The sequence below is a fragment of the Salvelinus namaycush genome, chromosome 22 (assembly GCF_016432855.1).
Source record: "Salvelinus namaycush isolate Seneca chromosome 22, SaNama_1.0, whole genome shotgun sequence".
NCBI lineage: Eukaryota > Metazoa > Chordata > Actinopteri > Salmoniformes > Salmonidae > Salvelinus > Salvelinus namaycush.
In genome coordinates this window covers 18,430,466-18,502,554 of record NC_052328.1, presented here as the reverse complement: position 1 = coordinate 18,502,554, position 72,089 = coordinate 18,430,466, and the positions used below count along the sequence as shown (strand labels likewise).

Sequence of the window (72,089 nt, the reverse complement as noted above, 5' to 3'; positions counted from 1 at the left end):
CACTTCATAAGCTCTGACCTGACATCCATTCCCTGCCGGATCGTTAGCCATGAACAGTATGTTATGCCAGCGTATCAGCCTCCAGTTTGATAGAGGTTGTTTTGTTGTTTTGTACGTCTTGCTTGCCTTGAACTTACCTCCGTTTGTTCTGTTTACAGTCATTCACCCGGAACACTCACCCCATCCCTGCCTGGTTGTCGGTGGCTTCTGTTACTCCCTTGGATCTGCCTATTCAATCCCATCAACTCACCTCCGCTGCCCGATCCACCACCTGGATCTTTCTACCTTTACGGTTAAACTTGTAAATAAATACTCACCTTCGTCCTACTCTCCTTGTCCTGGTCTGCTTCTGGGTTCTACTTTAGAAAGTCGTGATATTCCCATTATATCATTTTGATTGGTTCTCTAGATGTTCAACTCTTATAGAGTAGATATTTACAAGAAAATATGGTGTGGATAATTTTGTCCAGAAACTAAAATCCCATAATATGAATACTCATAACAATTAGAATGTGTCACATGGGAGACATACCTCAGTCTCCTCTCAGTCATAAGATAAATGTACAGTGACTTCAGAAAGTCACAGCCTGAATTTAAAATTGATTAAATTTAGATTTTGTGTCACCGGTCTACACACAATACCCCATAATGTCAAAGTGGAATTGTTTTTCAACATTTTTACTAATTATTTAAAAATGAAAAGCTGAAATGTCTTCAACACCTTTTATGGCAAGCCTAAAGAAGTTCAGGAGTAAAAATGCCCTTAACAAGTCACATAAGTTGTATGGACTCACAATAATGTTTAACATGATTTTTTAATGACTACCTCATCTTTGTACCACACATACAATTATCTGAAAGGTCCCTCAGTCGAGCAGTGAATTTCAAACACAGATTCAACCACAAAGACCAGGGAGGTTTCCCAATGCCTTGCAAAGAAGGAAACCTATTGGTAGATGGATAAAAAAAGCAGATGTTGAATATCCCTTTGAGCATGGTGAAGTTAGATACAGGCGTCCTTCCTAACTCAGTTGCCGGATAGGAAGCAAAAATCTCAGGGATTTCACCATAAGGCCAACAGTGACTTTAAAACAGTTACAGAGTTTAATGGCGGTGATGGGAGAAATCTGAGGATGGATCAACAACATTGTAGTTACTTCACAATACTAACCTAATTGACAGAGTGAAAAGAAGGAAGCCTGTACAGAATAAAATATTCCAAAACATGCATCCTGTTTGCAAGAAGGCACTAAAGTAATACTGCAAAAAAATTGGCTAAGCAATTAACTATTTGTTCTGAATACAAAGTGTTATGTTTGGGGCAAATCCAATGCAACACATTACTGAGTACCTCTCTCCATATTTTCAAGCATAGTGGTGGCTGCATCATATTATGGGTATGCTTGTAATCGTTAAGGACTGGGGAGTTTTTCTGGATTAAAAAGAAACAGAATGGAGGTAAGCACAGGCAAAATCCTAGAGAAAAGCTGGTTCAGTCTGCTTTCCACAAGACTCTGGGAGATGAATTCATCAGTTGGGCAATAGCCTAAAATATAAGGTCAAATCTACACTGGAGTTACTTACTGTACCAAGAAGACAGTGAATGTTCCTGAGTGGCCTAGTTACAGTTTGACTTAAATCTATTTGAAAATCTATGGCAAGACCTGAAAATGGTTGTCAACCAATTTGACAGAGCTTCAAGAATTGTTTAAAGAAAAATGGGAAAATGTTGCACAATCCGGGTGTGGAAAGCAGTTGTAATCGCTGCCAAATACTGTATGCTTCTACAAAGTATTGACTCAGGGGTGTGAATACATATGCAAATTAGATATTTCTGTATTTCATTTTCAATAAATTTGCTAAAATATATAAAAATATGTTTTCACTTTGACGTTATTGGGTATTGTGTGTAGATGGGTGAGAAAAAAATAAATTTGATCAATTTTGAATTATGGCTTTAACACAAAATGTGGAAAAAGTCAAGGGATGTGAATACTTTCTGATGCACTGTAATGGGACATATTGTCTGCTGACTAAGGCTAAAACAGTCCTAATTAAACCCTCCCCTGGTTCTCCACTTCAGCATGAATTACACATGATGCCCATCACAGGGTCACACCCCCAGGCAGAGGGGCAGATGGGAAGGGAGAAGTATGTTAGCGCCTTATAGGCCGGCAGTTGGAGGAAGAATGACACTTGATTGACTTGTGCATAATCTGCTGCTCTTATAATATACAATATATGGTTGGTATGAGACTGTGGCCCAGATGAGAGACAAGCCATATGATAAAGTGAGACTACCATCTCTGGCTATGCGTGTTTCCTGTACAGTAATCACTGTTTCATGCTGGCTGTGTTCTGGCATGTTATTAATGCAGTCAGGCGCAGCATACTATCTTCAGAAGACTGCCACCGCTCTACCGCTATGCACACACTGCAGATACACAGGCACACACACACACACACACACACACTCACTCACTCACCCTCTCACTCACACACTCACTCACCCTCTCACTCACATACACACATACAGGACAATTTTTCATCTGCTCTTTATATTGTAACTGATGTGAAGCATTCTGCTGAGGTTTTACTCCATATTTGGCCTGCTTTAATCAACAATACAGACTGATCAAATGTTTATGATGAGAGTTAATTTACTTATGTTGTAATTATGGCATTTGGCCATTGTTAAAAAACAGCAACATCAGATATCAGATTTTAATATCATCTCAGAAATTAGCCCTCACAATCCAAAGAACATGATCACAGTCCTTTAGAGAACTTGATATCCATGCAGGTTATGTGCTCTTTATCAGATTTGGGGATTTAAATGTAACACCTATCCTTTTAATTAGCCTTGCATTGTGTGAGCCAAAACAGGAGGAGCCATTGTCCTGTTTCTGTAGTGTGAGGCAGTTTGACGTATACCCCTTGGACAAGACACTATCAGAGGGCCTTACCCCAAATCTACAGAGTATCTCCCTAATGCTGAGTACCAAGCAGAGACGCATCGGGTGCCATATTTACAGTCTTTGGTATGACTTGGGCCGGGGACATTTCAATCTCAGGGTGGACACTACAATCAAAAAGAGTAATACAAGAAAGGTACCACTCAGACCAAATCCCTGGATGTTAGCTTGTGGATAAGGTCAAAGTAGTAAGAGCTGTTGGAGAGGGTTAGCCTCACGGAGTATAGCTGATAGAGCCAGTCTATGGGGATGTTAGGTAGTGTATGTCAGGACCCGGTGCGAGAAACAGTCACTAATAATCGTCAGAACCCAGAAGATGAGGCAGACACAGCAGTACTAGAGATGGTGGTTTAATTAAAGAACAAAATCTTCAGGCAAAGAAACTAAATCCACACTGTCCAAAAATAAAGCCAAGAGGCACAAAGTGGAAATCCTCCAAAATACAAAAGAAACTCCACAAAGTGGTAAAAAACAGCAGGGAAAAACAAACCTCAAAAGACTACTCAAATAATACACAAGAACTAAACCAGAGAACCTCTGGAAAATCCAACAAGAGAAATATCTATATAAAACAAGGCTGGGGCTGGGTGCTAACTTACAAACACTGAGCAAGGAACTGAGGAACACAGGGTTTAAATACTAACAAGGGAATGACCTACAGGTGCAAACAATAATTAGAGCAAGAAAAACAAAAAGGTACAAAAAAGGTGCAATGGGGACATCTAGTGACCAAAACCCGAACAGTCTTGGCCAAAACCTGACAGAATCCCCCTCCTAGGAACGGCTCCTGACGTTCCTACCAGCCTTCTCAGGGTGGAGGGTCCTGAACTGACGAATGAGGTCAGGGTCCAGTATGTCCTTGGCAGGAACCCAGGAGCGCTCCTCGGGACCGTAGCCTTCCCAGTCCACCAGATACTGCCAGGACCGCTGCACCCGGCGGGAATCCAGTATCCGGTGGACGGTATAAGCCGACTGGCCACCGATGACACGGGGCGGAGGGGGAGGTCTGCCTGCCAGGATAAGGGGAGAAAAAACAACAGGTTTTAATAAAGAAATGTGAAATGTTGGATTGATCTTAAGGGATCTGGGTAAGTGCAGGCGAAAAGTAACGGGATTGACTCTCCTGGCAATCTTAAAGGGACCGATGAACCTCTGGGACAGCTTGCGAGACTCCACCCGTAGTGGTAAGTTCTTAGTTGAGAGCCATACTCTCTGGCCGGGGTACAGGGTAGGACCGGGACGGCGACGTCTGTTGGCTTGTCGTTGGTACTGCTGAGAGGAACGCAGAAGATTAAGACGTGCCTTCTTCCACGTAAGCCGACAGCGTCTGATGAACCTCGAGGCTGAAGGCACTCTGACTTCTGCCTCCTGGTCCGGGAACAATAGAGGCGCATAGCCAAACTGACACTCATGCGGGGATATACCAGTGGAGGAGGAGCACAAGGTGTTGTGCGCGTACTCGGCCCAAACAATGAAGGATGACCATGTGGACGGGTTGTTGGAAACCATGCATCTGAGGGTGGTTTCCAGCTCCTGATTCATCCTCTCAGTTTGGCCATTGGACTCCGGATGGTACCCTGAAGATAAACTGGCCGTGGCCCCTATGAGTTGGCAGAAGGCCTTCCAAAACCTTGAGGCGAACTGGGGACCTCTGTCGGAAACCATATCTTGCGGAATCCCAAAGACTCGGAACACATGGTTAATCACCAACTCAGCTGTTTCCTTGGCAGAAGGTAATTTGGTCAAGGGAACAAACCTGGCCGCCTTAGAAAACCTGTCGATGATGACTAGGATCGTAGTATTACCATGGGACGGAGGAAGGCCAGTAATAAAGTCCAACGAGATATGGGACCAGGGTCGGTGGGGAATAGATAGAGGGTGAAGGAGTCCTTGAGGGCGGAGGTGAGAAGATTTGCCCTGGCAGCACACGGAACAGGCCTTGACGAAAGTGGCAACGTCTTCTTTTATGGTGGGCCACCAGAACTTACGCTGGATGAACTCCAAGGTGCGACCTACGCCCGGGTGACAGGTGAGGCGAGAGGAGTGCCCCCACAGAAGGACTTGGGACCTTGCTGCCTTGGGAACAAACAACCGATTAGCAGGACCTCCTCCAGGGCCCGGTTCGATGGCTTGAGCTTGTTTCACGGTATCCTCCACTTGCCACGAGATCGGAGCCACGATCTTAGCGGCCGGAAGGACAGTCATGTCAGTATCTTCTCGAATGGCAGGAGAGTAGATTCGTGACAAGGCGTCCGGTTTGAGATTCTTCGACCCGGGTCTATAGGTGAGGATAAACTGAAATCGGCTGAAGAAAAGAGACCATCGAGCTTGTCTGGAGTTCAACCGCTTCGCCTGCTGGATACTCCAGATTTTTGTGGTCCGTAAGCACTTGAAACGGTTGAGAAGCCCCCTCGAGCCAATGTCTCCATTCCTTCAATGCCATCTTAACCGCTAGGAGTTCACGATCCCCCACATCGTAATTCCTCTCGGCCGGGGTAAGCCGGTGAGAGAAGAAGGCGCAAGGATGAAGCTTCTTGTCTTCACCCCTCTGAGACAGGACAGCTCCAACCCCAACCTCTGATGCGTCTACCTCCACCACAAAAGGTTCATCCGCCGTTGGTAGTGTCAGGATGGGAGCAGAGAGGATGCGCTGCTTGAGTCCTTGGAAGGCCGTCTCAGCTTCTCTTCCCCACAGAAACCTTGTGTTGCCACCCTTGGTTACAGCTGAGAGAGGGGCTGCCACCGAGCTGAAGTTCTTGATGAACTTGCGGTAAAAGTTGGTGAAGCCCAGGAAACGCTGAACTTCCTTAACGGACTTGGGGGTGGGCCAATCCGCTACCGCCTCTACCTTCTTGGGGTCCATCTGGACTCGTCCGGGTTCCACTATAAATCCCAGGAATTGTACTCGAGAGGAATGGAATTCACACTTTTCCGGCTTAACGTACAAATGGCTGTCTAGGAGGCGTTTGAGCACTTGTCTGACATGCTTAGTGTGTTCTTGAAGGGAGCTCGAAAAGATGAGGATGTCATCCAAGTAAACAAACACAAAGATGTTAAGCATATCCCTAAGCACATCGTTTATGAGCGCTTGGAACACAGCCGGAGCGTTGGTCAGGCCGAAGGGCATCACCGAGTATTCGTAGTGACCAGTAGGCGTGTTGAAAGCGGTCTTCCACTCGTCCCCGGGTTTGATCCGCACAAGATGGTATGCGTTCCGCAGGTCAAGCTTAGTGAAGACAACTGCTTCCTGGAGCAGCTCAAAGGCTGTGGCCATAAGGGGTAGCGGGTAGCGGTTACGGACGGTTATGGCATTGAGTCCCCGGTAGTCGATGCAAGGTCGTAATCCACCGTCTTTCTTGGCCACAAAGAAAAACCCTGCTCCCGCCGGCGAGGTAGATGGACGCATGAGGCCTGCTGCCAGAGCGTCCTTGATGTAGGTATCCATAGCAGCTCGTTCGGGAGGAGAAAGGGAAAAGATCCGACCCCTGGGAGGGCAGGTCCCCGGCAACAGGTCGATGGTGCAATCGTAAGGTCTATGGGGTGGTAGTTTGGTGGCCCTCTGTTTGCTAAATACCAGTTTGAGGTCATGGTAACACTCGGGAACTCGGGACAGGTCGATGGATTCTAGAGACTCGGAAGGGGAACTCTGGGAACTCGGGAAGATACAAGTGGCTTGGCACGTAGGACCCCACTGCTTGATAGTGCCCACAGACCAGTCGATGTGAGGGTTATGGCTGTGAAGCCAGGGATAACCAAGGACGAGAGGGAACTCGGAACAGGAGATCAGATGAAAGTTCATCACTTCCTGGTGTTGGGAAACTGAAAGTCGCAAGGGGGTAGTGGCACGAGTGACAAGTCCAGATCCCAAAGGGCTTCTATCCAACGTAGTAACCCTTATGGGGTCACTTAGAGGTTCAGAAGGAACGCCATTCTCCTTCGCCCAGACCCCATCCATGAAGTTACCTGCGGCTCCAGAGTCTACCAAGGCTTGAAGAGAAAACTCGTGGTCGTCCCAGGAAAGGGTAACTGGAATGAGCAGGCGGGAGTTGGATGGATGGGAGGAGGTTATGTTTCCCGTTACAGTCCTCCCAGGCCTGCACGGGAGAGTGCGTTTCCCTGGAGCCCGGGACACGTGGAGCGGAAATGGCCCGGTTTGCCGCAATATAGACAGCATCGCTCCCTCATCCGGCGGTCTCTCTCAGCCTGGGAGATGCGTCCAACCTGCATGGGTTCTGGTGGAGCCAGCGAGGATAAAGGTGGAGACTCGGAGCTGGAACCGATAGGAGCTAGGGTGAGAGGTCTACGGTTGAGTTCTCTCTCTCTCAGACGCTGGTCTATGCGTGAAGCCAACTTGATAAGGGACTCGAGGTTGTCCGGTGGTTCCCGAGTGGCCAGTTCATCTTGGATGGTGTCAGAAAGACCCTTCAAAAAACACACTGAGCGCCTCGTCGTTCCAGCCACTTGCTGCTGCCACAGTGCGGAACTGGATGGCATAGTCCGTCACGCTGCGCCGACCTTGGCGGAGAGTCAGGAGCTGTTTGGCTGAGTCAGGGCCGTTGGTAGGACCTTGAAACACTCGCTTGAATTCTTCAGCAAAGGTAGAGTAGCTGGCACAGCAGGGACTTTGGGCATCCCACACAGCAGTAGCCCAGGCTAGGGCTTTTTCCGACAGCAGGGTGATGATATATGCTATCTTGGACCGGTCGGTGGGAAACGACGATGGTTGCAGCTCAAAGGAGAGAGAACATTGGGTGAAAAACCCCTTACAAACACTCGGATCCCCTGAGAACCGTTGGGGAGGCGGCAAACGAGGTTCAGCCAGGGGATTAACTGCCAGGGGCACTTGAATCGGATGAACTGGAGCAGAAGCGGTTGCCGGGGAAAGTCGATCCGAAATCTGCTTTATGGAAGTCAGCATCTCTGACAGAAGTTGAGAATGTCTAGCCATTAAGGCCTCTTGCTGAACCAGAGCAGCTTCGTGGCGTTGGACAGTCCCCTCGTGGTGGGACAGCATGGAAAAAAGATCCTGGGTACTGGCTGCCTCTGGGTTCATTATAATGGCTCAGTGTTTCTGTCAGGACCCGGTGCGAGAAACAGTCACTAATAATCGTCAGAACCCAGAAGATGAGGCAGACACAGCAGTACTAGAGATGGTGGTTTAATTAAAGAACAAAATCTTCAGGCAAAGAAACTAAATCCACACTGTCCAAAAATAAAGCCAAGAGGCACAAAGTGGAAATCCTCCAAAATACAAAAGAAACTCCACAAAGTGGTAAAAAACAGCAGGGAAAAACAAACCTCAAAAGACTACTCAAATAATACACAAGAACTAAACCAGAGAACCTCTGGAAAATCCAACAAGAGAAATATCTATATAAAACAAGGCTTGGGCTGGGGCTGGGTGCTAACTTACAAACACTGAGCAAGGAACTGAGGAACACACAGGGTTTAAATACTAACAAGGGAATGACCTACAGGTGCAAACAATAATTAGAGCAAGAAAAACAAAAGGTACAAAAAAGGTGCAATGGGGACATCTAGTGACCAAAACCCGAACAGTCTTGGCCAAAACCTGACAGTGTAGTTGTGTACGTTGTGTTGCTGTGTATCTAAGGCAGGCGAGACCTTGAGTATGGAGCTCAGTGGAGCCGAGCGTCTGGGACTAGAGATGGGGCTAATTGTGACAAACAACGTCATTAGAGCCCTGCCACTGCAGACAAGGAGATAATGCGGAGAGAGGGGTTGGATACTGAGATGAGCTGTGGGAAGCTAACGCGTTTTCTCATTCTCCTCTCTTTAGATGAAGTGTTGTGTTGTGTAAGCGAATGAGCTCTGGACCCACCCAAACACAGAGGCAGATAGATACAGTAGAATATGGAGGGAGAGTTGGGCCTCAGCAAATACAACTGCCACTGACTGATTTGATTTCTGTGGTACCTGTCCCCCGTCCATTCATTCATCCATCCATACAGTATGTCCATCCATCCATACAGTATATCCATCCATCCATCCAGTATATCCATCCATCCAACCAACCATCCATTGGCTAAATTCAGTGGACAACTCAACTCAAAGTATGTCTCCCTGGGGGAACTAGGGAGCGCTGACATTTCAGTCCCTCCTTATATGATACCTTCATAACACTTGTGACCTTTAAGGACGACACATCTCATCCAATCATCACTGACCTTTTCAGCTGTGAAGATCTAATGGAGTTGTATGGAGGAGGCTCACATCTACTCGTCTGCTTTAATGGACTGATGTATGTGTGCGTGTGAGGGTGCAGCATTTATCAACCTGTTTAATGGAGAGGCAGAGGGAGCTAAAAAAGTATACATGGTGTACATGTGTGTACATGGTGTACTTGTGTGAAGAAGTCCTTTATTCAACCATACAAGTGATCTCATCATAGTCTGGTATATGTTATGTGGAAATGGACATGTGGATGTGTCACTGGAAAAGAAAGAGGAAGGAATACACTTGGATACAAACAGAAACCTCTTCTTGTGAGGTAACGTGAGTGAGTGATGTTTACTCTCATTTGTGTCTAATTCTGGCTCAGTTACTGTAGAGGGAGGTTAAAGGGCTAGACGAGATACAGCTGATGTCTGATGTCAAATTGACATAAAAAGTATACTTTTTTTGCATTTTAACTAACTCTAACCCTTTTCCTAACTTTAACCTAATTCTCCTAACCTGCTACCTTACTTCTCCTAACAAGCTGCGTAAATTCTCCTAAGGGTAATGTGTAAAGTATTTTAGAACGCAACATTGCTAAAGTAAAGAGATCAAACTCAGGAGAGCTGTTTTAGCTAACACAGTGACTCAATACCCCTAATTAAGAGTTTCTATGAGAGCCTCATGCAGCTTCTACTTTATTTGCAAATCTATGTTGAGGCTTGTTGCTTCTCACATTATTTCTATGTCATTTCTGAATGTCACTTTTCAGTTCTCCTCTCTGATAAGATTTATGTTGGAGTTTTTACTGGTCCATAGTCTATATAAAAAAATGTACTTGCATATCTCTCTCATATAGCCCACTGCCTTTATTTTAATGATCTGCTAGCTACAGTATATCCTATAAGGTAAGACTGTTCTTGTCACTTTGATGGGGCTTTGGGTAGCTTATCAGCCAGTTTAAATGACAGTCAGTTCTATTTCATCAAAGAATTCGATGCTACCACCACCTCTCCTGCCCTCAGAAGGGAAATTGCCCCTGTCTGAAGAAGAGGAAGAGGGGATAAGAGGAGAGATTAAGGGTTGGAGGCGAAGGAGGAGGAGAGAAGAGGATTAGGAGGAGGTGGAAGAGGTTGGCCAGAGGATAAAGATTATGGGTGCAGAGGAGGATAGCGAGATGGAAATATACGACAGAAGAGGAATAGGTGATAGTCTATTAGCGCTAGTTACAGCCAGAGGTGGAGAACATAACAGCACCTGTCTCCTCTACTCCTAGACTTCCTGCCCTGTTCTGGAAGAACACAGCCTGGGAAATGTCACATCTCTTTATCCAACCCCCACACCCCTCTCAACCTGGGTGTGTGGCTCAGGCTAATGAGAGGTGGACCTGGTTGTCAGTACGTAGATTAGAATGAACTCCCCTCTAAGGCTGTGTTTAGCCTTAGTACTGAAAGGAAGTATTTTACTATTCTTGCTTAGTTCTTCACATTTCAGCTCTGTCCTTTACTTATTCTGTACCCATAATTGTTGACTATATCAACTGAATTTCAGCTGCATCTCAACTCACATTGGTTGAAGCGATACCTCCTTAAGGAGATCAGCTCCTTCATTGTCTTTTAAGGCCCAGATTCGATCCGTATTGCTGAAGTTCTGTGCTTTAGTGCAATTTAATTTAAGGGCAATGTTCCAACATTCACAGAGACTGTATTCACGGTAAATGCTGCACATATACACATATATAGACATTATATATATATATATATACATACAGTTGAAGTCGGAAGTTTACATACACCTTAGCCAAATACATTTAAACTCAGTTTTTCACAATTCCTGACATTTAATCCAAGTAAGAATTCCCTGTTTTAGGTCAGTTAGGATCACCACTTTATTTTAAGAATGTGAAATGTCAGAATAATAGTAGAGAGAATTGTTCTAATAGTAGAGAGAATTGCTTTTATTTCTTTCATCACATTCCCAGTGGGTCAGAAGTTTACATACACTCAATTACTTCCGGCGCCGACAGAGATGGCCGCCTCGCTTCGCGTTCCTAGGAAACTATGCAGTATTTTGTTTTTTTATGTGTTATTTCTTACATTGGTACCCCAGGTAATCTTAGGTTTCATTACATACAGTCGGGAGGAACTACTGAATATAAGAGCAACTCACCATCATTACAACCAGGAATATGACTCTCCCGAAGCGGATCCTGTGTTTTGCCTTCCACCCAGTACAATGGATCTGATCCCAGCCGGCGACCCTAAACAACGACGCCGTAAAAGGGGCAAACGAAGCGGTCTTCTGGTCAGGCTTCGGAGACAGGCACATCGCGCTCCACTCCCTAGCATACTACTCGCCAATGTCCATTCTCTTGACAACAAGGTTGATGAAATCCGAGCAAGGATAACATTCCAGAGAGACATCAGAGACTGTAACGTTCTTTGCTTCACGGAAACATGGCTCACTCGAGAGACGCTAACGGAGTCGGTGCAGCCAGCTGGTTTCTTCACGCATCGCGCCGACAGAAACAAACATCTTTCTGGTAAGAAGAGGGGCGGGGGTGTATGCCTTATGATTAACGAGACGTGGTGTGATCATAACAACATACAGGAACTCAAGTCATTCTGTTCACCTGATTTAGAATTCCTCACAATCAAATGTCGACCACATTATCTACCAAGGGAATTCTCTTCGATTATAATCACAGCCGTATATATTCCCCCCCAAGCAGACACATCGATGGCCCTGAACGAACTTTATCTGACTCTATGTAAACTGGAAACCACACACCCTGAGGCTGCATTCATCGTAGCTGGGGATTTTAAGGCTAATCTGAAAACAAAACTCCCTAAATTCTATCAGCATATCGATTGTGCTACCAGGGCTGGTAAAACCTTGGATCATTGTTATACTAACTTCCGCGACGCATATAAGGCCCTCCCCCGCCCTCCTTTCGGAAAAGCTGACCACGACTCAATTTTGTTGCTTCCAGCCTACAAACAGAAACTAAAACAGCAAGCTCCCGCGCTCAGGTCTGTTCAACGCTGGTCCGACCAATCTGATTCCACGCTTCAAGACTGCTTCGATCATGTGGATTGGGATATGTTCCACATTGCGTCCAACAACAACATTGACGAATACGCTGATTCGGTGAGCGAGTTCATTAGAAAGTGCATTGACGATGTCGTACCCACAGCAACGATTAAAACATTCCCAAACCATAAACCGTGGATTGATGGCAGCATTCGCGTGAAACTGAAAGCGCGAACCACTGCTTTTAACCAGGGCAAGGTGACCGGAAACATGACCGAATACAAACAGTGTAGCTATTCCCTCCGCAAGGCAATCAAACAAGCTAAGTGCCAGTATAGAGACAAAGTAGAGTCGCAATTCAACAGCTCAGACACAAGAGGTATGTGGCAGGGTCTACAGTCAATCACGGATTACAAGAAGAAAACCAGCCCCGTCGCGGACCAGGATGTCTTGCTCCCAGACAGACTAAATAACTTTTTTGCTCGCTTTGAGGACAATACAGTGCCACTGACACGGCCCGCTACCAAAACCTGCGGGCTCTCCTTCACTGCAGCCGAGGTGAGTAAAACATTTAAACGTGTTAACCCTCGCAAGGCTGCAGGCCCAGACGTCATTCCCAGCCGCGTCCTCAGAGCATGCGCAGACCAGCTGGCTGGTGTGTTTAAGGACATATTCAATCAATCCTTATCCCAGTCTGCTGTTCCCACATGCTTCAAGAGGGCCACCATTGTTCCTGTTCCCAAGAAAGCTAAGGTAACTGAGCTAAACGACTACCGCCCCGTAGCACTCACTTCCGTCATCATGAAGTGCTTTGAGAGACTAGTCAAGGACCATATCACCTCCACCCTACCTGACACCCTAGACCCACTCCAATTTGCTTACCGACCCAATAGGTCCACAGACGACGCAATCGCAACCACACTGCACACTGCCGTAACCCATCTGGACAAGAGGAATACCTATGTAAGAATGCTGTTCATCGACTACAGCTCAGCATTTAACACCATTGTACCCTCCAAACTCGTCATCAAGCTCGAGACCCTGGGTCTCGACCCCGCCCTGTGCAACTGGGTCCTGGACTTCCTGACGGGCCGCTCCCAGGTGGTGAGGGTAGGTAACAACATCTCCACCCCGCTGATCCTCAACACTGGGGCCCCACAAGGGTGCATTCTGAGCCCTCTCCTGTACTCCCTGTTCACCCACGACTGCGTGGCCATGCACGCCTCCAACTCAATCATCAAGTTTGCAGATGACACAACAGTAGTGGGCTTGATTACCAACAACGACGAGACGGCCTACAGGGAGGAGGTGAGGGCCCTCGGAGTGTGGTGTCAGGAAAATAACCTCACACTCAACGTCAACAAAACAAAGGAGATGATTGTGGACTTCAGGAAACAGCAGAGGGAGCACCCCCCTATCCACATCGACGGGACAGTAGTGGAGAAGGTGGAAAGTTTTAAGTTCCTCGGTGTACACATCACGGACAAACTGAATTGGTCCACCCACACAGACAGCGTTGTGAAGAAGGCGCAGCAGCGCCTCTTCAACCTCAGGAGGCTGAAGAAATTTGGCTTGTCACCAAAAGCACTCACAAACTTCTACAGATGGACAATCGAGAGCATCCTGTCAGGCTGTATCACCGCCTGGTACGGCAACTGCTCCGCCCACAACCGTAAGGCTCTCCAGAGGGTAGTGAGGTCTGCACAACGCATCACCGGGGGCAAACTACCTGCCCTCCAGGACACCTACACCACCCGATGTCACAGGAAGGCCATAAAGATCATCAAGGACAACAACCACCCGAGCCACTGCCTGTTCACCCCGCTATCATCCAGAAGGCGAGGTCAGTACAGGTGCATCAAAGCAGGGACCGAGAGACTGAAAAACAGCTTCTATCTCAAGGCCATCAGACTGTTAAACAGCCACCACTAACAGTTAGCGGCCGCTGCCAACCGCTGCCAACATACTGACTCAACTCCAGCCACTTTAATAATGGGAATTGATGAAAATTATGTAAAAATCTATCACTAGCCACTTTAAACAATGCCACTTAATATAATGTTTACATACCCTACATTACTCATCTCATATGTATATGTATATACTGTACTCTATCATCTACTGCATCTTCTCATCTTTATGTAATACATGTATCACTAGCCACTTTAAACTATGCCACTTTATGTTTATATACCCTACATTACTCATCTCATATGTATATACTGTACTCTATACCATCTACTGCATCTTGCCTATGCCGTTCTGTACCATCACTCATTCATATATCTTTATGTACATATTCTTTATCCCTTTACACTTGTGTATAAGGTAGTAGTTGTGGAATTGTTAGGTTAGATTACTTGTTGGTTATTACTGCATTGTCGGAACTAGAAGCACAAGCATTTCGCTACACTCGCATTAACATCGGCTAACCATGTGTATGTGACAAATAAAATTTGATTTGATTTGAATTAGTATTTGGTAGCATTGCCTTTAAATTGTTTAACTTGGGTCAAACGTTTTGGGTAGTCTTCCACAAGCTTCCCCTAATAAGTTGGGTGAATTTTGGCCCATTCCTCCTGACAGAGCTGGTGTAACTGAGTCAGGTTTGTAGGATCCTTGCTCGCACACGCTTTTTCAGTTCTGCCCACAAATTTTCTATGATTAAGGTCAGGGCTTTGTGATGGCCACTCCAAAAAGTACGATATTTGTCCCCATGTGCAGTTGTAAACCGTAGTCTGGCTTTTTTATGACGGTCTTGGAGCAGTGGCTTTTTCCTTGCTGAGTGGCCTTTCAGGTTATGTCGATATAGGACTCGTTTTACTGTGGATATAGATACTTTTGTACCTGTTTCCTCCAGCATCTTCACAAGGTCCTTTGCTGTTGTTCTGGGATTGATTTGCACTTTTCGCACCAAGTACGTTCATCTCTAGGAGACAGAACGCGTCTCCTTCCTGAGCGGTATGATGGCTGCGTGGTCCCATGGTGTTTATACTTGCGTACTATTGTTTGTACAGATGAACGTGGTACCTTCAGGCATTTGGAAATTGCTCCCAAGGATGAACCAGACTTGTGGAGGTCTACAATTTTTTTTTGAGGCCTTGGCTGATTTCTTTAGATTTTTCCATGATGTCAAGCAAAGAAGCACTGAGTTAGAAGGTAGGCCTTGAAATACATCCACAGGTACACCTCCAACTGACTCAAATGATGTCAATTAGCCTATCAGAAGCTTCTAAAGCTTAACATCATTTTCTGGAAATTTCCAGGCTGTTTAACGCCATAGTCAACTTAGTGTATGGAAACTTCTGACCCACTGGAATTGTGATACAGTGAATTAGAAGTGAAATAATCTGTCTGTAAACAATTGTTGGAAAATTGACTTGTGTCATGCACAAAGTAGATGTCCTAACGAACTTGCCAAAACCCTAGTTTGTTAACAAGAAATTTGTGGAGTGATTGAATGACGAGTTTTAATGACTCCAACCTAAGTGTATGTAAACTTATGACTTCAACTGTATATATACAGTGGGGAGAACAAGTATTTGATACACCTGGTCAAGAACTACAGGAAACGTATGATCTCTGTAATTGCAAACAAAGGTTTCTGTACCAAATATTAAGTTCTGCTTTTCTGATGTATCAAATACTTATGTCATGCAATAAAATGCAAATTAATTACTTAAAAATCATACAATGTGATTTTCTGGATTTTTGTTTTAGATTCCGTCTCTCACAGTTGAAGTGTACCTATGATAAAAATTACAGACCTCTACATGCTTTATAAGTAGGAAAACCTGCAAAATCGGCAGTGTATCAAATACCTGTTCTCCCCACTGTATATATATATACATACACACAGACTTGAAATCACTGGCCACTTTAATAAACTGAACACTAGTCACTTTAATAATGTTTACATATTTTGCATTACTCATATCATATGTATCTACTGTATTCTATTCTACTATATCTTAGTCTATGGCACTCTGACATTGCTCGTCCATATATTTATATACTCTTAATTCCATTCCTTTACTTAGATTTGTTTGTATTGGCCATATGTTGTGAAATTGTTAGATATTACTTGTTAGATATTACTGCACTGTCGGAGCTAGAATCACAAGCATTTGACTACAACCACAATAACATCTGCTAAACACGTGTATGTGAACAATACAATTTGATTTGATATGTTGGCTCAATCGGAAATTACCTTTAAATGTAAATTGCGTTATATCGCAGAACTTTCTCGATACAGATTGAATTTAGCCCTATGTGTTTTGCTGTTAACCTTCAGTTCACTCTGAATGTAGTCCACAGAGAACCAAATGTATGTTAATGTTGCTGCCTCTTGAACAAATGTACTGTGTAGTTATCTCCCCATTAGCGAAAACTCTAATTCAACAGTAGCTGTAATGATACATTAGTGGAATGGCCCACCAGTGGTAGTACTCAGTGTTAAATATTTTATTTTAATTGATGCTAATCACATCATCTTGCAGAATAAATGTGGCTTTCTCAGAATTCATCACCAGCATGCTGATGTATTCTGAGAAATGGTACATTATTTTGATATGTCAAAATTGCTTTTACTTGCAGTGCCCTGTTACTTGCAGTGCCCGGTTAAGTACATTGTTGACTCTCCCAACCTTTATTTTCTACCCTGGCTCAGAGTCGAGTTGAGCTGAACTCACACGTCTGTAAGGTTGTCTACACTTTTCACAGCCTATTAAGCTTGCAGATAAGTCACATGAAAAAATGTTTCTGTCGGATGGTGATTAAATGTGATATTGAAGGTTATAGTGTAGGTTGGCAGGTGGGCAGATGCATTGGTGTAAACCACTGGTCTGCAGAGCCAAAGTTTATTTTTAATTTTTTTATTTCACGTTTATTTAACCAGGTAGGGTAGTTGAGAACAAGTTCTCATTTGCAACTGCGACCTGGCCAAGATAAAGCATAGCAGTGTGAACAGACAACAACACAGAGTTACACATGGAGTAAACAATAAACAAGTCAATAACATAGTAGGAAAAAAAAGGGGAAAAAAAGAGAATCTATATACAATGTGTGCAAAAGGCATGAGGAGGTAGGCAATAAATAGGCCATAGGAGCGAATAATTACAATTTAGCAGATTAAACTCCCCCTTGGGGAGACTAAGTTTCGGTTTCACTTTTACTTCCTGGTTTTGCAGTTGTTTTAGCTATCCCTTACCCTATCCTAAACCCTAACCTTAACCCTTACTAAGCTGGTCACGTTACTAACCCACTCACGAGTCATAAAACTAAGGCATTCCGATGGCATTTACAACGTTTAACTGTGATTCTACTTACTTTCGTGTGGTACTGTTATGTCTGCACACTGCATTTACAGTCCTGCATTGAGTTACACCAGCACACAGTTGTTGGGTTATGCCTGATGTATTGTGATACGTCATTGATTGCTTTGTTCTGTAACCTTCACATGAGTTTGAGATAATGGACAACGTGGTTGATTAGAAATCGCTTCACTGAGTTATCATTCTAAACACAACATTGACAACATTGAAGGATGGCTGAACTCTCTCTCTCACCACCTCCTCCCTTCCTCGCATTACCGGGTGAACCCCTGATCCCATGGCGTCACTGGTTAGAGTGCTTTGAAACTTATATCATAGCGCTTGGGCTACATGATGTCAACACTGCTCGGAAAAACATAGCAAACCAAAATTGATTAAAGGAAAGTTTCCAGAACATTTGTTAGGTCGTGGCAAATGTTCTCATAACACAAAGACTGTCCGGTCTTACTGATGATTATAGAATGTTTGTATAAAACATTCTCCTGATGTTGAAAGAATGTTCCTAGAACAAGGATGGGCAGTGGATGTCCGGTTGTTGATCGCCGTTGCGGTCTCCCTCTAGTGGTTTACCCTGGTAAGTTTCCTGGAAGCGGAGCAGTCCACCACAAGGATGGGCAGTGGATTTACGGTTGGTGATCGCCGTTGCGATCCCCCCCTCTGGTGGTTTACCTTGGTAGGCTCTCTGACAGCGGGGCAGGCCTCCACCAGGATGGGCAGTGGGTGTCCGGATTTGGGATCGCCGTTCCAGACCTGTTGTCTGGTCTTCCAGACTGGAAAATCCGGGCAGTAACTTCGGCAGATGATAACAACGTACACACACTCATGAAATATATATAATTACATGAATTCCCCAATGAGCGACGTTGTGGCACTAACTGATGGTTGTATGGGGACTTTGTTAATGGCTCTATCACTTCCTAAGTGTCAAAGAAACTGAACCGAAAAGGAATGAAAGCATAAACAAAAGATATACAAAATACAATTCTCACGCCAAAGTCATCTAATTGGACTGTATTCTATATACGTCCAATGTCCTGGCAAAATGACTCTATCATGGCATTGTCTCTAATGTCATGTCTTGGGTTTTTCTACTTGGTGTGTTGCTTAGGCACTATCCTAAGTTGAGAACTATATGATAAGTCTACCGCTGCAAGGCACTAGTTTTTGACAGTCTACAGGGATGACCTATGGACCTTTGTGAAGTAACTGGCGAGTACTGTAGGTGTAGAGTCAAAGGCCTCAAAGTAAATGTTCAACTTTACTAAGGCTGGTATTTTGCTCAACCCTTAAGTGATCCTAGCATAAATCCTAATTGGATGTTCCGTTGTGCATGTACGTTTATGCTTAAACAAGCGCGCATGTCAAGGGAAGAAAACCAAGTATGCTGTCAGATTACAACTTGTCCAGAATGAGTCTGACGTAATCAGGTAATTTTCAGGTCAATGCCTGGAGGTCAGTCAGAATTGGTGTCGAGGGAGTCTGTAGTGGTTTTACTACAAGTCACTGTGTCTTCCACTATTGTAGTGGTAATAGGTATGAAGAAGTCTATTTCATAGCTATGTTATCCACGGAAGAGCTAACCTCATGACGGAACTACTCTATTAGTATTGTACCAGTCGTACGTGGTGTGATCATGGTTCATGACTTTTAATAACTTTCCTCCTGAATGGAGGGTTCTATTTATTAGTGGCATGTGTGTTAACCATTGGAAGAGTGCTCTGGAGATTCCCTTCCCTGTGTTGCACTCTGAGTGACTCCTAACTACTCTGTCGCTGTTGTCAAGGGTAATTTGATTTGTTAGGTCTCTAAACTTCTTTCTGATTGTAGCTGGACTGACTGTTGCTGGCATTGGTACTAGTACTCAAGGGGACCAGTTATCCTACCGATTTATTCTGAAATATTATAGAGCATTATACTAGTTGTATTGTAGTTGAACCTACACATGGCAAGGCATGACTATTTTTTGCCATTTTTTTTCAGGTAGACTTCTTCTACGATCAGTGTGGTACACCTCAGTAATATCTTAGATGTGTTCCAAGATTATTCCCGTCTAGGGGCCCATCTGCTCCTCACTGTTCTCATAGGGGAGTTTACAACTAGATTTGTTTAATGCTCTGGCGGCCTCGTACAGTGTTGCCCATAGTCTCGACCCACCCCCACCGGCCTCAATGAGGCTCATCATGGGTCTGGGCTATTATTCCCCCCCTTTGTGTCTCGGGACCACCCCACCAGCGGGTGGTGTTGGTATCCGAGGCACAAACAAAAAGGTCCGACCCCATGTACGAGTTGTCAGCAGCCACGTTGTTATGAGAATGGTTGTAACCATTCAACCAAATCTCCTGGTGTTTGTGCTTCAAAACGCTCAGTGGCTGTAGAGGCCTGTCAGTCGCCACCGCATGCGCGTGTGGCAACCTCTTCAGTACCTGTGAACTGAGATGAGGATATCTGTCTGTGATATGGCAAAGTGTTTCACCAGTGGGAGTCATCAGGTCAGTGCTGGACTGGCACAATTAGTGTCATTGTAAGGGGTGACAGTCCCCCACAAAGCGTCATCGGAAGCAGAGTACACTCTGTGCATCAATGTTTTTCTTGCTGGGACGGCCACAGTGCTTGTGGAAGTGTCCGAAGGGCAAGAGAAGTTCATCTCAAGCACCGTATTGCATGACTGCAAGGAGGAGGGAAGTTGCTCATTCACAGAGACTGCTGGCTCGAAATCATGAAAAGAATGGTCAATCAGGTTGGCTGATGGAATGTGTCGAGATATCGTAATTTCTCCACGGATTGGATTCTGCACCAAGAGGTTTCTAAACGTCTTTTTCCCAAGGAGTGCTTTTGACAGATACCCCTCGTGAATGACAGCGTTGCAGCTAGCGTTAGGGGAAGACAGTGTGGTCAGTGGAGAAGGAACTGTGGCCTGTGACCATACATGGTTGGTTTTCCAATCCATCAGTGGGAGTAACCAATCCATCAAGTCTGCTCCAAGTAGCAGGGTTTCCGATTCGAGGCTGGTAACATACACAGGGTGAACGAGTGATACGTCCTGGAAGTGTAGTTTCAGCATGACTCTCAATGTGAGAGGCGAGGTAGTCTGAGTGACCCCTCGAAGTGTAGTATCACATCGTTCCACTTTTAACCAACGTTTAGTTGGATTCAATGCCCTTATGAGATCATCAAACAACGTTTGAGAGATGAGCGATATTGTCGCACCCAAATCAATTAGCGCATGACAAGTTAAGCAATCCTCCAGGACTGTTTCCAGGTATGGGCGTTTCGATTCGTGTTTAGTGGACATATTCCCCACAAAGTGGAGTGGTCGTTCGCAACGACGTGATGTGCCATTTCTGTTCAAGGTGGAAGCTGATCGACTTTTCGGATTTTGAGTGGGCTTGGCTTTAACGAAGCGTTTGACCTTTTTCTTCGCAACCTTGTATCAGAGTCTATAGACAAAGCCCACGTGGGCTTGTTTCTTGATCAAGCGGGCCCTGGATAGGGTCTCGAGTGAATTGAAATAGAATTTTAACGTCCTTGCTATGGGTGTTAATTCCTGAAGACCTGGTGTCCGGTAAACCCCCATCTAGTCCTTGTGACTTATCTTTTACTCTTCTCTTGCTTTAGTTCTTCACGTAGTGGAACTTCTGGAGAACATTGGTCTACATTTTGATCGTCCTTCAACCCTTCGTTACCCTTGTGCTCTGATACTTTTTTTGGAAGGGTGCAGGAACGTAGCGAACAGGTCGATTGTAGCGGTAGTCGTTTTGATGGCGACGTACTTTACAGTTATTTTGACCGCGGAGGTTATTGGAATCGTGGGTTTGTGGTAGAAGCCGTTGTTGTGCGTCATCTCTCAACGCTCCAATACCTGATAATGCACCCTCTAACTGGAGTGAGTGCTCCTGGTCAAACTTCAAAACCGAGTGGTCAGGGCTCTTAGCGTTGTGAAATTGTGATGCCTCAAAAGCTGTGCTTGCAAGCTCTCTGAGTTGTAAGATAAGCAAGCCAACGTGGGCTGCAGGGCCCAAGTAGGTATTGAAGGTGGGATACATGTTCGACAGAAACATTTGTTTGAATGGTAAAAGCTCTTCCATTACTGTTTCAGTGAGTAGGCCAAAGTAAGCTGAACAAAGCCTATGATAGTAAGCTTGTGGGTGTTTGTTCCGAGCTTGTTTGACGGTGTTAGCCAGTGAGCTATCATCTTTGCGAGTCGCAGAACCACTGAATTCTAATTTCAAAGCTGTGGCAAGTTTAGCGTAGTCATTTAGCACGTGTTGCTGTTGTGGACGAATTAACCTTGTCACGTGTCTATTTGACGTTCGCTTCAACAGGTAAACCCGGTCAGAGCCCGTAGCGTTCTGGTAGCCATCCAATGCGTCCTCTATGTCAGCTAGGAACATCTCAGTATCATTTGGCTGACCTGGAACAGTGTCAAAGGTGGGGAAATTCTTGCCAAGTTTGTCAAGGTATTCCTCACCAAGCGGGCGGAGAGGGTTGGCTTCATCCTGTGGGGAAATCGGGGCCGAAAGGCCAAGAGGAGAAGCCATGCTTTGGCTTTGTTGGCCAAGAGGTGCCACATTACTCAGTGCCGAATGGCCAAGAGGAGAAGACTGAGGGACACATGAGGGAGGCAAAGTCTGAAACCTATCGTCTTTACGCCTTTGAGGACAGGGCTCCGGTTGCTTGGATGGGTAGTCACGCTGTAGAGTGTGACCATTCTGGACTTCCTCCAGATGGTACCTAAGGGTGGTATTCTGCTGCATTGCAGAGTCCACTTGAGTGCTTAGAGTACTGATTGTGGACACGTGAATGTCGCACATGCTCCTTTCGGTCTCAAACTGATCTGTCATTGTTTGCAGATAGAGGTTTTGAGTACGGAGCGAGAGATTCAGTGATGAGATTTTCTCTGCTTGCTAAGAAATCAATATTTCTAATATTTCCAGTTCTTTCATCATTAATTTGGTCAGCGACTTCAATGAGTTCTGCTGATTTGTCATCCAACTTAGTCATTGTCTTCATTAACTGACCGTCTTTGGTCTGCAGCATTTTGAGTAGAACCGTGTTACTTTGAGTAACGTTCAACAAAACTGCATCTTATCAAGTTGAGCGCGCCTGTTTGTAGATAACTCATCAGATTTATCTAGTTTGGCGTGGACATCATCGTATTTAGTTTTGGCTAAATTGAGTTGTTCCTGCAGCATATGATTTTGTTCCTGTAGAAGACGATTTTGTTGAAGAGTTTGTGTTTGTTCATCGTCATAAGTTTTTGCAATTACATTTAATTGTTCAGTTTTCAAACGCAGTTCCATAGCTAGCAGAATTTTTCCCTTTTCTGCATTTGTCATTGGTTTCCCGGTTCTCTCCACTGGTCCCTTTATGTCTACCGTTACCTGCCTTTGCTTCAGCTGTGCACTGCGGTATTGGTCCGATGCAAATCTCAGATGGCAAGACATCAGGGCTAGACTGGAGAGAACCTTTACAAGGCCTGCGCCAAATGGTTGATTTTGGAGAGCTTTGCTCGTAATTTCTTCTGTTTTTCCACTAATGGCATAATTAGGGTTGGTATCGGGTGGAGGTTCACTAATTAGCGGGCGAGTTTTTCCAAATTTTCCAAAAGTTTGGTTTTGGAATACGTTGGGAGCTGCAAAGACGATTTTAATCTATTTATAGACATTAATGAACCATCAGTACTGTACCAGTACTGTGGGAGTTGGACGTGAATGAATTTACAAAAGCAAATTTAATTAATTCTGCTTCCCTGAAGATCAGAGTCTTTCGTGGTTAGAATGTAAACTTCAGAGTACCATTCAGAAATGGTTTCATAGAAAAGATGTTTCGGCGATTGTCGGTCTTCGCATCCCAGGTTGACATAATTTCTAGCTGCAGACTAATAATTAGTATTTTAGATTTTTCTCTTATTCTGTAGGGATTGATAGTCTCAGAGTTGAACCATTTCCAGACGTATAGTCAATGCTCCACGTGGTATGGTTAGGAATTCAACCCCCATTACAACCTTAGCTTATCTTCTTATGGCCTCGACAACATTCTGCTGAAAAGGCAGCGCGCGAAATTCAAAAATATTTTTTAGAAATATGTAACTTTCATACATTCACAAGTGCAATACACCAAATGATATCTTAACCTCTTGTTAATCTACCCATCGTGTCCGATTTCAAAAATACTTTACAGCGAAAGCACACCATATGATTATGTTAGGTCAGAGCCTAGTCACAAAACACACAGCCATTTTCCAGCCAAAGAGAGGAGTCACAAAAAGCTAAAATAGAGATAAAATTAATCTCTAACATTTGATGATCTTCATCAGATGACACTCATAGGACTTCATGTTACACAATACATGTATGTTTTGTTCGATAAAGTTCATATTCATATCCAAAAATCTCAGTTTACATTGGCGCTTTATGGTCAGTAATGTTGTGCCTCGAAAACATCCGGCGAATTTTCAGAGAGCCACATCAATTTACAGAAATACTCATAATAAACTTTGATAAAAGATACAAGTATTATGCACAGAATTATAGATATACTTCTCCTTAATGCAACCGCTGTGTCAGATTTCAAAAAAGCTTTACGGAAAAAGCTAACCATGCAATAATCTGAGTACAGCGCTCAGACAAAAACAAGCAATGCAGATACCCGCCATATTGTGGAGTCAACAGAAGTCAGAAATAGCGTTATAAATATTCACTTACCTTTGATGATCTTCATCAGAATGCACTCCCAGGAGTCCCAATAAATGTTTGATTTGTTCGATAAAGTCCATAATTTATGTCCAAATATCTCCTTTTTTTAGCGCGTTCAGTTCACAATCCAAACTCACGAGGCGCGGGCAAGTCCAGGCGAAAGTTCAGACGAGTTCAAAAAGTTATATTACAGTTCGTAGAAACATGTCAAACGATGTATAGAATCAATCTTTAGGATGTTTTTAACATAAATCTTCAATAATGTTCCAACCGGAGAATTCCTTTGTCTTTAGAATTGCAATGGAACGCAGGTCGCTCTCACGTGTGCGCGCGTGATCAGCTCATGGCACTCTGGCAGGCCTCTGGTTGATTCAGCTCTCATTCGCCCCCACTTAACAGTAGAAGCCTCAAAAAATGGTTCAAAAGACGGTTGACATCTAGTGGAAGCCTTAGGAAGTGCAATATGACCCCATAGACACTGTATATTCGATAGGCATGAGTTGAAAAACTACAAACCTCAGATTTCCCACTTCCTGGTTGGATTTTTCTCAGGTTTTCGCCTGCCATATGAGTTCTGTTATACTCACAGACATCCTTCAAACAGTTTTAGAAACTTCAGAGTGTTGTCTATCCAATACTACTAATAATATGCATATATTAGCTTCTGGGCCAGAGTAGCAGGAAGTTTACTCTGGGCACGCTTTTCATCCGAACGTGAAAATGCTGCCCCCTATCCCAAACAGGTTATACTGAGGATTTTGTTGTCTAAAGAGGATTTCCTCAGGAGGGGTTTTTGTTCGTAACAATAGAAAAGGCGGGTTTCTGACGCCAGATCATGTCTGTGCTCACGTGGGTGGGCTAATGACTTAGTTAAACTTTAAAGGGAATACAATTCTTTCACATTAAAGGTTTAACATCATATTACATCATTTCACAAATAGTTTAATCTTTACTCATTCATTTTATACAAGAATTAGACGCAAACCCCATAATTGAGAAATGTACATATTCCGAGATATAGTTATGTGGGTTTATTGTTCTCTCTGAGGTCACCTAATGAAACACAATAGTCTCCTCCAGGAATTTACTACCTGAGATAACAGAACCTGGGTGTTGGAGAGAGAGAGAGGGGTGCCACGATCTATACCCAGAAAGGGCCACGTCATGACAGCACAAAAGTGTTGCCTGACTTTGGTTTTCATGTAGCGCAACGCTAACCTGATGGGACTGGACCTCTTCACTGCTCTGGGCTTCACACTCTTGGACACCGGTGGAGCAGAGATTCTGCACGTCACCTCACCGTGGCAACAAAGATGGCCAGCACTGATTGATGGTCTGGGCTGTCTCACATCCTTCACCCACCAGCCTCTGATCAACCCCACCTTTACCCCTGTCATTCAGCCATTGCGTCACATTCTGCAGGCTATTCGTGAAGAGGTCGATGCTGATCTGAAGAACCTACTGAAACAGGACATCATTGAACCAGTTGATGTCTCTCCTTGGATCTCCAACCTGGTGATTGCAAGGAAAAAGTCTGGTGCTCTACAAATCTGCATGGACCTTTGACCAGTGATTAAGGCTGTCATACCCAACAAATGTCCACTTCCCACGTCAGGGGAACTCAGCATCCACAGCATCCCAGCGCCCAGCTCCACAGTCCAGGTTGCCTCGTTCCTGGGCATGGATTTTCTGCCCTAGAACTCTGACACCACAGCCCCATTGCATCAGCTAATATGGAAGGACGAGCCCTGGCCGTGGTCACAAGCTTGCAATCAATCAATCAATCAAATGTATTTATAAAGCCCTTTTTACATCAGCTGATGTCACAAAGTGCTGTACAGAAACACAGCCTAAAATCCCAAACAGCAAGCAATACAGGTGTAGAAGCACGGAAGCTAGGAAAAACTCCCAAGAAAGGCCGGAACCTAGGAAGAAACCTAGAGAGGAACCAGGCTATGATGGGTGGCCAGTCCTCTTCTGGCTGTGCCGGTTGGAGATCATAACAGAACATGGTCAAGATGTTCAAATGTTCATAGATGACCAGCAGGGTCAGATAATAATAATCACAGTGGTTGTACAGGGTGCAACAGGTCAGAACCTCAGGATTAAATGTCAGTTGGCTTTTCATAGCGGATCATTCAGAGTATCTCTACCGCACCTGCTGTCTCTAGAGAGTTGAAAACAGCAGGTCTGGGACAAGGTAGCACGTTCGGTAAACAGGGTCAGGGTTCCATAGCCGCAGGCAGAACAGTTGAAACTGGAGCAGCAGCACGACCAGGTGGACTGGGGACAGCAAGGAGTCATCAGGCCAGGTTATCCTGAGGCAATGTCCTATGGCTCAGGTCCTCGGAGAGAGAGAAAAAGAGAGAAAGAGAAAGAGAGAGAGAATTAGAGAGAGCATACTTAAAATTCACACAGGACACCGGATAACACAAAATAAATACTCCAGATATAACAGACTGACCCTAGCCCCACGACACATAAACTATTGCAGCATAAATACTGGAGGCTGAGACAGGAGGGGTCGGGACACACTGTGGCCCCGTCCGACAAAACACCTGGACATGGCCAAACAGGCAGGATATAACCCCACCCACTTTGCCAAAGCACAGCCCCCACACCACTAAAGAGATATCTTCAACCACCAGCCTAAAATCCTGAGACAAGGCCGAGTATAGCCCACGGTGATCTCCCCCACAGCACAAACCCGGACAGGAAGATCACGTCAGTGACTCAACCCATTCAAGTGATGCACCCCTCCTAGGGACGGCATGGAAGAGCACCAGTAAGCCAGTGGCTCAGCCCCCGTAATAGGGTCTCCCAGTGGAGAGAGGAGAACCGGCCAGGCAGAGACAGCAGAGGCGGTTCGTGGTTCAAGTGCTTTTCCGTTCACCTTCACACTCCTGGGCCAGACTACACTTATTCATAGGACCTACTGAAGAGATGAGTCTTCAATAAAGACTTAAAGGTTGAGACTGAGGCTGCGTCTCTCACATGGATAGGCAGACCATTCCATAAAAATGTAGCTCTATAGGAGAAAGCCCTGCCTCCAGCTGTTTGCTTAGAAATTCTAGGGACAATTAGGAGGCCTGCATCTTGTGACCGTAGCATACGTGTAGGTCTGTACGGCAGGACCAAATCGGAAAGATAGGTAGGAGCAAGCCCATGTAATGCTTTGTAGGTTAGCAGTAAAACTTTGAAATAAGCCCTAGCTTTAACAGGAAGCCAGTGTAGAGGGGCTAGCACTGGAGTAATATGGTCACATATTTTGGTTCTGGTCAAGATTCTAGCAGCCATGTTTAGCACTAACTGAAGTTTATTTAGTGCTTTATCCGGGTAGCCAGAAAGTGGAGCATTGCAGTAGTGTGTTCTAGAAGTGACAAAAGCATGGCTGAATTTTTCTGCATCATTTTTGGACAGAAAGTTTCTTATTTTTGCTATGTTACATAGATGGAAAAAGCTGTCCTTGAAACAGTCTTGATGTGTTCTTCAAAAGAGAGATCAGGGTCCAGAGTAACGCAGAGGTCCTTCACAGTTTTATTTGAGACGACTGTACGTCAAGATTAATTGTCAGATTCAACAGAAGATCTCTTTGTTTCTTGAGACCTAGAACTAGCATCTCTGTTTTGTCCAAATTTAAAAGTAAAACATGTGCCGCCATCCACTTCCTTATGTCTGAAACACAGGCTTCCAGGGAGGCCAATTTTGGGGCTTGACCATGTTTCATCGAAATGTACAGCTGTGTGTCGTCCGTATAGCAGTGAAAGTTAACATTATGTTTCCGAATGACATCCCCAAGAGGTAAAATATATAGTGAAAACAATAGTGGTCCTAAAACGGAGCCTTGAGGAATACCAAAATGTACAGTTGTATTGTCAGAGGACAAACCATCTACACAGACAATCTGATATCTTTCCAACAGATAAGATCTAAACCAGGCCAGAACTCGTCCGTGTATACCAATTTGGGTTTCCAATCTCTCCAAAAGAATGTGGTGATCGATGATATCAAAAGCTGCACTAAGGTCTAGGAGCACGAGGACAGATGCAGAGCCTCGGTCTGACGCCATTAAAAGGTAATTTACCACCTTCACAAGTGCAGTCTCAGTGCTATGATGGGGTCTTAAACCAGACTGAAGCATTTTGAATACGTTGTTTGTCTTCAGGAAGGCAGTGAGTTGCTGCGCAACAGCTTTTTCTAACATTTTTGAGAGGAATGGGAAATTCGATATAGGCCGATAGCTTTTTTATATTTTCTGGATCAAGGTTTGGCTTTTTCAAGAGAGGCTTTATTACTGCCACTTTTAGTGAGTTTGGTACACATCTGGTGGATAGGGAGCTGTTTATTATGTTCAACATAGGAGGGCCAAGCACAGGAAGCAGTTCTTTCAGTAGTTTAGTTGGAATAGGGTCCAGTATGCAGCTTGAAGGCAATAAGGCTGTGCGCCTCCTGAAGTTGCAGCTCCTCAACTTGCAGCTCAGTGTTAGCCCACTTCGATATCGCCAGCCCTCCCTCGTCACCTGCGATGGAAAACCCATCGCCTTTTCCTCCCAGGCCCTCAACCCCACTGAACAAAGGTATTCTGTGGGCAAGCGTGAGGTGCTAGCCTGCGTCTGGTCATCTGAGCGATGGCATCTATACCTGTATGGCCGTGCCTTGACCCTGTGGACTGACCATCAGGCACTCACCGCCCTGCTGTCAATGTCAGGCACAGGCCACAGACCACTGAGGAATGGCTGGCCTTGTAAAGTGCCTTGGGAACTGCCTGCGTTCTCCAGGGTCAAGGAGGAGCTCTCCTGCTGGAATGGGTTTTGTGTGGCACTCAGACTTTACACTGTGGACCCGAGTACATTCATATGCATGTTTTGTCGACGACGCACAAGGGCCACTGAGGAATCAAACAAAGATGCCAAGACCTGGTGTGGTGGCCGGGCATCGACCAGGAAATCAAAGCTCTGGTCAAGAACTGTGCAACCTGTCTTGTTGGCCACCAGGCTCCACTGGGGGTGGCCAGCACTCCGGGGGTAGACAGGTGTGGCATGTAGAAGGTCTGAACATTACATACAGGACCTAGCCTGTACAGACAGACAGATAGCTCTCTCTTAACCGACCTGACTCCAACACCTGTGTCAGCAATTCTTACCCTAGTTCTCTAGGTTAGCAATCATTAGAGACTCCTACCCTATTCCAATGGGAGTTACAGGCAGACTTTTCACTAGCAGAAGAACGTCCAATTCCAAATCAACCTCTAGAATTATTCCAATAAAGACTCAGTGAGGGGATTATAGATCACAGTGTGCTGACTCTTTCTTTTCTTTAGCTGGGCATTGATCACCAGCACTTGGTCAAAGCCATTGGACTTATATACACTGTGCTTTTATCCAAAGCGACTTAGTCATGTGTGCATGGACAGTACGTATATACCTTCCTTAGTGGCAAATATAACAGTGTTAGGGAAGCTACTCTGAAAATATAGTTTATCAGGCTACCAATTACTTCACACTGGAAGAAGTTAAGATACACTAAAGCTGCTCTTAAAGGGATAGTTTAGGATTTTGGCAAGCTGTTCCTTTAGACTTCCAGTCATTGCACTAGTTAGCATTGGCTCGCGAATCTACCTCTTCATACTGAGCGCAGATACATAAAAATCCCGAACTATCCCTTCATATCTAAATCTGAAATGTCATAGACTACAAGTTGCATGAACAGATCATTCTAGAGTCAGATGTTAACATAATGTGTAATTTTGCCAATTAAACACCAAAAATGTTTCAAGTGAGAATTAGGCAGGTCTGATGCCGAAAAACATTTAAGGAAATTCTTGCTTACTGCCCCCATAAATACATACATACCGTATATATATATACGTATATATACACATTGTAACGACCTTCGTCTTCATCGGATAAGGAGTAGGAAGGATCGGAACAAAATGCAGCGTTGTAAGTGTCCATGATAATTTATTATATCAGAACACGAAAAATACAAAATAACAAAGTGAATGAAAGAAATGAAAATCGAAACAGTTCTGTATGGTGAAAACACAGACACAGAAAACAACCACCCACAAACAAAAGTGGCCGCAAAACTTGAACCTATAGGGGAGGGTCTGGGTGGGCATTACTCCGCGGTGGCGGTTCTGGTGAGGGACGTGGACCCCGCTCCACTTCTGGCTCGACCCACTTTCATAATGCCTCTGGAGCGGGAATTAGTTTAGTTCACTACTCCCAACTCTGAATACATTGCATCCCGAAAGTAATCAGACCCCTTCCCTTTTTCCACATTTTGTAACGTTGCAGCCTTATTCTAAAATGGATTAAATAATAGTTTTCCCTCATCAATCTACACACAACACGACATAATGACAAAGCGAAATGTTTACACATTTTTAGAAATGTTTTCAAATGTATAAAAAAAACTATTTACGTAAGTATTCAGACCCTTTGCTATGAGACTCGAAATTGAGCTCAGGTGCATCCTGTTTCCATTGATTATCCTTGAGATGATTCTACAACTTGTTTGGAGTCCACCTGTGGTAAATTCAAATGATTGGACATTACTTGGAAAGACACACACCTGTCTATGTAAGGTCTCACAGTTGCCAGTGCATGTCAGAGCAAAAACCAAGCCATGAGGTTGAAGGAATTGTCCGTAGAGCTCCAAGACTGGATTGTGTTGAGGCACAGATCTGGGGAAAGATACCAAAAGAATTATGCAGCATTGAAGGTCCCCAAGAAAACTGTGGCCTCCATCATTCTTAAATGGAAGAAGTTTTGAACCAAGAAGAGCAATCATGGAAGAAGAGCCTTGGTCCGAGAGGTAACCAAGAACCTTATTGTCCACTGTGGAGATGCGAGAACCTTCCAGAAGAACAACCATCTCTGCAGCACTCCACCAATCAGGCCTTTATGGTAGAGTGGCCAGACGGAAGCCACTCCTCAGTAAAAAGCACATGACAGCCCACTTGGAGTTTGCCAAAAGGCACCTAAAGGACTCTCATACCATGAGAAACAAGATTCTCTGGTCTGATGAAACCAAGATTGAACTCTTTGGCCTGAATGCCAAGCGTCATGTCTGGAGGAAACCTGGCACCATCCCTACGGTGAAGCATGGTGGTGGCAGCATCATGGTGGGGAGATGTTTTTCAGTGGCAGGGACTGGCAGACTAGTCAGGATCGAGGGAAAGATGAACGGATCAAAGTACAGAGTGATCCTTGATGAAAACCTGCTCAAGAGCGCTCAGGACCTCAGACTGAGGCGAAGGTTCACCTTCCAACAGGACAACGACCCTAAGCACACAGCCAAGACAATGCAGGAGTGGCTTCGGGACAAGTCTCTGAGTCCTTGAGGGGCCCAACCAGAGCCCAGATTTGAACCCAATCGAACATCTCTGGAGAGACCTGAAAATGGCTGAGCAGCGATGCTCCCCATCCAACCTGACAGAGCTTGAGAGTATCTGCAGAGAAGAATGTGAGAAATTCCCCAAATACAGGTGTGCCAAGCTTATAGTGTCATACCCAAGAAGTCTTGAGGCTGTAATCACTGCCAAAGGTGCTTCAACAAAGTACTGAGTAAAGAGTCTGAATACTTATAAAAATGTGATATTTATATATATTTTAATACATTTGCTAAAATTTCAAAAACCTGTTTTTGTTTTGTCATTATGGGGTATTGTGTGTAGATTGATGAATGTGGAAAAAGTCAAGGGGTCTAAATACTTTACGAATGCACTGCATATTTGATATATACAAAATATTTCACATTTAGAGTCATTCCTCACTTCCGTCTCCCTTGACTATAGACAGCCCCGCACACACCTCCCATACCCCCATTTAATTCAATACCATTATGAAAATTGATGCGGACTCCCCTCTCCCTGTGCTCTACAGAGCTGATTAGGGGCAGCATCATAACCAGGGTGTGCTCACTGCTCCAATTAACCCACTCTGTAGTTTGTATGTTAATCACTGGCTTATCAATCACCTTTAATTGGGCAGTGAAACACTGCATAGCCTAAACGTGCTACTAAAGAGAAGAGAGAGGTAGACAGCGGACTAGCCAAGCATGGCCAAGGTAATAGAATGTAATTGACTCAAGGTGAACAGAATATCAAGGCACCATTATGTGCTGTATATCAATTCATTTTATATGGGCATTTCTCACTCCTACAGGTGAGTGATCTATCTGTATCTGGCATTAGATCAAATCAAATCCAATTTTATTGGTCACATGCACATGGTTAGCAGATGTTAATGCGAGTGTAGCAAAATGCTTGTGCTTCTAGTTCTGACAGTGCAGTAATATCTAACAAGTAATCTAACAATTCCACAACAACTATCTTATACACACAAATCTAAAGGGATGGAATAATATGGGCACATAAAAATATGGATGAGCAATGACCGAGCGGTATAGGCAAGATGCATTAAATTATATAAAATACAGTATACACATATGAGATGAGTAATGTAAGATATGTAAACATTACTAAAGTGGCATTATTAAAGTGACTAGTGATCCATTTATTAAAGTGGCCAATGATTTCGAGTCTGTATGTAGGCAGCAGCCTCTCTGTGTTAGTGATGGCTGTTTATCAGTCTGATGGCCTTGAGATAGAAGCTGTTTTTCAGTCTCTTAGTCCCAGCTCTGATGCACCTGTACTGACCTCGCCTTCTGGATGATAGCGGGGTGAACAGGCAGTGGCTACGGGTGGTTGTTGTCCTTGATTATCCTTTTGGCCTTTCTGTGACATCGGATGCTGTAGGTGTCCTGGAGGGCAGGTAGTTTGCCCCCGGTGATAAGTTGTGCAGACCTCACTACCCTCTGGAAAGCCTTGCGGTTGTGGGCGGTGCAGTTGCCATACCAGGCGGTGATACAGCCCAACAGGATGCTCTCAATTGTGCATCTGTAAAAGTTTGTGATGGTTTTAGGGGACAAGCCAAATTTCTTCAGCTTTCTGAGGTTGAAGAGGCGCTGTTGAACTTTCTTCACCACACTGTCTGTGTGGGTGGACCATTTCAGTTTGTCTGTGATGTGTATGTCGAGGAACTTAAAACTTTCCACCTTCTCCACTACTGTCCCATCAATGTGGATAGGGGGGTGTTTCCTCTGCTGTTTCCTGAAGTCCATGATCATCTCCTTTGTTTTGTTGACGTTGAGTAAGAGGTTGTTTTCCTGACACCAGATTCCGAGTGCCCTCACCTCCTCCATGTAGGCTGTCTCATCGTTGTTGGTAATCAAGCCCACTACTGTTGTGTCATCTGCAAACTTGATGATTGAGTTGGAGCATGGCCACACAGTCATGGGTGAACAGGGAGTACAGGAGGGGGCTGAGCATGCACACTTGTGGGGCTCCAGTGTTGAGGATCAGCGAAGTGGAGATGTTGTTTCCTACCTTCACCGCCTGGGGGCGGCCCATCAGAAAGTCCAGGACCCAATTGCACAGGGCGGGGTTGAGACCAAGGGCCTCAAGCTTAATGATGAGCTTGGAGGGTACTATGGTGTTGAATGCTGAGCTGTAGTCAATGAACAGCATTCTTACATAGGTATTCCTCTTGTTCAGATGGGATAGGGCAGTGTGCAGTGGGATGGCGATTGCATCGTCTGTGGACCTATTGGGGCGGTATGCAAATTGAAGTGGGTGTAGGCTGGCAGGTAAGATCCTAGACTAGTCTCTCAAAGCACTTCATGATGACGGAAGTGAGTGCTACGGGGCGATTGTCATTTAGTTCAGTTATCTTTGCCTTCTTGGGTACAGGAACAATGGTGGCCATCTTGAAGCATGTGGGGACAGCAGACTGGGATAGGGAGAGATGGAATATGTCCGTAAACACCCCAGCCAGCTGGTCTGCACCTGCTCTGAGGACGCGGCTAGGGATGCCGTCTGGGCCAGCAGCCTTAACACGTTTACATGTCTTACGTCGGCCACGGAGAAGGAGAGGAGGGGCCTGCAGTCTTTGGTAGCGGGACTTTTCTCGGGGTAAAAATGAAAAAGGATTGATAGTCATGTGATATTACTTTTCCTATTTCAGCCAATTATGAGCTCCACCTTTTTGGTTTCCCACACACACACACACACACACACACACACACACACACACACACACACACACACACACACACACACACACACACACACACACACACACACACACACACACACACACACACACACACACACACACACACACACACACACACCGCATCCCTGGGCCTGTATGTGCTGGGTTAACTGTTAATGTTTTTTCTGTTCCCTCATGTGGACCATAGAGTGCATCCACGCTGCTGCAATGTGCAACATTATGTGAGCATCTGCTGCTCGCTGTAAAACACCCTTTAAAATGAACTTCACACATTAAAACATCAAAGCTGTCTCAGATCAATCAATCAAATATTATTTGTCACATGCTTTGTAAACAACAGGTGTAGAATAACAGTGAAATGCTTACTTACGGGTCATTATCCAATAATGAATAGTTTAAGATAAAAATAAAAGGGACACAAGGAATACTAATAACAATAACGAGTAAAAATAACATGGCTATATACACTGGGTACCAGTACAGAGTCAATGTGCAGGGGTACAAGGTAGTTGCGGTAGCTATGTACTGTACATACAGTGGCAAGAAAAAGTATGTGAACTCTTTGGAATTATCTGGATTTCTGCATAAATTGGTCATCAAATTTGATCTGATCTTCATCTCAGCCACAACAATAGACAAACATAGTGTGCTTAAACTAATAACACACAAATGATTGTATTTTTCTTGTCTATATTGAATACATCATTTAAACATTCACAGTGTTGGTTGAAAAAGTATGTGAACCCCTAGGCTAATGACTTCTCCAAAAGCTAATTGGAGTCAGGAGTCAGCTAACTTGGAGTACAATCAATGAGATGCGATTGGAGATGTTGGTTAGAGCTGCCTTGCCCTATAAAAAACACTCACAAAATTTGAGTTTGCTATTCACAAGAAGCATTGCCTGATGTGAACCATGTCTCGAACAAAAGAGATCAGAATACCTAAGATTAAGAATTGTTGATTTGCATAAAGAAAGGGTTACAAAAGTATCTCTAAAAGCCTTGATGTTCAACAGTCCACACTAAGACAAATTGTCTATAAATGTAGAAAGTTCAGCACTGTTGCTACTCTCCCTAGGAGTGGCTGTCCTGCAAAGATGACTGCAAGAGCACAGCACAGAATGCTTAATGAGGTTAAGAAAAATCCTAGTGTCAGCTAAAGACTTACAGAAAATACTGTACGCCTTCTAGTGGCCCAGTCAGAGTCCTGACCTCAACCCGATTCAGATGCTGTTGAATGACCTCAAGAGAGCAATTCACACCAGACATTCTAAGATTATTGCTTAACTGAAACAGTTTTGTAAAGAGGAATGGTCCAAAATTCCTCCTGACCATTGTGAAGGTCTGATCCGCAACTACAGAGGTTATTGCTGCCAAAGGAGGGTCAACCAGTTATTAAATCCAAGGGTTCACATACTTTTTCGACCCTGCACTGTGAATGTTTACACGGTGTGTTCAATAAAGACATGAAAACGTATAATTGTTTGTGTGTTCTTAGTTTAAGCAGACTGTGTTTGTCTATTGTTGTGACCTAGATGAAGCTCAGACAACATTTTATGACCAATTTTTGCAGAAATCCAGGTATTTCCAAAGGGTTCACATACTTTTTCTTGAATTTCCTGCAATTCTACACATTTTGTCATGGGGTGGAGATACATTTTTATAACACATTCATGCAATTCTACCCATTTTGCCATTATGTGGAGAGAATTTTTGTCAGTTCTACAGCAAATTTCCTGCAATTCTATCTTTTTTTGTAATTTCTTTTTAACCTTTATTTAACTTGGTAAGTCAGTTAATAAAAATAATATTTACAATGACAGCCTACCCCGGCCAAACCCGGTCAACGCTGGGCCAATTGTGCACCGCCCAAGCACCAGTTAGCCTTGAGCTAGCCTCGAGCTAGGCCCATCTCCCGGCTAGCCGACGAGGTATACCAGCTAATTCTTGGGCTACAAAACCTCTTTTGCCAATTGGCCTGGACCCTTTCTTGTCGACACGGAGCCCCACCGTCACGACTGGTCTGCCGACGTAATCGTCCGATGTGGTTTCAACAGGCTTTTCCGTTGCGATGTTGCCGAAGACCCATCTGCTAACCCCGGCCCGCTAGCTTTCTGAATGCTGTGTCTCCAGCTCGCCTAGAGTAGTAGGGACTACCGAACGACTTCCTGACTAACCTATTGCTGCTGATTGGAACCTATGATCACTTGGCTACACAGCTGATGCCTGCTGGACTGTTCACTAACACGGTACCTCTTTTTGTTTATATGTCGGCCCCAGCCTCGAATTCAGGTCCTGTGTGTACCTAACTGACCATCTCTGCCCATTCATCGCCAATTACACCGTTGTTGTCTTAGCTCTCCCGATCAACACCTGTGATTGCTTTATGCCTCTCTCTAATATCAATATGCCTTGTCTACTGCTGTTTCGTTTAGTTCTTATTGTTTTATTTCACTGTAGAGCCCCCAGTCCCGCTCAACATGCCTTTGATAGCTCTTTTGTCCCACCTCCCACACATGCGGAGACCTCACCTGGCTTAACTGGTGCCTCTAGAGATGCAACCCTTCTCATCGTCACTCAACGCCTAGGTTTACCTCCACTGTACTCACATCCTACCATAACCTTGTTGAGATATTATGCCCTGAATCTATTCGACCACACCCAGAAATCTGCTCCTTTTATTCTCTGTTCCCAACGCACTAGACAACCAGTTCTTATAGCCTTTAGCCGTACCCTTATCCTACTCCTCCTCTGTTCCTCTGGTGATGTAGAGGTTATCCCAGGCCCTGTAGCCCCCAGTACTACACCTATTCCCTAAGCGCTCTCATTTGTTGACTAATGTAACTGAAAAAGCCTTGGTTTCATGCATGTTAACATCAGAAGCCTCCTCCCTAAGTTTGTTTTATTTACTGCTTTAGCACACTCCGCCAACCCTGATGTCCTAGGCGTGTCTGAATCCTGGCGTAGTAAGGCCACCAAAAATTCTGAAATTTCCATCCCCAACTACAACATTTTCTATCAAGATAGAACTGCCAAAGGGGGCGGAGTTGCAATCGCCTGCAGAGTGCTGTCATACAATCCAGATATGTGCCCAAACAGTTTGAGCTTCTACTTTTAAAAATCCACCTTTCAGATAATAAGTCTCTCACTGTTGCCGCTTGTTATAGACCCCCCTCAGCCCCCAGCTGTGCCCTGGACACCATATGTGAATTGATTCTCCCCCAGCTACCTTCAGAGTTTGTACTGTTAGGTGACCTAAACTGGGAGATGCTTAACATCCCGGCCATCCTACAAACTAAGCTAGATGCCCTCAATCTCACATAAATTATCAAGGAACCTACCAGGTACAACCCTAAATTCGTAAACATGGGCACCCTCATAGATATCATCCTGACCAACTTGCCCTCTAAATACACCTCTGCTATCTTCGACCAACCAGGATCTCAGAGATCATTGCCTCATTGCCTGCGTCCGTAATGGGTCCACGGTCAAACAACCACCCCTCATCACTGTCCAACGCTCCCTAAAACACTTCAGCGAGCAGGCCTTTCTAATCGACCTGGCCCGGGTATCCTGGAAGGATATTGACCTCATCCCGTCAGTAGAGGATGCCTGGTTGTTCTTTAAAAAGTGCGTTCCTCCTAATCTTAAATAAGCATGCCCCATTCAAAAATGTAGAACTAAGAACAGATACAGCCCTTGGTTCACGCCAGACTTGACTGCCCTTGACCAGCACAAAAACATCCTGTGACGTACTGCATTAGCATTGAAGAGCCCCTGCGATATGCAACTTTTCAGGGAAGTCAGTAACCAATATCCATGGAGAATAAGGGCACCTCCTCCCAGCTGCCCACTGCACTGAGGTTAGGAAACACTGTCACCACCGATAAATCTACGAAACTCGAGAATTTCAATAAGCAACTTGCCCCCCCCCCCCCCCCCCCCCCCGCTTCTCCTTAAAAATCTGGACCCCTACAAATCAGCTGGGCTAGACAATCTGGACCCGCTCTAAACATTTCCACTGCAATTGTTGCAACCCCTATCCCTAACCTGTTCAACCTCTCGTATCGTCTGAGATCCCTAAAGATTGGAAAGCTGCTGCAGTCATCCCCCTCTTCAAAGGGGGTGACACTCTAGACCCAAACTGTTACAGACCTATATCCATCCTGCCCTGCCTTTCTAAAGTCTAAAGTCTTCATTGGGAATCCAGATTTCTAAGGGACCTTCTTGCAGTTCATATCGCTTCCACTGGATATCAACAGTCTTTAGAAATTGGTTGAGGTTTTTCCTTTGAGAAATGAAGAAGTAACACTGTTCAGAATGAGGGTAGAGGGAAGTGTACTCTTTGTTAGAGGCGGGTGACCTGAAAGTTAGCTACACTTTGTTTTCCAGTATATCCCGTCTTCAATTTTATCGATTATTTACGTTAATAAATACCTAAAGTTGTATTACAAAAGTAGTTTGAAATGTTTGGACAAAGCTTACAGGTAATTTTGTAGTCATGTTGCGCGAGTTGGAACCGGTGTTTTTCTGGATCAAACGCGCCAAATAAATGGACATTTTGGATATATATCGACGGAATTAATCGAACATAAGTACCATTTGTGATGTTTATGGGACATATTGGTGTGCCAACAGAAGAAGCTCGTTAAAGGTAAAGCATGAATTATATCTTTATTTCTGCGTTTTGTGTCGTGCCTGGAGGGTTGAAATATGATGGTCTGTGTTTGTTTGCTTGGTTTCTATCCTCAGATAATACTATCGTTTGCTTTCGCCGTAAAGCTTTTTTGAAATCTGACACATTGGCTGGATTCACAACAAGTGTAGCTTTAATTTGGTATATTGAATGTGTGATTTCATCAAAGTAAAATTTTTATAGGAATTGTCCGGACCTCTGGCAGTCTCTATGGGGGTGCCACAGGGTTCAATTCCCGGGCCGACTCTTTTCTCTGTGTATATCAATGATTTCACTCTTGCTGCTGGTGATTCTCTGATCTACCTCTACACAGACGACACCATTCTGTATACTTCTGGCCCTTCTTTGGACACTGTGCTAACAAACCTCCAGACAAGCTTCAATGCCATACAACACTCCTTCTGTGGCTTCCAACTGCTCTTAATATGCTAGTGAAACTAAATGCATGCTCTTCAACCAATCGCTGCCCGCACCCGTCAGCTCGACTAGCATCACTACTCTGGACGGTTCTGACTTAGGTATTTGTAGTTGTCCACATATTCTAGGTGTCTGGTTAGACTGTAAACTCTCCTTCCAGACTCACGTTAAGTATCTCCAATCCAAAATGAAATCTAGAATCGGCTTTCTATTTCGCAACAAAGCCTCCTTCACTCCTGCTGCCAAACATACCCTCGTAAAACTGACTATCCTACCGATCCTTGACTTCGGCGATGTCATTTACAAAATAGCCTCCAACACTCTACTCAGCAAATTGGATGCTGTCTATCACAGTGCCCTCTGTTTTGTCACCAAAGCCCCGCATACTACCCACCACTGCGACCTGTATGCTCTCGATGGCTGGCCCTCGCTACATATTCGTCGCCGAACCCACTGGCTCCAGGTCATCTATAAGGTAAAGCCCCGCCTCATCTCTGCTCACTGGTCACCATAGCAACACCCACCTGTTGCATGCGCTCCAGCACGTATATTTCACTGGTCATCCCCAGAGCCAACACCTGCTTTGGTTCTTACTTCTAGTTCTCTGCTGCCAATGACTGGAACGAATTGCAAAAATCACTGAAGCTGGAGACTTGTATTTCCCTCACTAACTTTAAGCATTAGCTGTCAGAGCAGCTTACCAATCACTGCACCTGTACACAGCCCATCTGTAAATAGCCCACCCAACTACCTCATCTCCATATTGTTATTTGTTTTGCTCTTTTGCAATCCAGTATCTCTACTTGCACATCATCATCTGCACATATATCACTCCAGTGCTAATGCTAAATTGTAATTATTTCGCCAATATGGCCTATTTATTGCCTTACCTCCCTAATCTTACTACATTTGCACACACTGTATATAGATTTTTCTATTGTGTTATTGACTGTACAGTGCCTTGCAAAAGTATTCACCCCCTTGGCGATTTTCTTATTTTGTTGCATTACATCCTGTAATTTAAATTGATTTTTATTTTTATTTCATGTAATGGACATACACAATGTAGTCCAAATTGGTGAAGTGAAAAAAATAACTTGTTTAGAAAAATTCCAAAAAATGAAAAACGGACAAGTGCATATGTATTCACCATCTTTGCTATGAAGCCCCTAAATAAGATCTGGTGCAACCAATTACCTTCAGAAGTCACATAATTTGTTTAAAAAAAGTCCACCTGTGTGCAATCTAAGTTTCACATGATCTCAGTATATATACACCTGTTCTGAAATGCCCCAGAGTCTGCAACACCACTAAGCAAGGGGCACTACCAAGCAAGAGGCACTATGAAGACCAAGGAGCTCCCCAAGCAGGTCAGGGACAAAGTTGTGGAGAAGTACAGGTCATAAAAAAATATCTGAAACTTTGAACATCCCACGGAGCCCCATTAAATCCATTATTAAAAAATGGAAAGAATATGGCACCACAACAAACCTACCAAGAGAAGGCCACCAACCAAAACTCACGGACCAGGCAAGGGGGGCATTAATCAGAGAGGCAACAAAGAGACCAAAGATAACCCTGAAGGAGCTGCAAAGCACCATAGCGGAGATTGGAGTATCTGTCCATAGGACCACTTTAAGTCGTACACTCCACAGAGCTGGGCTTTACAGAAGAGTGGCCAGAAAAAATAAGCAAACATGTTTGGTGACTCCCCAAACATATGGAAGAAGGTACTCCGGTCAGATGAGACTAAAATGTAGCTTTTTGACCGTCAAGGAAAACGCTATGTCTGGCGCAAACCCAACACCTCTTTTCACCCGAGAACACCATCCACCATCCAAAAATCCCAGTGGCTAGATGTGCCAAGCTTATAGAGACATACCCCAAAAGACTTGCAGCTGTAATTGCTGCAAAAAGTGGCTCTACAAAGTATTGACTTTGCGCGGGTGAATAGTTATGCACTTTCAAGTTCTGTTTTTTGTCTTATTTCTTGTTTGTGTCACAAGAAAAAATATTTTGCATCTTCAAAGTGGTAGGCATGTTGTGTAAATAAAATGATACAAACCCCCCAAAAATACATTTTAATTCCAGGTTGTAAGGCAACAAAATAGGAAAAATACCAAGGAGGGTGAATACTTTTGCAAGCCCCTGTACATCTGTTTATTCCATGTGTAACTGTGTTGTTGTTTTTGTCACACTGCTTTGCTTTATCTTGGCCAGGTCGCAGTTATAAATGAGAACTTGTTCTCAACTGGCCTACCTGGTTAAAATAAAGGTGAAATAAATAAAAAAAATATTAAATAACCTCCCGGATACAGCCAGATGTGGCACAGCCTTGATACGAACCAGGGACTGTAGTGACACCTCTTGCACTGAGATGCAGTGCCTTCGACCGCTGTGCCACTCGGGAGCCATGGGGTGGGGAGAAATTTGTTCAGTTTTAAAGCTAATTTCCTGCAATTCTACACATTTTCACTTATGCCATGTTACTTAAACTGCATCTGAATGAGAGTGACTAAATCACTGGGGGCCCCATGAAGGTCAGGGCCCCTGGCCACGTGCCCTTCGTGATCGGCCGGTATGATTACTACAAGTTTAGATAGCTGGCTAGACTCATTTACCAATCTAAAAATTGTTAGCTGACATGGGTAGTTGAGTGGCTGTCAGTGACTGACATAACAAGAGACAAATTGCTGTTAGTGTTTTTTTTTGTTTTATGCTGTTTTAATACTAATTGATAACATCATAACACCATTTCGGATTCCCAAGTAAGATAACTAATGTGATACACGGTTCTTTAACTCATGTTGTAATCCATGAAAATCAAACAAGTAGTAATCTCTAGCACCACAGAGCCTCTACTCTCTCTCTTTTTTCCCCCTTTCGCTCTTCTCACGCGTGTGTTTGTGCATCTGCAAGAGACACAGAGAACAAGAGAGACAGATATGGGTGAGTGATTGTGTGTCTGTGGGAGGTGGAGGACACACAGAGAGGCAGGCTGGGAGAGTTAGTGGGACTGGAGGTTAGAGTCCTCTACCCTCGGTCACAATGTTTCCTCTGATTAAAGGTGATTAAGCACTGTGCTGAGAAGGTGTGCTACTAATGAGTGAGTGAGATTTTCAAAGAGAGAGTTAAAAGTACCAGAGCAAAAAGAGAGAAAAAAAAAATAGCAGTAGGTGAAGGAGTGAGTGAAGGTTAATTCTCCTTTGAAATTCAAAGAAGGGTGTCCAAGGAGCGATGTAAAGGAACAGTCACACTTTGTACCCTGCTCATTGGAGACCGTGTTGTATTTCCCTTGTCAATTGAATTCCTTTAAATGTTACTGAACCTTTGCCAGGTCCTCTGTGCAGAGGCAATTCATCTCAATTTACATGGATGACAGCGAGGTAAAGGCATTAGGCAACTCTTTTTTTCCTCCTCTCTCTTTCTTTCTCTTTGTCTCCCCTCCAGTCTTTCTCTTTCCCTCTTTCTTTTTGCCACTCTTTCTGCCTCGTTCCCTCTCCCTTCATTCTCTCAGTAGTGACCCATCATTAAGGGCAGAGCCATATTTTTTGGGGGGGGCTTGCCTGTTTTGCATGTTATTTTGGCATTAATATGTGTCACATATCAGTTTGCAAACAATGTCAAATATATACATCATTGAGGTAATAAATCCGCATACAAACATGGTCTCTTTTTTGTTTTCTTGAGTAATCAGCTCCAAAATGCAGGTGTTTCAGCCTAGCTCAGTGCTTTCTGTGGTGGTAGAGAGAGCCAGCAAAAAATAGCACCGTGATTGGCTCAGTGTTCTGTCACTCATGGGGACACTACGTCATCGCAAAGTCTATGTCCTTAGTAAGTGTAGACATCCAAAATCTTTAGCCCTTTGGGTTGTGCCATAGAGTTATATTACAAGTGCCCTTCCAAGAAGGTTCAAGGTCATTGGCCACAGATAAAATTACGTCAAATCACGTTATATGTACAGTACCTTTGATTGGACTGATTTCAACATTTTACTTTCAAAGTCTTAGCTAGCAGTCATCATCATGATTTAAGTCAACAATCTACTGGCAAATCCTTTTTGATCCTTGTCATATGAAGAGAAATAATGAAGAGAAATTATAGATAAAACGTATCTGTGCTCATCGGCCATTGGACATAAAGATTACACAACAAGTTGGAAATCGCAAATTCAACAATGAATTGTTTGGAGGGAATCAATGGCTAACTGCAAGAAGTGCAAAGCAACCAGTAGCCTGCTATTCAATGGAGTGGCTTGTGTTTTTCCCCCCCAGAGTTCCCACCATCAATCCAGAAAATGCCAGACTTTGATGACAAAGTTTGATGACAAACCGTCACACCACCTTCATGTTTTTGTGAGCACATCAAAAGCCAAGTCCAAAAATGTATTGTATGCTGCTGCATAAATTATGTAATATGCAAGGGAGATATGTATACTGTAGCTAAGAAAGTAATACTAAGTGTATGTTGTGTAGTAAGCTGTTAGCAGCTCATGTGCCTCACCCTATAATTTGGTCTGTTTTCACCTCTTAATTTCGTTACTGTTCTGACTTGGTGATGCTGTATATGTAGCCTATAACCTGTTTTTGAGAAATGTCATAATCTAGTATTGTAAGAGCTTTCATTGTCTGCTTATATGTCCCCTTTATTTATCCTACGGTTCTGACTTCGTGTACAGGGAAAATACTGTAAGAACAACCCATGTTCTGCATTCTGCCGCTGTACATTTCAAAAGTGCTGAACACATAGTTATATTGACTACGTCCGTCGTCGCTCGCTCATTAATGTCTTAATCGAAATTACCGAATGCCTCTTATACGCTCATCGTTCCCTTATGCCATAGTTTGTACATCTCAATTGTCATTATAAACCAAATTTGTTTAAGCAAGTCAGCCATATCAGCTATGTTGTTTTTTAAAAGGATGTAAATGAGGCTGAATAAACTGTTTTTCTGCCAGACAAGGCTCCTCTGATAACCAGGTGTAGCGGTCGTAAGGATTCACTCCATGGTGCTGAAGGAAAGCTCTGCTGTTGAGACAGCTTTATGTAGGCCCTAACAGTTTGTGGGCACCGCTTGTCGCCGTTATAGTGCAATTAATGGATTGTTTAGTGTTGTGTTGTGTAGGGGCTTTGCTGGCGTGCATCTAAAAAAAAAATGTTTTTGTTTGCCGCAAGATTAATAACCGCCTCAATTACCAAGCCAAACTTAATAACCGCAATATCTCACACGCAGCCTATGAAAACATAACCCTCTGAACACATTAGCATCATAAAGGTCTCCTGAAGAAGAGCCAGGATAATAAAGTGTTTATACGTCTCAGAATACTGCATGAGAGCATTCACTGAGTTTCTATTGGACAATTTGCAGTTTAGCGTCCCTGGGAGGACTAACAGGGCCTGTGAAGTATCCTGGCACTGTGTGTGTAGCAGGGGACCAAGTCATTGTGTTGAACCTAGAGGTTCATAAAGTACCATCTCCTTAAGTGGATCAATGCTATGCTGGTTTAGCCAGTTAGCTACTGTGCTAGCTGGCTAAATTGAAGCCGACTAAACCATCAGACCACTTCCACCTGATCCGAGAGCAATGCCTTCTTCCCTGAGTGAATATCACTTTGTCCACGCTACATTACACATATACACACGCCGAGAGAGTTTATTAACCTTCAGATGTGCTGCATAAGCGGTATCCCTTGGTTACCACGTCAGTAACCTTTTCACAGGTATCCACGCACCTCATCTATCCCAGAATGCCTTGCAGCTGTGTGCTGTCAGCTCAGTGCCGGCGCTTCTATTATTTAACATAACGATGCAGCTTCGCTCGCTGACCAGTCAAAATGGGTCCCCTGTACACTGAGATTAAAGGGAACATTTGTATATACTGTATGTTAAATATTTATAGAAAAAAATGCATTACCCAGTGTAGTATCATTCGTAAGAGTAGGGGTGTTAACCCCGGTGTCCTGGCTAAATTCCCAATCTGGTCTTCATACCATCATGGCCACCTAATCATCCCCAGTTTACAATGTCTCATTCATCCCCCCTCCTCTCCCCTGTAACTATTCCCCAGGTCGTTGCTGTAGATGAGAATGTGTTCTCAGTCAAATTACCTGGTAAAATAAGGGTAAAATAAAAAAAATATATATTAAAAAAATGTATGCAGACAGTATAACATAGGCATGTTTTTCACGTCACTGCAAGCGAGTCAGATACTTTTGAAGTAGTGCTCAGAATATGCACATTGAGGAGTCATGCCTAGATCCGGTATACAACAGTCAATGCCATGCTTCCTCTACCCAAGCTATTGTGCAGAAGGCATTCTTGTTTAAAGTGTTTGCCTTCTACATCAAACAATGTGAAAAAAACACTATAACAAGCTTTAGCTCTGTGAGTTTGGAGGTAGGTAGCAGTCATTGTCTACTGGGCAGGTCAATCGATAAGAGGAGAAAGGATTGCTTTTGTGTTGGCTTTAAGGCATCACTTAGACTGTGTGAGAGTGACAGGTTGAACCATCAGGGGCTGAATAAGACCAGCATCTGGCATCGCCTCCCTCCAGCCTATGTGGTGTATCTCCTCTTTTGTCACTATGAGTAACCATGTACAGACAGCAAGATTCTCCAGGGTATTACTTCCTGACTGGGTTGCAGTGTGGCTCGACCCTTTGGTTCCTGTAAAAGACAAAAATACGTGAAGGAACAAGTCAGTGATATTGTCAACAATTTTCTATTCAACAGAATACATCAGCTACATATCATGTCTGTTCTTAAGATGGCCTCACATACATACATTTTTTTATTGATACTCATTTTCTTGCCATGATTGCCCCCATGACTGCCTTAGACCATCAAAATACCCATTGTTACATTGTCCATAAAGCCATGAGCCATTTCACCATCCCAGGGATAGAGCTGACACACTGCCATGATTATTGTCTGCAACAAGACGCATGAGCATGATGCCATGATGTGTTGGAACTATACTATGCGTCATGTGATTGTGAAGTAGAACATATCATGAATATCATGAAGAGGACATTGGTCCTTGGAGCCAGATAGTGGCTTTTTAGATAATGTGTCGTACCCCCAGGTATCAGCTAATGGGGATCCTAATAAAATAAAAATAAATCTCTCTTTCACTAACTCCCTCTCTCCCATCTCTCTCTCTGTGTCTTACTCTGTCTCTATGTGCCTGTCTAATCAATCCTCTGATGACATCTGCGATGCTGTAGATGATAATATCTGATTATGTGTTTGTTAACTTGCACAAGTTGCATTTGAAGTCTGAGGATTCTGTATCCACTCCCATGTTAACTAAGCCGTTTCTGATTCAGAATTGTGCGCGCAACTTGACCCGGGAAGAAAACATTTATATATCTACTCCAGAGTATTCTCCATTTCACACCACGTGGAGCAAACCAGCCTTTCTTCATTGGAATGTATTTACTCAAATGAGTATGTTATATGAAGGGAGTTCTTGGTTCTTCTTCTCACCTTTGGTTTCCTGCTTTGATGTTCTAGTGCAGTGGTTCCCAAACAGTTTATAGTCCCGTAGCCCAACCTCCAAATGCGTACCCCCTCTAGCACCAGGGTCAGCGCACTCTCAAATGTTGTTTTTTGCCATCATTGTAAGCCTGCCACACACACACATTATACGATACATCTATTAAACATAAGAATGAGTATGAGTTTTTATCACAATCCAGCTCGTGGGAAGTGACAAAGAGCTCTTATAGGACCAGGGCACAAATAATAATAATCAATAACTTTGCTCTTTATTTAACCATCTTACATATAAAACCTTATTTGTTCATCGAAAATTGTGAATAACTCACCACAGGTTAACTTCTTATGGGCAGGTGGGATAGTAGCGTCCCACCTGGCCAACATCCGGTGAAACTGCAGAGCACGAAATTCAAACTACAGAATTATAAATATTTAACTTTCATATAATCACAAGTGTAATACATCAAAATAAAGCTTAACTTCTTGTTAATCCAGCCGCTGTGTCAGATTTCAAAAAGGCTTTACGGCGAATGCACAACATGCGATTATCTGAGGACAGCGCCCCGCATACAAAAGCATGAAAAACATATTTCAACCAGGCAGGTGTGCCACGAAAGTCAGAAATAGCGATATAATAAATGCCTTACCTTTGATGATCTTCTTCTGTTGGCACTCCAAAAGGTCCCAGATCCATCACAAATGGTCCTTTTGTTCGATAATGTCCTTCTTTATATCCAATTAAACTCAGTTTAGCTGGCGCGCTTCAGTCAATAATCCACCCAGTTTCCCTCCATCAAAATGCATACAAAATTAATCCCAAACGTTACTAAAACTTTTCCAAACAAGTCAAACAACGTTTATAATCAAACCTTAGGTACCCTAATACATAAATAAACAATAACATTTAAGATGGAGAATCGTTATTGTCTTTACCGGAGAAAAATACCAAAGAATGCGTTCTCTTCCACTTGGAAACACTACAGCCAAAATGGGAGCCACCTAGAAAAACTAGAATTTCTGGCTCATTTTTCCAAAAACCAGCATGAAACTCTTTCTAAAGACTGTTGACATCTAGTGGAAGCCCTGGGAACTGCAATCTGGGAGGATGTCGCCTTATAATAAAAGTGACAGCCATTGAAAACAGTGGTAGGCTGAATTGTTTTGGGGGGGATGGTTTGTCCTCGGGGTTTCACCTGCCATATCAGTTCTGTTATACTCACATACATAATTTTAACAGTTTTATATCCAAATCTACCAATTATATGCATATCCTAGCTTCTGGGCCTGAGTAACAGGCAGTTTATTTTGGGCACGCTTTTCATCCGGATGTGAAAATAATGCTCCCTACCCAAGAGAGGTTAATGAGAAGGGTATGCTTGAAAGGATGCACATAACTCTGCAATGTTGTGTTGTATTGGAGAGAGTATCCGTCTTAACTTCTTCTGGCTGCAAGCCCGAGGCCGGCCACAATATGACAACAGCCATTTCAAGTGCAGGGCGCGAAATTCAAAATATATTTTTTAGAAATATTTAACTTTCACACATTAACAAGTCCAATACAGCAAATGAAAGGTACACATCTTGTGAATCCAGCCAACATGTCCGATTTTTAAAATGTTTTACAGCGAAAACAGCACGTATATTTATGTTAGCTCACCACCAAATACAAAAAAGGACAGACATTTTTCACAGCACAGGTAGCATGCACAAAGCCAACCTAACTAACCAAGAACCAACCAAACTAACCAACAAACAACTTCATCAGATGACAGTCTTATAACATGTTATTCAATAAATCTATGTTTTGTTCGAAAAATGTGCATATTTCAGGTATAAATCATAGTTTACATTGCAGCTACAATCAGAAATGGCACCGAAAGCAGCCATAATAATTACAGACACCAACGTCAAATACCTAAATACTCATCATAAAACATTTCTGAAAAATACATAGTGTACAGCAAATGAAAGACAGGCATCTTGTGATTCCAGCCAATATTTCCGATTTCTTAAGTGTTTTACAGCGAAAACACAATATAGCGTTATATTAGCTTACCACAATAGCCAGAAACACAAGCCATTTACCAGCAGCAAAAGTTAGCGATCGTAACAAACAAGCAAAAGATATATAATTTTTGACTAACCTTGATATTCTTCATCAGATGACAGTCCTATAACATCAGGTTATACATACACTTATGTTTTGTTCGAAAATGTGCATATTTAGAGCTGAAATCAGTGGTTATACATTGTGCTAATGTAGCATCTTTTTCCCACAACGTCCGGATATTTTTCTGACACTTTTTCTGACACACATATTCTGACCAAATGACTATTCATAAACATAACTAAAAAATACATGTTGTATAGGAAATGATAGATACACTAGTTCTTAATGCAATCGCCGTGTTAGAATTCTAAAAATAACTTCATTACGACATCCAGCTTAGGTATAGCGAGAGAGTACCCAAAAGCTGGGCGCAAACGACTAGCACAACATGTTCGACAGATATATGAAATAGCATCATAAAATGGGTCCTACTTTTGCTGATCTTTCATCAGAATGTTGTACAAGGGGTCCTTTGTCGGGAACAATCGTTGTTTGGATTTAGAACTGCCTTTTTCCCTCTCGATTTAGCAAGCACACTTGCCAAGTGGCGCGAATCTCTCCATGTCAACAAACGGAAGAGAACGGAACACGGCAAAACTCCCGAAAAAATTTCAATAATCTGATTAAACTATATTGAAAAAACATACTTTATGATGATATTGTCACATGTATCAAATAAAATCAAAGCCGGAGATATTAGTCGTCCATAACGACAGCTTATCAGAAGGCAAATCCAGGTCCCTTGACGCGCTCTCAAGAAAACAGGAAACTGGTGACACGTCATACAAAGAGCATTTATACGAGCCCAGATCAAGTTACACACTCCATTTCTTCTCTCACTCCTTGTCGACATCTAGTGGAAGACGTATGAAGTGCATCTAAACGAATAAATATCAAGGACTTTAATAGGCAGCCCCTAGAAGAGAGCATCGATTTCAGATTTTCCACTTCCTGTCAGGAAGTTTGCTGCAAAATGAGTTCTGTTTTACTCACAGATATAATTCAAACGGTTTTAGAAACTAGAGAGTGTTTTCTATCCAATAGTAATAATAATATGCATATTGTACGAGCAAGAATTGAGTACGAGGCCCTTTGAAATGGGCACCTTTTATCCGGCTACTCAATACTGCCCCTGCAGCCCAAACAGGTTAAATCATTTTCCACATACAGTCTGTGCCTGTACTTAGTTTTCATGCTAGTGAGTGCCGAGAATCCACTCTCACATAGGTACACGGTTGCAAAGGGTATCAGTGTCCTAACAGCACGATTTGCCAAGGCAGGATACTCTGAGCGTAGCCTAATCCAGAAATCTGGCGGTGGCTTCTGATTAAATAACATTTTCACAGAACTACTTGTTGCAATTTCGATGAGGCTCTCTTGTTCAGGTATCAGTAAGTGGACTGGAGGCAGGGCATGAATGGGATAACGATTCCAGTTGTTTGTGTAATCCGTTTCGGGAAAGTACCTGCGTAATTGCGCACCCAACTCACTCGCTATATCACATTTGACATTGTCCGTAAGCTTGAGTTCATTTGCACATAAAAAAATCTTACAATGATGGAAAGACCTGTGTGTTGTCCTTGTTAATGCAGACAGAGAAGAGCTCCAACTTCTTAATCATAGCCTCAATTTTGTCCCGCACATTGAATATAGTTGCAGGGAGTCCCTGAAATCCTAGATTCAGACCATTCAGGCGAGAAAAAACATCACCCAGATAGGCCAGTTTTGTGAGAATCTTGTCATCACGCAAGCGGTCAGACAAGTGAAAATGATGGTCAGTAAAAATAACTTCTCTCAATTTAAAAAAACGTGTCAATAATTTGCCCCTTGATAACCAGCGCACCTCTGTATGTAGTAAATGCGTTACATGGTCGCTGCCCATATTATTGCATAATGCAGAAAATACACGAGCGTTCAGGGCCTTGCTTTAACAAAGTTAACCATTTTCACTGTAGTGCCCAAAACATTTTTCAATCTGTCTCGCATTCCCTTGGCAACAAGAGCCTCTTGTGAATGCTGCAGTGTACCCAAGTGGCGTCGGGAGCAACTGCTTGCACGCATGTTACCACTCCACTATGTCTCCCTGTCATGGCTTTTGCGCCATCAGTACAGATACCAACATGAGCAGCAGCTAAGTTTGGCTAAATGCGGACCGTTAGTGGAATTCCCGCGAGAGAGTAACGGATAATGTGATTGGATGTTAATTATTTGACTAGGCTACCTGTATTTGACATTGTGTTATTTCGCTGAACACTAGATGGTTTAATTTTATTTTTGGCAGTGAAACGAGGCTACTCAGGCGAGAGAAAAAAACTCACCCAAATATATATAGCCCCGTTGGATAATATAAATATAAATATATTTTAAAATGTGAATCACATTTTTATTTGGCGTACCCCTGACGGCATTGCACGTACCCCTGGGGGTACAGTTTGGAAACACCTGTTCTAGTGTAACCAGCTGTAACACCTCCCAGATTGTCTACCTCATTTCGGATGGTTTTGCACTTAGTCGTGTTTGAAAGAACCCTTGTATATTAGTAGCCTGAACATATGTCGAGTGCCAAGTTTTATTGAAGTGAGAGAATGAAAAAAAAAGATGACCTTGGCTGCACAATCGTTCCCTCCATGTCTTTTGAAACTTAAGTGCTTCACTCGACAGCTGAAGTAGAGTAGTGTCTAGGGGTCAGTGGTGGTCAGTGCCATTTAAGATGAGGGAGAACAAAAGAAAAATCATGAGCATGGCATTATTTCTATTACAGCATACTGGATGACTGCCATTCATGTTCCATTCACCCAGTTCAATGTAACATCGATAGGTTTAGGCTGCTACATGATACTCATGAGGTTGCTACAACCTAGCATATGAATGAAATATTACAATGTAGGTGCACCCAGGTCGAGATTGCGACACATTTAATACCGCCTTGCACACTCTTGCCTGCATCTAGCTGAACTAGGGTGTAATCATTAGTCCAACAGTTGCAAATGAGAGTTTATATTGGTCAAATTCAGGTATGTTTATCCTCGTTTCATTCCGTTTGCGTCTGTTTAAGAAACATTTTTCAACAGAATCGGCAGAATGAATACACCGCTGGTCACCCGTAAACACAGTTCACATTCATAGCAGCCACGTTGTATTCCTTTTCGCATCTATGCGCTCTCCTCCTCTCACCTTTTCCATTCGTTTGTGGACTTCAATGCACAACACATTAGCTGTATGTGACCAAGCAAAAAAAAAACTTTTCAAACCATATCATAACTGTTACACACAGCCTACATTGTGGTCACCATATTAGCTAAAGTAACATCATAGTCAACATAGCTAATAGAACTAACGCGTTAGTAAACCCGCTACAACCATGCAGTAACTTTACAGTGTATAGTCAGCCAGCAGTTACACCAGCGAGCCCCGGTGGCAATACATTTGTATAACCAAAAGCTTACCTTTACTTGGAATAGTTCCAGTGTTGTGTTGGATATTCATAGCCAGCTAGCTAACATAGTATCCCTCTGTTTGAGCAGGGTCTTTGAGTAAGCTAAACTAGCTAGCTGCATTTGCTAGCTAAGTAAGTGTAGTATCCTTAGAGGCTTCTTAGATTGATGACTCATGACACATAAGTAGGGTTTAGTATTTAATTGTAACTTAGAATAACATTCTCTAATGCACCTGGCTTAAGCTACCTGAAGCTTTCTTAAATCACGGTTATATAGACAGACATAGGAAATGGCTACGGATAGCGGAACGCAAACCCCCGTCTTGAATCAATACTGCCATCTATTGGTAAACATAAATATACCAGGTTACTACGTTCCCCCCCTTTAAAGCTAATAACCCAACTTAATTCCTTTCTGAGCTATGCTATTTTCATATTTACATTTTTTCAAACATGATCTCCTTTAGGATCTGAAAAAGTCTGGCGGACGTCTCTCTCTAATAGAGCGTCTCAGAGGTGGTGTAGCTGGTGCCACCAGCTCTTCACCCCTTGATGGTGAAACAAAGTCCTTTTGTGGAGACTTCACAGGAGTAGGTTGTACCGGACTGGTGGTCTCAGGAAGTTGAGCATTGTTGGTATCAGGTGGTTTGTCCAACTGCAGCTCTGGGGAACGTTCCAATGTCCTGTCCTGCTCGTTTAAGCATTGATCCAGATCCCTGGATGAAACTGGAATTCGAGCTCCGATCTGTTCCACATGTCTCCTTAGTCTTTGTCCACTTCCGATGATCACAGTATAAGATACTGGTCCTGAGCAATCCTCAATGGTAGCTGGAATCCATGTAGGACCAAACCCATAGTTTCTTGTACAGACATCATCTCCAGGTGAGAAACTTCTGAGTTTGGCTCCATTGTCATGATTACATTTTTGATTCCATTGCCTTTGTGTATTTTCATTTCAGGTCTGGTCTGATGAGATCCAAGGTTGACCTTAACCTCCTTGACATCAACATTTCTGCAGGTGACAACCCAGTTGTAGCTTGAGGAGTAATCCTGTAGCTAAACAAGAATCTTGACACCTTTGTTTCAATGCTGGGCCTTTGCATCTTCCTCATCCCCGCCTTCAAGGTCTGAACTGCACGTTCTGCTAATCCGTTTGAAGATGGGTGAAAAGGGGCCGACGTTACATGCTGAATTCCATTTTGTTTCATGAATCTTGTGAATTCAGTGCTTGTGAAACAAGTAGCATTGTCGCTCACCAACATTTGATGCAATCCCATAACACTGAAGCTTTGTCTCAACTTCTCAATTGTAGCGTACGATGTGGGCGTGTTTATGGGGTAAACATCCATCCACTTTGAATGAGAATCAATCAGCACAAGGAAAAATTTTCCTAGGAAAGGTCCAGCGTAGTCTACATGTAGTCGTGTCCATGTTTTTTCCGGCCATTCCCATGGATGTAATGGCACGGTGGGGGGTGACTTCCTGTTGCTCTGACAATCTGCACACCGGCTGAACTCATTTTCCACATCCTGGTCCATCTTTGGCCACCAGACGTATGACCTCGCTAGGCCTTTCATTCTCGACATACCTGGATGCGACTGATCCAACAACTTTAGTAGCATACCCCGCCCTTGTGGTGGGATAACTACTCTTGAACCCCACAGAACACATCCATCTCAAACACTCAAGGCCAAGCGTCGAGCGTAGTAAGGCATGATCTGAGGCTCTGTCACTGTAGGCCATCCTTTCAGGATAAATTCATGCACTTGTGATAGCGTCACATCCTTTGAAGTCCATTGCCTGATTTGTGCTGTGTTCCTCAGGTGCATCATCCAACACATCAATCATCAAAACCTGGTAATTTTCTTCTTCCTGAATGATGATTTCTGGAACGGGCAGCCTACTCAGAGCATCAACATTCCCATGGTATCTACCTGCTTTGTAAATGATTCTGTACTCGTAGGCCCTGAGCCACACAGCCCATCATTGAACTCTTGGGAGAGACCATTTGTGGTACTGGCTTTTGTTCATGGAACAGAGAGATCAGAGGCTTATGGTCGGTCACAATAGTGAATGTTCTCCCGTATAAGTACTTGTGGAATCTCTGTATTCTGAATATGACAGCCAGTCCTTCCTTGTCCAGCTGAGAGTACTTTTTCTCCGCTGGCGACAACGTTCTTAACATGAACCCGATTGGTGCAGAGAAACCTTTCTCCATCCGGTGTGATAGCACCACCCCCACACCATACGATGAGGCATCACACGATAAGATGAGCTCTCTGCCTGCTGAGTAGTGCACTAGCACTTCAGCTGATTGCAGTAACATCTTTGACTTTGCAAAAGCTTCTTCCTGTCTTTCTGACCATTTCCAGGCCACATCCTTCCTTAACAGTTTATGCAGAGGAGCTAAGAGGGTAGAGGCTTCTTAGATTGATGACTCATGACACGTAAGTACGGTTTAGTATTTAATTGTAACTTAGAATAACATTCTCTAATGCACCTGGCTTAAGCTACCTGAAGCTTTCTTAAATCATGGTTATATAGGCAGACATAGGAAATGGCTACGGATAACGGAAAGCAAACCCCCGTCTTGAGTCAATACTGCCATCTGTTGGTTAACATAAATATACCAGGTTACTACAGTAAGTGAAATTGAAAGTGAAAAAAGAAAGATGAAATCTCTCTCTCTTGCTTCTCTTTCATTTTTGAAGAAATTAATTTGTTCAAAACTGTTCAACTATTGTCTTTCTCTCTTTTTAAGTCAACTACTTACCACATTTTATGCACTGCAGTGCTAGCTAGCTGTAGCTTATGCTTTCAGTACTAGATTACATCTCTGAATCTTTTACTGGCTGGACAACATGTCAGTTTATGCTGCAAGAGCTCTGATAGGTTGGAGGACGTCCTCCGGAAGTTGTCATAATTATTGTGTAAGTCTATGGAAGGGGATGAGAACCATGAGTCTCTTAGGTTTTGTTTTGAAGTCAATGTACCCAGAGGGGCTTTTAGCTAGAGAGAAAAAAACATAACTCAGTTCACTTGCTCTTTGTGTGTCTGGACAAGATATTGTGTTGAAAGAGAGATATGATTTTACCAACAAATGTCAACTATCAATTAGTCCAAATTAGGTTATTTACGGTTTAGAAAGAGGAGCTCTTCTTGAAAGATTCCATAACATGATGGAAAAGTATGAAATGTTCCTTACTATCTTCTGTGTGTATTCATTTTGAAATACTGGTAAAAAGATTACATTTACTGGAAAAGCTTTCTATTGTACTGTAACACATGAGAAAATATAATTTTCTGCTGTGTGTGTAGTGACATATGCATGTGCGTGTGTGTGTGCTTGTGTCAGACGCATGCAGAATGAGAGCTCAATTGCAAATGGCAAATTGTTCCTTGGAGACAATATGCATACAAGTGGTATGTCAATGATGCACACTAAACCGATTTGAGACCACATTATAAATAGCTCAAACATGATGAAACTCTTCCTTCTGTCTGACAAATCGATCAGCCACAAGATACCCCGATGACCCCTGGCACCGAAGGTCATCTGTTATGTCAGGAGCGTAGTGTCTATTATTTATTGCACATGAATTATCAGCACATACTGTATGCCCATGTATGCAAGCATGTGGAAGAGCAGTTGATGCCATAAGCGATGATGTAAGTGTAACTCATCACCCTTTAACCCCAACGATTACTGATAATCAATAAGGGCAGGGGTCAAGGAGCATAATACAGTCTCCCATTCTACCACACAATGCTCTCAGTCGAACTGCTATTATTATTGACATCACTAAAAAGCAAATTAGGGACTAATGCTTATAAGCCTGTCTAGAGCTAATAGAGAGAGCAAGACAGTGTCGTAGCAATTTCCTGTATTACCAAATGAGGAGAGTTACAAACCACACACCAGTCAGAGTTATACTTAAACTTCATCTTTAATAATATGAGCTTTACAATAGCCCTTTGACTCTCAGATCAATTCAGTGTCTATAATGAATTCTGAGAGTCCCTACAGTAGAATACAAAGATATTTTATAGCCAGATACACCCCTCTCAACTTACATGACGAACCACAGATCTTAGGAACAGTTCACAAAGAAAGACTTTTACTTGAGAGAGGAGTATCCCATAGCCAGATAGCATTCGCTATAAATTATCGTTCAGTTTGGTCTCTAAGACGAGGTTCTAATCTCGTTCCTGGTACTTCATAGTACAAAAACATTACCTCATCCAAGGCATAACTCAATTGTCAACTCTAGATACTCCCATCTCAAGTAAACCCCCTCTTGACCCCACTCCTGGATAAGCTCAGACATTGTAGAGACAAGTAATTGGTTCCCCCTTAATCACACCATCCCTTCACATGGTTTAACAGATACATTCACATATGAAGACAATGTTCCATCCTGTCCTCTTCCCTTTCTGATATTCTGCATAGCACCAGAGACATGTAAAAGACAAGCCTGACCTCTCCCCTCTCTGGGCCCCAAATGACTGAGCCCCAGCTAAGAAATAAGTGCAACTGCCAACACTATAGTCCAAAAGGATACATTCTAATGACAAGCATCTCACATAAGCATATTATGTAAATAAAACATCTTATTTATCTATGTTACCCAACTAATTCTGATTCATCCGCCACAACAGACAGACAGACAGACAGACAGACAGACAGACAGACAGACAGACAGACAGACAGACAGACAGACAGACAGACAGACAGACAGACAGACAGACAGACAGACAGACAGACAGACAGACAGTATTATAGCAAAAAAGAGAAGGGACAGAAAAAGAAACCGAAAGAGAGAGAGAGTTTGACCTGCTTCAGTGAACTCTGAAGGGGTGTTGATATTTTGGGCATGTGTCTGTTTTCTCCTGTCTTCACTAACACAGGGAGGGAAATATCCTTTACTACCATCACCTCCCACATGTCAGGTGTCAAAGGTTAAAGTGACTTCAGAACTCAGTCTGTAGTGGGAGAGAGGTTAGAGGGGTCAGGACCTCAGCTAACCCTACAGACCTACATAAGATTGAAAGAAACTGTATTTGCTTATTTCAACACCCTCTGTGATTCTCAATTTCAGGTAGGGAAATATGGTCTTTTTTAGTGGAAATGTTATGATTTGTGTTTCCTGAACTTGAGATGGTAAAAAAAGAGGCAGGGAGTAATAGATTGAAAGAGTAGACAGGAGGCACAGAGATATGAGGAAGAGAAAATACAAAAAGATAGGAGAGGTAATAAGAGACTACACCGTTGTGTATGGGAGGCTATGTGACAGCAGCAGCCTATTGTTTAAGCTTGACCTGGTCCTCTCTAACTGTTGCTGTGGATGACAGATAGCCGGGGGTGACGGTGTGACACGGGGTGGTGCGCTGATTGAGCTGTGTTCACCTGACAGATTGAAGGTGTCAGAGTTCAAGGATCGCCACGGCAATGAGGGATGGCGGCATTAATCACCTGTGGCCTTCCCTGTAACACACGCCCTAAACTGGAGAGATGGGCTGGGTGCCAATGTTCTTATCCAATGTTCTTATCTCTTATGTAGCGCTACAGGTAGACGGGCTTAATGTCCATTCCTGGATGGGTACCAATGTTTTGATAAGAACATAATACTGACAGACTTTGGTCTGTACGAATCTGTGACTACTCCATATTCATCATTACAATCATTACATGTTGATGGCCATCTTCTTTGGAGTGGCACAGAAAACCATGTTAGCTGAACAAACCATTTTTGGTGTTTGGTATTTTATTAGGATCCCCATTAGCTGTTGCAAAAGCAGCAGCTACTCTTCCTGGGGTCCACACAAAACATGAAACATAATACAGAATGACATAATACAGAACATCGTTAGACAAGAACAGCTCAAGGACAGAACTACATACATACCATTGATGAGTAACAAAATGTTCGGTGATATTTCTCATCTACAGAGATCCCTATACTAGTCACGTCTCGGATTATCTGGTCTGCCTCACAAGTTCTTTAAATTGGTAATTAACTGGTACAGTCCTAATTTATGTTATTGAATGAACAGTCATACTGGGACTCTCTCTTAGGGAAGATTAACCATTCAGTGTAATTATGGGCATTTTGTTTCAGCAGTTTTACCAAAATATCTGATGGCAATGTTACACCAATCAAGCTCTGGTACTCCGAGCGGAGCGGGGTCTAGATGCCCACCCGGACCCTCCCCCATAGAGTCAGGTTTTGCGGCCAGAGTCCGCACCTTTGGGGGGGGGGGGGGGGGGGGGGTACTGTCACGCCCTGACCTTAGAGAGCCTATTTATTTCTCTATTTGGTTAGGTCAGGGTGTGATTTGGGTGGGCATTCTAGTTTTTCTATTTCTTTGTTGGCCGGGTATGGTTCCCAATCAGAGGCAGCTGTCTATCGTTGTCTCTGATTGGGGATCATACTTAGGCAGCCTTTTTTCCCACCTTTAGTTTGTGGGATCTTGTTTTTGTATAGTTGCTGTGTTAGCGCTCCAAAACTTTACGTGTCGTTTATCTTTCTTGTTTTTGGTGTTCATTTAATAAATGTATGTTGTACGCCTACCACGCTGCACCTTGGTCCGATCCTTCCATCGACGAACGTAACATATTTCATAGTTTTGATGTCTTCACTATTTTTCTACAATGTAGATAATAGTAAAAATTAAGAATTGAATGAGCAGGTTTGACAAAACATTTATTTTTACTGCTCTAATTATGTTGGTAACCAGTTTATAATAGCAATAAGGCATCTTATTGCTCCGCGTTGCGTCGTGCATAAGAACAGCCCTTAGCCGTGGTATAATAGCCATATACCACATCCCCTCGGGCCTTATTGCTTAATTATATCTCCAATTTACAATGTCAGATTGAAAAAAAAAATTACATATCAAATTAATACATATATGCACTTCTCATTATTATTATTATTTAATTTTTTTGTGAAACATGGGCTTTCTGACCCTGAGTAAGATAGAGAGATGCTGCAATCACTGGAGCCTGTACTCCTATGGTGATGTGGTGGATTAGTGGATTATCTAATGTGACTCACTCATTTTCTGGGTTGCACTGTGTGTGTGTGTGTGTGTGTGTGTGTGTGTGTGTGTGTGTGTGTGTGTGTGTGTGTGTGTGTGTGTGTGTGTGTGTGTGTGTGTGTGTGTGTGTGTGTGCGTGCGTGCGTGCGTGCGTGCGTGCGTGCGTGCGTGCGTGCGTGCGTGCGTGCGTGCGTGCGTGCGTGCGTGCGTGCGTGCGTGCGTGCGTGCGTGCGTGCGTGCGTGCGTGCGTGCGTGCGTGCGTGCGTGCGTGCGTGCGTGCGTGCGTGCGTGCGTGCGTGCGTGCGTGCGTGCGTGCGTGCGTGCGTGCGTGCGTGCGTGCGTGCGTGCGTGCGTATTAGGACTCAGAGGAGATAGATCTGCCCTTCCTCTTTTACTGTCTTTGCCCAGAACACACTCTAATTATAGACACCTAACATTGTCCAGAATTCCATTAGGAAGTTACATTGCATTATAAATGTATAAATGAGTAATGCACGTGTTGTTCTAATTAAGCTAACATATGTAATTGTTTTAAGATGGTCATACCATGGATCATTTAGCTATTTGATTTGGAAATGTAGGACCCCTTAAGATATCAAAAATGTTGTATTTAAATGATTTGATCAAATATTACATTTGGCCTTTACTACTATAGCCCATAGAAATGGTCAAACGTTTAGTGTTTGGTCCCATATTCTTAGCACACAATGGTTACATCAAGCCTGAGACTCTACAAACTTGTTGGATGCATTTGCTGTTTGTTTTGGTTGTGTTTCAGATGATTTTGTGCCCAAAAGAAATGAATGGTAAATATTGTATTATGTCAGTTTGGAGTCACTTTTATTGTATTGTAAATAAGAATAGAATATGTTTCTAAACACTTGTACATTAATGTGGATGCTACCATGATTGGGGGGTATGATATGTGTGCGTCTGTAACTTTCTCACTCATCATTATTCCATTTCATTTTTTTGAAATAAGACTGCTTACAGTATGCCAACCAGAATGTAAATGATAGCATATGAAGGATTTATTTCAACTGTGCACATTGTTGTTTGAAATAGACACCTAAGTCAAAGTCATGTCTATCTCAACTATGTATTCACAGGTAATTCATTTCTAATTGTCATTTTATTAAGGAGCTCTGAAAGCTCTGTTCTGTATTTCTTTCTTAAAAACAAGCATATCCAATTACTCCTATATTCTTGGCTTAATACTGACATGATGAGAAAAGCAATGGTTGTAGGTTTGCTTCAGCAAGTTTGTTTCTCTGAGATCAGTCACACACCCACACAGAGATGTACAGTGCCTTCAAAAAGTATTCATACCCATTGAATGTTTCAACGTTTTGTTGTGTTACAGCCTGAATTTAAAATGTATTACATTTCGATTTTGTGTCACAATACCCCATAATGTCAAAGTGAAATTATGTTTTTAGACATTTTTACAAATCAATTAAAAATGAAAAGCTGAAATGTCTTGAGTCAATAAGTATTCAACCCCTTTGTTATGGCAAGCCTAACTAAGTCCTAACTAACAAGTCACTTAATAAGTGCCATTTTTTAATGCCTACCTCATCTTTGTCCGCACACACACTATTATCTGTAAGGTCCCTCAGTCGAGCAGTGAGTATCAAAACCAGATTCAACCACAAAGACCAGGGGGGTTTCCAATGCTTTGCAAGAAGGGCACACATTGGCAGATGGGTAACATAAAAAAAGATGAGATTAAATATCCCTTTGAGCATGGTGAAGTTATTAATTACACTTTGGATGGTGTATCAATACACCCAGTCACTACATAGACACATGCGTCCTTCCTAACTCATTTGCCGGAGAGGAAGGAAATCGCTCAGGGATTTCACCATAAGGCTAATGGGGACTTTAAAACAGTTACAGAGTTTAATGGCTGTGATAGGAGAGAACAATACCAACCTAAATGACAGAGTGAAAAGAAAGAAGCCTGTACAGTAATCAAATATTTCAAAACATGCATCCTGTTTGCAATAAGTCACTGAAGTAAAACTGAAAAAATTGTGGCAAAGAAATTTTCAAGCATAGTGGGGGCTGCATCATGTTATGGGTATGCTTTTCATCGGCAAGGACTAGTGAGTTTTTTTTAGGATAAAAATAAACTTTATTGAGCGAGCACAGTAAAATCCTAGAAGAAAGCCTGGTTCAGCCTGGTTTCAGCAGGACAATAACCTACAACACAAGGCCAAATATACACTAGAGTTGCTTACCAAGACGACGTTGAATGTTCATGGCCTAGTTATAGTTTGACCTAAATTGGCTTGAAAATCTATAGCAAGACTTGAAAATGTATGTCTAGCAATGATCAATAACAAACTTGACAGAGCTTGAATTTTGGGGGGGAATAATGTGCAAATATTGTACAATACAGGTGGGCAAAGCGCTTAGATACTTACCCAGAAAGACTCACAGCTGTAATCAATGTGTGTTTTTTTGCAAATGTTTGATTTTGTCTTCCACTTTGACATGACAGAGTACTTTATGTAGATTGTTCACAAAAAAATACAATTAAATACATTTTAATTCGACCTTGTAACACAACAAAATGTGGAAAAGTCAAGGGGTGTGAATACTTTCTGGGCACACCGGCCCCAATACAGCAAGGAGTAAATTGCATAAACACAGACAAAATCGTTTGAAATAATATTATTTTTTTTATTGATTTTTTAAATTTTATCCCCTTTTCTCGTGGTATCCAATCACTAGTAATTACTATCTTGTCTCGCTACAACTCCCGTACGGGCTCGGGAGAGACGAAGGTTGAAAGCCACGCGTCCTCCGAAGCACAACCCAACCCCCTCCCTAACAACGCTAGGCCAATTGTGCATCGCCCCACGGACCTCCCGGTCGTGGCCGGCTGCGACAGAGCCTGGGCGCGAACCCAGAGACTCTGGCTCTAGACCTCTGCGCCACCCGGGAGGCCCCAAAATAATATGAATCTTATGTATATGAATCTCAAAAAGAGAATTGCTTGAATCTCAAAGAGAATTGCTTTTAATCAGTATGTTTACAGCAAACGTTGATTTGTTTGTTTGGCATGTTCATCCTTCCTGTCATGTCTGTCAGGGTATTCAAGTTAATACAAAGACTGCATCTGAAAAGTAATGACAAGTATTCAACTTGACTGGCGATGGTGATTCACAGGTAGCTAGCTGCATAGAGAAACAACCATTACTCTGGATCCTTATCTACCCAGTACTAGAAATGAATACTCTACTTCTCAATGTCATTATAAAATGTATTTTGTGAATTAATGTGAAAATTGAATTCATTGAATTAGTAATCAACTTATATCAAATGTAAATAATTCTGGTCTTATTAAATCAAGAACATGATCAGTATGTATCAGTATGTATCATATCTGGAAGTTTCCCCTAAAGGGTAAGTGATTATGGTTATGTTTCTCGAAGAGCTGTCAACATTTACTGGTGTCTCCTTTTTTCCTCACCCCATCCATCATTCTGCCCTCCTCCCTCGCCCCATCTCAACCTTATCTCACAGTGTGAACCAACCACCTTATTGATGTGACACTAGTACATCAATGCTCTGAATACATTTGACTGGTAGACATTTGCAGGGGCATGCCTCACGATGCTAATGCAATCTGCCACACTCCAGGCACAGCTGGCTGATTGCAGACATCATGTTAAAAATGCCAAATGGGAAATTATGTTACAGTAGCTGCAGCGCTAACGTCAGCCATGAGACCTCCAGATATAACATCACATTCGGTTAGATTAAGCTAATTTGCACGTGTCTAATGCACAGTTTAGAATTCACACAGTATCTCTCTGACAAAGTCAAGTAGCACTGTCTGCAAATGTTCAAAGTTAAATCATAGGGTCATGTATTGGTGACCTATAAGATCACTGACAATGGCTCTGTTGTTGCCTCCCTCTTACACTGACTATAACACTAGAGACTGAGAAGAAATTGTATGAGCCACGTTTTTTTATATAAACCTCTATCAAGATGAGGGTGTCACAATAGCAATACAATGGAAATAGCTGTGTAGCGCTTCCCTTTCTTAGTTGGAAACGGAGGAGAGGGAAACTGCTGTTGTAAAATTCTGAGTGAGACCTTGAGCTTGTTGAGATAGATGTTTTATTCATGCAATTTAACCAACACAAATACTGTAACAAGAGTAGTTAATTAGCGCATAGCAGACATCTAACGAGAAGATTCAGTCAATTACTACTGAACTCCAGTTCACCAAGCACTTACTCAGGCAAAAGAAAGGCCTCTGACACTTTTTGCCTCAGCAAAACACAGACAGTTGTGGTAACAATGTTGGCAGTTTTACCTGGAACTCATTTCTAGAATAAGGTATTTTTCCATCATAAAGCAAAAAGGTTGAGCCAATTCTAGATTATATCACAGCTAAGGATCGAAGGCAAAGCCGAGACCACAACCGCATAGCTGTGACTATAATCATGACGGAGAAAGAGATTGTGTATGTGTGTTTGTGTCTCTGTGTCTGTATATGTCCTTATATCTGTATCAGACTGTCTGCAGCAGATCACATCTGTCATGAAACCCCTGCCCTCTGGCTAGGTGAGGGAATGACCCAGCTAAATCAACTCTCTCTAACAGCTCAGTGCAGTACATACCAAATCACAGCGCCAGCACACAGGCGCAATATGGAGGCCTGATATGTAGAAACCACACTGATGTTAATGAAACAAACACCAAAGAGAATAAAATACAGATACCACTGACAAAATATCTGTCAAGCAGACATTGAGGAAGATGATTTTATCAGAACTGCCCATGGCATACTCTATCTGTCATGGTGGATTGTAGGATAAACTCCTAGACCCAAATGTTTGTCCTTCTACTGAAAGATCCAGAGAAGTTGGGACATCCACGTTGTTATATGCTGTATACTGCTGCTGTGTTTTACTGGGAAGGACATCAAACTAAATACATCAGGCAAATAGGGTCATTTGTGTCACACACACACACACACACACACACACACACACACACACACACACACACACACACACACACACACACACACACACACACACACACACACAGCCCTATAAACTCAGACATTGTCACACCCTGGCCTTTGTTATATTGATTTTCTTTATTAGTTTGGTTAGGTCAGGGTGTGACATGGGGGATGTTTGTGTGTTTTGTCTAGTTTAGGGTGTGTGTATTGTTTAGGGGGTTTTGTAGTATGTATGGGGTTGTGTTCAGTGTAGGTGTTTAGGAAAGTCTATGGTTGCCTGGTTTGGTTCTCAATCAGAGACAGCTGTTTATTGTTGTCTCTGATTGGGAGCCATATTTAAGGCAGCCATAGGCTTTAGGTGTTTGTGGGTAATTGTCTATGTTGTACGTTTGTAGCTTGTGTATGCACTAACGTTTGTAGCTTCACGGTCGTTTGTTGTTTTGTTTTGTAAAAGTGTTCGTTTCGTGTTTCGTCATCTCTAATAAAAGAAGATGTCCTCATATCCCGCTGCGCCTTGGTCCGCTTATTATGACGATCGTGACAGACATGCCTCATTGGGTGCAGTAGGTCTGCATCTAATCTCTCGTGGGCAGCTATCTGCAAGTAAACCGAAGAATCTGTTGGGACTTAATGGGATGCCTGGGATAACGAGCAGCAGTAGTTCCGGTGTTTGGATTTTTGTCACTAGTTATTTGGACGTATCAGGATAGGGCTGAGAGGTTCCTTTTGCGAGGGTGGAGACTTCGCAATCCGGAACCCTCAATTTCTATAATATGTAGACCCATAACTTAATCACAGAGCTGAAAAATAATGACGCACGATTTTAGTTCTGTGCTGAATGACCTGTACAATATTCACATAACTGCACTGCAAATCACTCAGATACAGAGAGAGGTGTGAGCCGAAATGTGAAGACATCATCTTTTTGACAACAGACCTGTCGTAAATCATCTGACACCTCAAATTGAGATGATCATAGTGTAGACGTAGAATAGATTGTTGTCACTAGTTATTTGGACGTATCAGGATAGGGCTGAGAGGTTCCTTTTGCGAGGGTGGAGACTTCGCAATCCGGAACCCTCAATTTCTATAATATGTAGACCCATAACTTAATCACAGAGCTGAAAAATAATGACGCACGATTTTAGTTCTGTGCTGAATGACCTGTACAATATTCACATAACTGCACTGCAAATCACTCAGATACAGAGAGAGGTGTGAGCCGAAATGTGAAGACATCATCTTTTTGACAACAGACCTGTCGTAAATCATCTGACACCTCAAATTGAGATGATCATAGTGTAGACGTAGAATAGATTGTTGTCACAGACACAAGTCAATTAGCATGTTGATTTGTGTCTGTCATAGTTGGGCTGTTGTTCATTTCACTGCCCTTAATGATTTTGGAACAGCAGATTTAAAACAGGTCTCTTACTAAATACCTACTCGACCAAATTATCAGCAAAGCCTCCAAAGAAAACGCCATGACTGGCGTAACTGCATTAGTCCATAGAATTCCAATGATGTGTTGTCTCCTGCGAGTGACCTGAAAATAATGGTCTGGATCAATGTTGATATTTTCATCACTTATTATGAGGATGCCCACTTTAATATTTGTACCACACATATGGGAATGCCCTGATTTGTAATTCTAACCCTGTCATTAGTGGAAGAGACAGAGAGGAAGCCTTTAAGTAAAGCAATGGTAGTCAGAGCACAGACAGGGAAAGGAAAGGCCCCTGACAATATAGACACAAACACCTAAACTTCTGATGAGGATGAAAAATACAAATGCATAGCTCTCTCTCTCTCTCTTACTCTCTCTTTTTCTCTCTCACTTTCTCTCACTCTCTCTTTATCTCTCTCTCGCTTTCTCTCACTCTCTCTTTATCTCTCTCTCGCTTTCTCTCTCTCTCTCTCTCAATTCACTTCAATGGGAAACATGCAAAAGCAAGTGAAATAAACAATCAGAATCTCTCTCTCTCGCTCAGTTCAAAGGGCTTTATTGGCATGGGAACATATGTTTACATTGCAAATGCAAAAAGCCAGAGTTAAATAATCTCTCTCTCACTCTCTCTCTCTATTTCACCCTCCTCCTTTTCTTCACTCACTGGTGTGGTTTAATTAGTAGTGTTAGAAACTAAACAAAAAGGCATTTCCATATTTGTTGTCCTTTTTGTGCTGACCAGTATTATGTCCTTTGATTACATCTGAGGTGGGAAACAACTTTCACTGTTGATATTCACACTACCTTGTCTCTAAATGTGGTCGGTTTGCATTACATATCACACTATGGTCTGAAGGTTCATGGAATATGAGCTCAAAAGACAAATGATTCGAATACTGAGGCAAATTCATGAATCACCCCCATATACACACACACACAAGACCATGATCTTTCTAGCACTGCATCCCCAGAGAGCAAGTTGACTGAGTTGAATTGATGGGGGTATTGATTTTAGAGAGAAGAGGGATGTTGCATGTTGGTTATCACGCCAAAGACCTCAACACACACCCTATCTAGAGTAGTTTCATAATATCAAAAATACATTATTTCCAAATGTTACCGGGGTAACGAATACATAGAGGCAATGTTGTGAGGGGAGGGCTTGTCAAAACAAAAGAGGAAGTCACATCATTTCCCAATCAACCTATTACTAAAGGATATCAGGGTGTTTTATATAGAGACATTACGGCACACACAGAACGCAGAACACAGAGAGAATAGCTGTGGTTACACACAATAGACTTCTGATGGAGCTCCTGATCCACATTGCCCTTCTCTTGACCGGTACTGTAGCCCGTGTTATGGATAGAGGGGTGAATGGAACAGAATTTCAATTAATACAAAAAATACTGACGTTGTTGTAATTCTCATTTTAGCAAATTGTGCTCAAAATATATGTTTTTGTAAGAAACCTCTTTGTCTACCCAGGTGTCAATGGAGGCTCCCATTCCCTGTACTCCAGTGTGGGGGATGATGTCAGTCTGCCGTGTGTCACGGCTGTCTAAGGGTGAGAGAGTGGACCAAGGCGCAGCGTGTGAAAAATACATCTTCTCTTTATTATTAAGAAGAAAAACGAAACAAAACAACAAATAGACGAACGTGAAGCTATATAAATGAACTAGGTGCACACATGCAACATAGAACATAGACACAGACAATTACCCACAAAACCTAAATGCCTATGGCTGCCTTAAATATGGCTCTCAATCAGAGACAATAAACCACAGCTGTCTCTAATTGAGAACCAATCTAGGCAGCCATAGACATACAAACACCTAGACAAGACATTGCCCCATTAAACCTACAAACCCCTAGACAAACCAAAAACACATACATCCCCATGTCACACCCTGACCTAACTAAAATAATAATGAAAACAAAGATAACTAAGGCCAGGGTGTGACACCGTGTACCAATGTGGTCAACCCTGACTGCTCCTCTACAGTGTGGCTCTTCAGCAGAACTGAGTCTCACAGTGCTACTGAAAAGGTCTTTCAAGGGAAGATCCAAAATGAAGGAAACGAGGGCAGTGAGAGACTGGGAGTAGGGTCTGACTGCTCCCTACGTGTTCGTAACATTGGCGCTGATGATACTGGAGTCTATGTCTGCCGACAGTACCTTACAGATGGCAGAGCACATCTTGGAGAGGATACTACTGTCTACCTGTCTGTTCTCACCATCTCCATGTCCACACCAGAGACAGATCAAAAGCATCCTACAAATGTAACCTTGAGGTGCTCTCTGCTAACATATGGCGGTCCTGTAACGTGTGACTCCTTCGTTAGAGATATCGTTAGTGTGAGCTGGGTGAATGAGACAGGTGGCGAGTTGCAGGGAGACTCCAGATACCAGGTCACACGGGTGTCTGGCTGTGACATCACTCTGACTGTGAAACTTTGGAGAAAGGATAAGAACAGGAAGTGGTGGTGTCAGCTGACTGAGGGAACAAGGAAGACATTTGTCTACCTCACTTCTAAGGTCTCAGGTGGGACTATGGATCCTGTCGGGACAATCATCACTGCTCCACAACAACCTATTGATAGTCAAAGTCCTCCAAAGCCCTCTCATTCAGGTACCAACAACATCAATGAGTTGCCAATCAGTCGCATAGTGCTCTGTGTGGCACTGCCCTTGATGGTAATCGTATATGCAGTTTACACAACTAGGAGGAACCGCCCACTAGCAGAGGTGTCCTCTGGTATAGAGCTGTAAGTCTAGATGAACAACCCCCGCCTCGTCACTCTCCATAGCATAGCGCCAGATTTACTCTACCTTTAATGAATGTGTACAAATTAGAGATTATTTGCTGAAGGATTCGTGCTGACATAATACATAAAGGCTTTGAAATAAATAATGAAAATGTAGTGCATGCTAATGGTATCCACTCAATGGGTAGTGACAATTAATGCTTTACAAATAAAGACGTTATATTTCTGTTTTGTAGCTAGCATTAGTGTTGTCATTTGCCTAAGAGGAAGGGGATTGCTTACCTGTGATACTGTAAAACATTCTCAAAAATGTCTACTGTGTTTCTCTAAATCACTATTTCATTACCAGCTTCTATAATCTACAGTATAATGTGTGTGTGTGTGCAAGTGCGTGCTTGTGTTTTTGTTTGTTTGTTTGTGCGTCCATTAAGCTTGCTTACTCTCGCTCCTATTACACTGTGTTTGATTTACGACCTTGTGTCACTGCATCTCTGTGTGTGTGTGTGTGTGTGTGTGTGTGTGTGTGTGTGTGTGTGTGTGTGTGTGTGTGTGTGTGTGTGTGTGTGTGTGTGTGTGTGTGTGTGCGGGCGTGCATGCATGCATGTTTGTGAGTAGAAAGAGAGAGAGGGTTGGGAGGCAATGTGTTTATCCCTAAGCTAATGCACCAATATATAACCAATTAAGAAACGTTTAACTCTTTAAATGCCTCCTTTTCTCTCTCAACACCATCTCCTCTTCTGCTTACCTTCTATTATAGAAAAGAATGATGTAAGTCTTGGGGCAATTTGTGGAGAAGGTCATATGGCTTTCTGTAACTTAAGCAAAAATATATGTTCATATTCCATCCCAAACACATATTGTACTATAAATGGTTGTTTTTCTAATAGCAATGCGTTTACAGTGTCGCTTACAGCACCATGAATGAATACCAGTCTGCGGAAAACAATGCAGCTGTGTCGTTACAGGAACAAAGAGAACTTGTTTCCACGGCTTCCTGGAACCAACAGTTAGGGACAAGACTGGCGTGTGCAGAGGAAGCTCCTTCGTGAACCCTATGATTGACTAGTGTACTGTAGAACAATAGTATTGTCAGTTAATACTGGGTGTTGATGTTTTGTTGGTTGGTGCATTCAGCCATACATTATGTTTCTGTCTCCATTCTTACACTGTGTGTGTCCGTGCGTGTGTGTTCACCCAAGGGGTCATGAGTGTATTATTTATCAGGTTTGGCCTATAATTAAAGCGGTCAGCACACCCCTTTTCCAACTGGGCTCATGTTATTGATTAGAGTTAGTAATGAATGTAGCCTCTCATTACTGTGCTATTGATGGAAACACGCAGCCATAACCCACACAACAACCAAATTTCAACTCCAATTTCTCTTTTATGCCTTCAGGCCATCCTGAAGTTGAAAAAAGTGGTGATTCTCATTGTGTGCAGGGTTCAAATGAAAGGAGTGTAATTGGCTAGGTAAACTCATACAAACCATGTAAGCCCTATAGGTTAACCAGGGAAGCCACATAAGGGTTGAAAATCCATTGGCTCCCCAATTCATTTTCGACACACCCAAGAGTTATTGTTAAATTTGAAACCCTGTGTGAGGATTTACTGTGCATGCACGTGTGTGTGTGCGGATACAAGTGTGTGTGTCCTTCAGCCTCTCTATATCGGCAGACAGTGTATCCCACCTGCTCTTCTTCCGCTGTCATGCTGACACTGGCATCGCTGAGTCATCCTGGAGGATGGCCATGTTGGTTATTCACAGCACAGTGGCACATCACATCAACAGAAAAGGAATGACTGCTGTGAATGAATTACTTGAGTGAACGAGGTTGATACATGTACCAGGTACTCCTGTCAGGAGGCTGCACAGATAGGCCCATATTAAACGTATGGTTTTAATAGGATATTTTACATAGTCTTGTCTGGTTCCCATTAATGTGGTAGATACAGGTAACGATTCTTCCAAACAGCAGAAACACAATCTTCAACGTACATGAGTTATGCACCAGGTTAAATTTGTGGTTTCAGCATTTCTTCATTGACAGCCATTTAAAGTTGATGGAGTAAAATACAGTCGTGGCCAAAAGTTTAGAGAATGACACAAATATACATTTTCACAGTCTGCTGCCTCAGTTTGTATAATGGCAATTTACATATACTCCAAAATGTTATGAAGAGTGATCAGATTAATTGCAATTAATTGCAAAGTCCCTCTTTGCCATGCAAATGAACTGAATCCCCCAAAAAACATTTCCACTGCATTTCAGCCCTGCCACAAAAGGACCAGCTGACATCATGTCAGTGATTCTCTCGTTAACACAGGTGTGAGTGTTGACGAGGACAAGGCTGGAGATCACTCTGTCATGCTGATTGAGTTCGAATAACAGACTGGAAGCTTCAAAAGGAGGGTGGTGCTTGGAATCATTGTTCTTCCTCTGTCAACCGTGGTTACCTGCAAGGAAACACGTGCCATCATCATTGCTTTGCACAAAAAGGCTTCACAGGCAAGGATATTGCTGCCAGTAAGATTGCACCTAAATCAACCATTTATTGGATCATCAAGAACTTCAAGGAGAGCGGTTCAATTGTTGTGAAGAAGGCTTCAGGGCGTCCAAGAAAGTCCAGCGCCTAGACCGTCTCCTAAAGTTGATTCAGCTGCGGGATCGGGGCACCACCAGTACAGAGCTTGCTCAGGAATGGCAGCAGGCAGGTGTGAGTGCATCTGCACGCACAGTGAGGCGAAGACTTTTGGAGGATGGCCTGGTGTCAAGAAGGGCAGCAAAGAAGCCACTTCTTTCCAGGAAAAACATCAGTGACAGACTTATATTCTGCAAAAGGTACATGGATTGGACTGCTGAGGACTGGGGTAAAGTAATTTTCTCTGATGAATCCCCTTTCCGATTGGTTGGGGCATCCAGAAAAAAGCTTGTCCGGTAAAGACAAGGTGAGCGCTACCATCAGTCCTGTGTCATGCCAACAGTAAAGCATCCTGAGACCATTCAGGTGTGGGGTTGCTTCTTAGCCAAGGGAGTGGGCTCACTCACAATTTTGCCTAAGAACACAGCCATGAATAAAGAATGGTACCAACACATCCTCCGAGAGCAACTTCTCCCAACCATTCAGGAACAGTTTGGTGACGAACAATGCCTTTTCCAGCATGATGGAGCACCTTGCCATAAGGCAAAAGTGAATAACTAAGTGGCTCGGGGAACAAAACATAGATATTTTGGGTCCATGGACAGGAAACTCCCCAGACCTTAATCCCATTGAGAACTTGTGGTCAATCCTCAAGAGGCGGGTGGACAAACAAACAAACAAAAAATTCTGACAAACTCCAAGCATTGATTATGCAAGAATGGGCTGCCATCAGTCAGGATGTGGC

The 72,089-nt window shown here is 43.1% G+C and overlaps 1 protein-coding gene across 1 annotated transcript; it reads left to right on the top strand.

The window, feature by feature from the left end:
* The first annotated feature begins 28,632 nt into the window (after positions 1–28,632).
* Positions 28,633–68,708, top strand: LOC120017429. Its single transcript, XM_038960175.1, has 4 exons — positions 28,633–28,810; positions 67,425–67,484; positions 67,996–68,481; positions 68,569–68,708. Exons 1-4 carry the CDS (start codon positions 28,633–28,635, stop codon positions 68,706–68,708), a joined length of 864 nt encoding a protein of 287 aa, XP_038816103.1.
* The last annotated feature ends 3,381 nt before the right edge of the window (positions 68,709–72,089 follow it).

Excerpts from the sequence above, each read along its gene's own strand:
- LOC120017429 (XM_038960175.1), top strand. The coding sequence starts at position 28,633 with ATGCAGCTTGAAGGCAATAAGGCTGTGCGCCTCCTGAAGTTGCAGCTC. Across the intron at positions 67,485-67,995 it reads GGATGATGTCAGTCTGCCGT|GGAAGATCCAAAATGAAGGA; the intron begins GTGTCACGGCTG and ends AGGTCTTTCAAG. Across the intron at positions 68,482-68,568 it reads CCTCACTTCTAAGGTCTCAG|GTACCAACAACATCAATGAG; the intron begins GTGGGACTATGG and ends CCTCTCATTCAG.